Raw genomic sequence first — 71,367 nt, forward strand, 5'->3', positions numbered from 1 at the left:
AAGTCAGAGACAACCCCAGTGGAAATTGCATGCCCAGGAACATGCCAACATTAAGTGGAAATTCGCCAGCAATCATCCTCCCCTCTTCCCTGGCTTCTGACCTCCCTGGTGGTGAGATAACAATGCTGTTCAAATTCCAAACGAATATATCCCTGATCAAGTTACAAAGTGACTCAGGGCATCCACTTTCCCATCTGAAAAAGTGGCTGGATGACAACTCTCCCCTGCACAGCTCTTAAAAGTGTTCAGGGAGAGAGAAAGGGAAGGAGATTCCGGGTGATTCCAGGCTGGGAAGGAACTGCCACCTCTCTCTGGGTCAGCCTCAGTACTTTCTCTGTGAAATTGGAGATTAAGCCTGGCCTTGTTTCCTTTGACAACTCCCACCGAAAGTCACAAACTCAGATGCTTCAAGGGCCAGCGAGCACCCAGGCCACCCGGAAAGCGCTACCACCCTGCCTCTCCTCCCCGCTTCCCTGGGCCAAACTATCCCTGCCCACTGCTCCATACCCTGCAGACTGGGACCAAGAGTGGCCGCCCCCACGATGGCGTGAGTCAGGAATCCCCGAACCCTCCCCAGACAGCAGGAGCGCTGAGGTCCTTGCTGCCCCGGGCCTCAACGCCCACAGGCGTCTCCAGACCGTTTCTGCTCTCACTTCTTGCATCCCCCGGGCACCCTGCCTCGACGTCGGAGACCCCCTTACCCGTTTTCACCCCTCTGTCCTTGGAGCTCCTGGCAGCCCCCGCCCAGCCTCCAGCCCCACCAGCCAGCAATAAGCGCCTTGGTCCGTGCCTTTGCTCGGGGCCAGAATCCGAGATGGCACCGGGCGCGCGACCGCCCCGCCCGAGTCCAGGGGCCACCTAGACGAGGAGCCCGGGGGAGCTGGGAGGCAGTCGGCCGAAAGCCCGCTTGCTCCGGGCGCCCCGGCCTGGCTGGTGACCCTTACCTCCGCAGCCGGGGCCCCTGGCGTCTCGCGCCCCACCAGGCAGCCGGCCAGACAGATCGCACTCGGCTGCCGCGTTCCGCTTGCCGGAGGGGGCCAACCCCCTCCGCCCAAGCCCCAGCCTTCCAACTCTCCTCGACACGCCCCCCGCCCCGGCGGCTCCGCCTATCGGAGCCTGGGCGCGAGGCGGGGGCGGAGCCTGGACGCCAACTCTCGGAGTCGGAGTTCCAGAGAAATGTGCGCGTGCTGAGCGGCCAGACTTCGGGTGCGTTTGAGTAGGTTGGCGCTTTAGGCGGTGCGGGCGTGGGGCTTCCTTGTCGCTCTCTCCCGGGACTGGCAACCCAGACTTAAGCCCCTCAGTCTCCCTTTCCGCCACCGCGCTCCACACTCCGGCCCCCAGGAGACTTCGAACTCACCGAACTGGGGCCTTTGGGCCAGGGAAGGTGTTGGGGAGGGAGGCGGTGGCATTACTGTGCCTTCCGCCGTCGCTGGTGGGACTCCCTGCTGCTGGCTGGTATAGTCCTGTCTCAGCAATTGAGAGATTGATAATCATAATATTAAAATTCTTCAGCATTTTATATTTTATACTTTAAACTTGTATAGTGGAAACTTTCAAACATACACTGAAGGAAAGAGACTAATGGACTCCATGTATCCATCACCTAGCTCCAACATTATCAACCGGTTTTGTCCTCTTTCTCCACCCTCCCCACCCACCCCGCAACACTGACCTGAAATGAAAGCCCAAGCCTCAGAGTCATCACTCCTGGAGGGTTGTCTTAACCTCCTTCTGGCCTCCTCTCAACACTTTATTTCACACTAGCTTCTTCTTCCTGTTCCTCAAAACCCCAAGGTTGTTCTCACCTCTGGACCTTTGCACTTCCCTTTTGCCGCCAGATCTTCTCATGGCTGCATTTTTGGGATTCAGATCCAACTCAAACTGTCACCTCCTCAGAGGCTTCCCTGATCTCTGAGGTCACCCTCATCTGCCTCACTCCCATTTTGTTATTTTGTAAACCACATCTCTCAACCTGAAGTCATCCAATTAGATGGCTTGTTTACATGTTCATGGCTTGTGTGCCCCACCTAGATTGTGAGCCCTGTGGGCTCGACTGTACCCATCTTGTTCATTCCTCCCTTTCTCCAGTGCTGAGAGTGGAGTTCAGCCTTTAGTAAATGTCTGTGGCACGGATGAGTTTGCCTTGCCAAATAGGGCAGAGCCCAGTAACTGAGAAGAGGGGCTGGCTCAGGCCAGGGCAGTGCACGCTGGGCCAGGACCAACGCAGGAGGAAGCACCTGGGTCCAGACCTCAGACTCTGCCCAGGGCTGGGGCCTGGAGGGCTGGTGCTGGGAGGCGTGAGCTGAGTAGGAGGGTGACCTGCTCTCCTGGGTGGTGTGGGCAGAGGCTGTGAGGTGGGGCCCAGTGCTGGGGATCTGCCTTTCCCAGCCAGAGTGGAGTGGGGCCAGGACATGGGCACATTCCCAGAGGGGAAGGGGTTGGAGTAAGGGAGGAGAGAACAGGGAGAGGCTAAGAGAAAGAGGAGGAGTGGAGGCGATGGATGGGCAAGTGAGAGGGCCACCACCTGTGACCTTGGAGAGTCCACGTACCCCACCGCAGCATCCCCAACTCCACCACCTTCCCAGCTATTACCCTCACCCAACTGAAGCCACAGCCTCACAAAAGTATGTAAACACTTATAAAATATATTGCCAGCACTTCATCTTGAGAGATTACACAGAAATATCAGGATTTTCAGCTCCTCTTAAATCAGGATTTGAAAGAGCTGGTCCCCTCTCTCCACTCAGGGCTGCCCCCTTTAAATGGGGCACGTGTTCTCCCACTCACCTCTGTCCCCACCATTCTCCATGGCTTCCCTCTCACCCCACTTTACCCGCTTATGTACCTGCAATTGAATAACATTTGAGTTTATGACTTCTGGTGGTAAAGTTAAGCCTCTGCACCGGACAGAGGAGGGAGAGACAAGGCCCCAAGATCCCAGAAACTGAGTGAGAACCAGGAAGGTCATTTGGGACATTGAGACACTAGGAAAGGCCATGCCAAGTGTACACATGCTTGTCACCCAGGGGGCAGGGATGGGGGGACCTGGAGGTTAGTTTTCAAGGCCATGTTGGTGACTTCCTCAGTGCTAGATCTACCACCTCCCTAACTGGGGGGAGCTTCTCCAGGAAGGTGGGCCCTGCCTAGGGTGGGGTGGCTGTAGGAATGGAGCTGGAAAGCCCTGTGAACAGGTCTCTGGCATCTGACTGTGTGCTTGGCACAGAGCAAGTGTCCAGGAAAGAGAGGCCCTTACATGATTCTGGAAAACCAGAGATACTATGCACAGCTGTTGGTTCTGGAGTCAGGAGAGCCCAATTAGCCTTTCTCACTGCTGGTCCAGGGCCCCTTCTTTCCAGTGCTGACATTCTACAGAACTGGGGGGAAACCCCAGGAGGCAGCATGGACTCCGATCCTCTGGCTGTCTACTGCTTCTCACCAGGGACGGGCTGTGGGTGGAGAAGACCGGGTGGAGGGCCGACTCCTCCAAATAAGAGGAAAAACTCGTGACTCAGGGAAAGGCAGAGGCTGAGTCAGCCAAGCCACAAGATGTGGAAAAAATGAAGTCCGCCTGAAGCTTTTTCCTGCACCTCGGGTAAGAAGCCCTTTCTCAGGGAAGGCTGGCTTCCAGACTTCAGGAACTAGGCTTTCAGGAGAGCACCAGGCTCAGTTTAGGGGTTCTAGTAATCACTTATGTGGAAAATGCCAGGAATTTTTTTTATTGGAGCAGTTCTTAAGTTCTGTGTAAGTGTCAAGCAGGGTGGGCTAAACACTTCACATCCTAACTTTCCCCAGGCTGGACCTGTCATTCCCAGCTTTGGGCTAGAGAAAGTGAGACAGAGGCCAAAGCTTCGAAGGGTGAATTACTGAGATGAAGGTGCAAATGTCTCCTCAGCAAGAGGGAGAGAAAACAGAAGGGGGAAATAGTAACAATTGATGACCTTAGGTCAGAAGTCGGTGAAGAGTCAAATGGTAAATGTTCTGAGCTTTGGGAGCCAGGATCCCTGTGGCAACTACTCTCCTCTGCCTTTGTCCAGAGGACAGGACATTGTGCACAAGCCCTTCACTTGTAGACTTCCCTTGTCTGATTGTCATGTCGTTTTCACGAGTCTTGAAAGTTTCTTCTGAGTTTTTTCCAACCATCTAAAGATATAAAACAAGCGACAGGCTGGAGTTTGCCGACCCCTGACTTGCAGTGTTCATCGTACTTAACCTGCAGCTCTTCCGCTGGTTTGAAAATATTCAAAACAGAAAGTGGGCGAAAACAAAGAAAAAAGGGAAACAGGGGCCATCCTGCTTATAACCGGCAGATTTGGAATTAGTCAAGTTTTCGTGATTCTCCATGCTGCCTTCTTTGTCAGTTACACAGCTGAGACTGAGTCTCAAGGCTATGGAAATGTGGACATTGGGGGGAAATTTCTGTTCAAATGGTTATGAAGATTGGTTTTAAGGAAGGACACCTGAGATATTAGGAAACTATGATTTCAAAGGAAAATATTTCAAAACGTTTGGATTTTGGATTGCTGAATTATTGGATTTGAAACCACAACGACATCTATACTCTGCTAAACCAGGGAACTGGAACTGCAGCGGTTTCCTCTCCCCTCCCCCTCTGCAGTGTCAATATTTATTCTGTTCCGTGTGTAAATTTGCCTCGTGTTTGTCATTCCCAACCTGCGCATCCTTTTCATGTTTGTGGGCATTTTTGTTCCTGTTTCTCATCATGGGTGTCTCCATGAGGCTCTGACTGAGCCAAACGGGAAAACAAGAGAGACGAAAAGAAACAATGCCCTTTGAAAAATGCTTCGGGTGACGGAAATATACGCGTTCACCTCAATATATTCTTCACAGTGATTTAGACACACCTAGCTTCTCAAATGGAGGAAAGCTAAGAGGCTTCTGCCAGGACTGGTTTAACAAGGTTCTATCTGCATCATCCATTCATTCAACAAATAGTTATTGGACACTCTTTCTGTCACCCCAAGCAGCAGATTCCATGATGAATGAGGCACTGTTTCTGCCCTTGAGGCACTCACAGCGGAGCAAGGCAGACCTGGGAACACAGGCTTATCCTTGAGTCAGAACTGCTCGCCTCGAGCAGAGGGCAGAGGTCATCTCTGGTGAGAATGGTCTTGGTTGGATAACACATCTTGGATCATTATTTTGGCATTAAAAAATTAGCTTTGGCGGACTGGCTGGCAAAGAATACTTCATCAGAAGCATTTGAGGCAAGAAGAGGAATTTTGAGGGTCAGGAGCAAGAAAGCTAGAGAGAGAAAAAGGCCCAGCTCCAGGTGCAAGAGAGGGCCAGGGGAAGCCGTCTGAGAGGTGCGACCGACAAAGTTTCAAACGGCAAGGATGGGTGATATTCCATTTTTTTCCCTTCACTTGTTGTTTTTTTTTTTTAACTTTTTACTGTATATTGGAGTACAGCCAATTAACAATGTTGTGACAGTTTCAGGTGAACAGGGAAGGGACTCAGCCACATATACATGTATCCATTCTCCCCCAAAGTCCCCTCCCATCCAGGCTGCCACAGAACATTGAGGAGAGTTCCCTGTGCTATACAGTAGGTCCTTGTTGATTATCCATTTTAAATAAAGCAGCGTGTACATGACCACCCCAAGTTCCCTAACCTTCCCTTCCCTGCCTTCTTCACCTCCCCCCTGCCCAGCAACCAGAAGTTTGTTCTCTAAGTCTGTGAGTCTCTTTCTATTTTGCAAGTAAGTTCATTTGTATCATTTCTTTTTAGATTCCGCGTGATATTCCATTTTAATTACTTACTCAGCTGCCCAAGAGATTCCACATTTTTGGCCATTACCCCTCAGTGCTTCATAAAACCGACACTTTTGCTGGTGGGAAGGTTAGTTGTTCTATCCAGCCTCCATGGACAGCAATGCAGCAGCAGCTACCACACGAAAGAGGTCAGGACCCTTCTGTCCGGCTAATCCAGTATAGATATGTATGTCTAATAAATTCTAGATACTTATTCTAGTGCAGAAGGACTTGTGCTCATTTATCCATTGCAGCTTTGATTTCAGTGGAGAAGCAGTGAGGATAACCCAGATGATAATCAATAGGAGAATGGTTAAATAAATTATGCATGCCATAGAATGGCTTGTCACACTTAAAGGGAAAGAGGCAGGTCATTATGTCCTGATGTGGAAGGATTTCCAAGATATAGCGAGTGAAAAAAGTAAGGTGCAAGAATAAGTGTGATTTCCTGTGTGAGTATGTATGAAAAATATTGCTGGCAGAATTCACAAAAAAAACTGGTCCCCATGGTTGACTGTGGAAGAGAGAATTAGTGACTCAAACCCATGAGAGGGAGACTCGCATTTTATACCCTTGTGATGTTCACAGTCCACATTGGATGGTGTGAACCTATGAGCCTGTGTAACCAGTAGGGAATGACAGTGTGTGACTTTTCCAAAATATGTCACAGAAGACATAGTGTCTTCTGCCATGCTGTCTTGGATCACTGGCTCTGGGGAAAGGCAGCTGCTTAGTCATGAGGATGGTGAGCAGCCCTGCGCAAGGAACCCTGGGGTGAGAAACAGAGCCCTCCTGCCGACAGCCAGCACCAGCTTGCAAGTGTGTGAGCAAGCCAGCCTGGAAGGAGAGCATCCAGCCCCAAAGAAGCCCTGAGGTGGCTGCAGCCCAGGCTCTTATCTTAACTGCAACCTCCTGAGAGACCTTGAGGCAGGACCTTTCAGCTGAGCCACTTCCTAATTCCTGACCCACAGAAGTCATGTGGTATAATAAACGTTTATTGTTTCAAGCCAATGAATTTTGAGATAATTTGTGGTGTAGTACTAGATAACTAATAGGTCTTTTGAAATCTGTACCTTTTACATTTGTCCATGTCCAAATAATGGTGGTGGTGATGATGACAATAATCATAATCATATTAACAACCTATACACCATGGACTTTGTGGGCAATAATTCAAGGATATTACTGTTGGGTAGATTTGGGGTGGAGAGATGGGAACCACTGCTTGGGTGATGATCCCTGGACTACAAAGGGACTCCACCTGGATGCTCGGAGAACCTGGCTTCCAGGTGTGTGTAAGGGGTGGGGCAATGGAGAGCCCTTTGGGGCAGAGGTTGCATACTAGCTGCCTGCAGGCTCACAGACCCTTTTTGCTTGGCTAGAACATTGGATTTTGTCTTTTTAAATTAAAGAAAAAAATATTTATTTTTGGCTGCACTGGGTCTTCGTTGCTGTGTACAGGCTTTCTCTAGTTGTGGTGGGTAGGCCTACTCTCTGCCATTAGAGAAATGGCAGAAAGTGAAGAGGAACGAACGAACCTTTTGATGAGAGTGAAAGAAGAGAGTGAAAAGGCTGGCTTGAAACTCAACATTAAAAAAACTAAGATCATGGTATTTGGTCCCATCACTTTATGGCAAATAAGAAGGGAAAAAGTGGAAGCAATAACAGATTTTATTTTCTTGGGCTCCAAAGTCACTGCAGAGAGTGACTGCAACCATGAAATTAAAAGACGCTTGCTCTTTGGAAGGAAAGCTATGACAAAACCTAGACAGCGTATTCAAAAGCAGAGACATTACTTTGCCAACAAAGGGACAAAGGTCCATATAGTCAAAGCTATGATTTTTCCAGTAGTCATGTGTGGATATTAGAGTTCGACCATAAAGAAGTCTGAGTGCTGAAGAACTGATGCTTTTTAATTGTGGTGCAGGAGACTTTTGAGAGTCCCTTGGATTGCAAGGAGATCAAACCTATCAATCCTAAAGGAAACTAACCCTGAATATTCCTTGAAAGAACTGTTGATGAAGCTGAAGTTCCAGTACCTTGGCCACCTGATGCAAAAAGCCGATGCACTGGAAAAGACTCTGATGCTGAGAAAGATTGAAGGCAAAAAGAGAAGGGGGCAGCAGAGGATGAGATGGTTAGATAGCATCACTGACTCAATGCACCTGAATTTGAGTAAACCTTGGGAGATAGTGGAGGATAGAGGAGCCTGGTGTGCTATAGTGCATGGGGCCGCAAAGAGTCAGACACAGCTTTTCGACTGAACAACAACAGCAAGGGGTTATTCTCTAGGTTGCGGTGCTCTGGATTCTCATTGCAGTGGCTTGTGGCAGAGCACAGGCTCGGTAGTTGTGGCTTGCAGGATCAGGGAAGTCTGCATGCCATGAAGCAAGTAATCCCTTGTGCCAAACTTCTGAAGTCCGTGTGCCCCAGAGCCCACACTCCACAGCAAGAGAAGCCACCACAGTAAGTCCTCACATGGGAATGAAGAGTAGCCCTCACTCACTGCAGCTAGAGAAAACATGCGTGCAGCAGTGAAGACCCAGCACAGCCAAAAATGAAGCAATAAATAATCGACTGATTAAAGGAAAGAATTGTCAACTTTAAAAAAAAGTGCACAATGTGAGAGCTGTGAGTGAGGTTTTTATTTGGCGCAAAATGAGGACTGCAGCCCAGGAGACAGCACCTCAGATAGCTCTGAGAAACTCCTCCAAAGAGGCAAGGGGGAAAATTCAGTATATATGTGATTTTGGTGAAGGAGGAATGCATGCAACCAAGCACATATTTTTCCAAAAGCTTTCTACTAGTGAAGCTTTGCTAGTCAAGAGGAATAATCGTCACCATAAAGGAATTTAGTGCTTTTCTAGATATGGGAGATACAAGAATTGGGCTCATAAAATCTGCTCCTGAAAATATCTAAATCTGAACACTTGTCTTGCCTTTTTTTTTTCCCCAAGCCTCATTTCTGCTCTTCACCTTGAAGGTGTTAAAGGTTAGGAGTTGCAACAGCACATAATTTAATCCTTGGAGAGGTAGATGGCAAGTGCCCATGGCAAGTGCCAACTTGTGGTTGACAGAATATTATAAGAACATTATTCGTAATAGCTCCATAATGAATACGACTCGTGTCCACCAACAGTAAATGGGTAATAGACAGTAGTGTATTCATATAATTGGATACTCCTCAACAGTAAGAAGAATGTGTGTGTGTGTGTGTGTGTGTGTTAGTTGCTCAGTCATGTCTGAATCTTTGAGACCCCATGGACTGTAGCCTGCCAGACTCCTCTATCCATGGAATTCTCCAGGTAAGAATACTGGAGTGGGTTGCCATGTCCTCCTCCAAGGAATAAAATTACTGCTATACAAAAGAAAATATGTATCTCATAGGGATGAGTGTCCCGGACACTATCTGGATTTTGGTGATGATTCCGCATGTGTACACACACAGAGGGGCTTCCCTGGTGGTTCAGATGGTAAAGAATCTGCCTGCAAGGGAGAGACCTGGGTTCAATCCCTGGGTCAGGAAGATACCCTGAAGAAGGGAATGGCAACCCACTCCAATACTCTTGCCTGGAGAATTCCGTGGAGAGAGGAACCTGGAGAGCTGTAGTCCATGAGGTCGCAAAGAGTCAGACACGACTGAGTGACGGACACATGCAAACACACATGTGTATATAAACATTTATAGAACAATCCACTGAAGTTTGAACATAAATCTTAAGAGTTATCCTCTGTATTATGTATATGCTATACCTCAATAAAGTAGAATCGATGTAGCTTTAAAAAATCTGCTCTGAGCACTATTTGAGGGCATGCATCCCACAGTCCAGCTCCCTGCCAGTGTTTGGACTCTGAGGACTGAGTGTGGTTCTCACAGGACGTGCTGTCTACTGGTGTTTCCTGGTGCCTCTCCCAGAGCGGCCCTGGAGTCTGTGTGGGGCAGCCAACTAGGGACAGGAGAGAGCAAGCAATCTAACTGCGGTTTTCTTCCCTACGCTGTGCCCAGACAGTGAAAGCTGAATGAAAATGCATGTGACATGTGATATGGTGATTTATAAAAAATATACATTTGGTCAGTCCCCTGTTTCTGGTACAGAGCTCCTAAAACTTTTGGTGTTTCCTAAGTGTCCAGAGCTATAAAAATGTCTCTTGTTATGTTAATGAGGTGACCTTTGGGATGCACCTAGGTGTGGGGGCAGGTTGCTAAGAGAACCAATTGCTTTCACTTACGCCTCTGGCAACCACTGTACTCTGTATCTAGGAGATTTTTTTTTTTTTTTAATGCCACATAAAAGTGAGATCATACAGTATTTGTCTTTCTTTGACTTAATTCACTTGGTTTAATGCCCTCTCGGTCCATTAATATTGTCACAAATAGCAAGATTTTTTTCCTTTTCTATGGGAGTATAATATATTCAACTTCAATTCAGTTCAGTTCAGTCGCTCAGTCGTGTCTGACTCTTTGCGACCCCATGAATCACAGCACATCAGGCCTCCCTGTCCATCACCAACTCCCGGAGTTCACTCAGACTCACGTCCATCGAGTCAGTGATGCCATCCAGCCATCTCATCCTCTGTCATCCCCTTCTCCTCCTGCCCCCAATCCCTCCCAGCATCAGAGTCTTTTCCAATGAGTCAACTCTTCGCATGAGGTGGCCAAAGTACTGGAGTTTCAGCTTTAGCATCATTCCTTCCAAAGAACTCCCAGGGTTGATCTCCTTCAGAATGGACTGGTTGGATCTCCTTGCAGTCCAAGGGACTCTCAAGAATCTTCTCTAACACCACAGTTCAAAAGCATCAATTTTTGGCACTCAGCCTTCTTCACAGTCTAACTTTCACATCCATACATGACCACAGGAAAAACCATAGCCTTGACTAGATGGACCTTTGTTGGCAAAGTAATGTCTCTGTTTTTGAATATGCTATCTAGGTTGGTCATAACTTTCCTTCCAAGGAGTAAGCGTCTTTTAATTTCATGGCTGCAGTCACCATCTGCAGTGATTTTGGAGCCCAGAAAAATAAAGTCTGACACTGTTTCCACTGTTTCCCCATTTATTTCCCATGAAGTGATGGGACCGGATGCCATGATCTTCGTTTTCTGAATGTTGAGCTTTAAGCCAACTTTTTCACTCTCCACTTTCACTTTCATCAAGAGGCTTTTGAGTTCCTCTTCACTTTCTGCCATAAGGGTGGTGTCATCTGCATATCTGAGGTTATTGATATTTCTCCCGGCAATCTTGATTCCAGCTTGTGCTTCTTCCAGTCCAGCATTTCTCATGATGTACTCTGCATAGAAGTTAAATAAGCAGGGTGACAATATACAGCCTTAATGTACTCCTTTTCCTATTTGGAACCAGTCTGTTGTTCCATGTCCAGTTCTAACTGTTGCTTCCTGACCTGCATACAGATTTCTCAAGAGGCAGGTCAGGTGGTCTGGTATTCCCATCTCTTTCAGAATTTTCCACAGTTTATTGTGATCCATACCGTCAAAGGCTTTGTCGTAGTCAATAAAGCAGAAATAGATGTTTTTCTGGAACTCTCTTGCTTTTTTGATGATCCAGCAGATATTGGCAATTTGATCTCTGGTTCCTCTGCCTTTTCTAAAATCAGCTTGAACATCTGGAAGTTCATGGTTCACGTATTGCTGAAGCCTGGCTTGGAGAATTTTGAGCATTCCTTTACTAGCGTGTGAGATGAGTTCAACTGAGCAGTAGTTTTAGCATTCTTTGGCATTGCCTTTCTTTGGGATCGGAATGAAAAGTGACCTTTTCCAGTCCTGTGGCCACTGCTGAGTTTTCCAAATTTGCTGGCATATTGAGTGCAGCACTTTCACAGCATCATCTTTCAGGATTTGAAATAACTCAACTGGAATTCCACCACCTCCACTAGCTTTGTTCGTAGTGATGCTTTCTAAGGCCCACTTGACTTCACATTCCAGGATGTCTGGCTCTAGGTCCTAACCTCGGACGCAGTTTTGTCCTAACCTCGGACGCGGTATTGTCTAACTCAATGATATTCAACTTACATTTATACTATGTATTTGGGCTTACCAGGTGGTGCTAGTGGTAAAGAACCTGCCTTCCAACGCAGGAGACATAAGAGACATGGGTTCGATCCTTGGGTAGGGAAGATCCCCTGGAGGAGGGGATGGCAACCCACTCCAGTATTCTTGCCTGGAGAATTCCATGGACAGAGGAGCCTGGCTGGCTGTATTTCATAGGGTTACATAGAGTCGGACATGACTAAGGTGACTTAGCACATACTACATATTTATTATTCATCTCTCCATAGACACTTAAGTTGCTTCCACATCTTATCTATTATAAATACTATTTCAGTGAACATAAGGTGCATATATCTTTTCAAGGTAGTGTTTTCATTTGTTTTCAATAAACATCCAGAAGTAGAATGGCTAAACCGTATGGTAATTCTACTTTTAATATTTTGAGGAATCTTCATACTGTTTTCCAAAGTGGCTGCACCAATTTACATTCCCACCAACAATGCAAAAGGGTTTCCTTTTCTTCACATCCTCACCAACAGTTGTTATTTCTTATATTTTTGATAATAGCCATTTTGACAGTTATGAGGTGATAAATCATTGTGCCTTTGACATGGACTTCCCTGATAATTAGTGATGTTGACCATCTTTTCATGTATCCATGGCCATCTGTATGTCTTCTTTGGAAACATGTCTATTCAGATCCTCTGTCTATTTTAAAATCAGACTGATTGTTTGCTATTGAGTTGCATGAGTTCTGTATATGTTTTGGATATTAACTCCTTGGCAGAAACATGGTCTGCAAATACTTTCTCCCATTCAACCTTTTCATTTTGTGGATAGTTTCCTTTGCTGTGCAGAAGCTTTTTAGTTAGATGTAGTCACATTTATTTATTGTTGCCTTTGTCTCCTTTGCTTTCGATCTTAAATTAAAAAGATCATCACCAAGGCCTATGTCAAGGAGCTTACTACCTATGTTTTCTTCTAGGAGTTTTATGGTTTCAGGCCTTGCATTCAAGTCTTTAAACTATTTTGAGTACATTTTTGTGTATGGTGTGAGAAATTTTGTGTATGGTATGTCCAGTTTTCCCAACACCTTTTATTGCAGAGATTATCCTTTCCCCATTGTATATTTTTGACTCCTTTGTCCTAAATTGATTATATATTCATCAGTTTATTTTTGCACTCTCAGTCCTGATTCACTAATCTTTGTGTCTGTTTTTACGCAAATGCTACAGTGGGGTTTTTTTTTGTTTGTTTTTTCTTTTTTTTCTCTTTTTTAATCCATGACTTGTGGGATCTTGGTTCCCTGAGCAGGGATTGAACCCAGGCCTTGGCAGAGAAAACACAGAATCCTAATCAGTGGACCTCCAGGGAATTCCCTATAGTGCTTTTAGTCTTTGTTCGAGTATTTTTCATGTGTGTATTTGCAATCCATATATATCCGTTGGTAAAGCATCTACTGGAATATTTTGACCATATTTTAATTGGGCTATTTCCTTTTTTGTTGAGCTTTGAGAGTTCTTTATGTATTTTGGATCTATATCCCTTTGTCAAGTATGTGATTTGCATGTATTTACCCAATTATTCAAGCCAGGCTTCAGCAATACGTGAACCGTGAACTTCCTGATGTTCAAGCTGATTTTAGAAAAGGCAGAGGAACCAGAGATCAAATTGCCAACATCCGCTGGATCATAGAAAAAGCAAGAGAGTTCCAGAAAAACATCTATTTCTGCTTTATTGACTACGACAAAGTCTTTGACTGTGTGGATCACAATAAACTGTGGAAAATTCTTCAAGAGATGGGAATACCAGACCACCTGATCTGCCTCTTGAGAAATCTGTATGCAGGTCAGGAAGCAACAGTTAGAACTGGACATGGAACAACAGACTGGTTCCAAATCGGGAAAGGAGTATGTCAAGGCTGTATATTGTCACCCTGCTTATTTAACTTCTATGCAGAGTACATCATGAAAAACGCTGGACTGGAAGAAGCACAAGCTGGAATCAAGATTGCTGGGAGAAATATCAATAACCTCAGATATGCAGAGGCAGAAAGTGAAGAGGAACTCAAAAGCCTTTTGATGAAAGTTGAAAGTGGAGAGTGAAAAAGTTGGCTTAAAGCTCAACATTCAGAAAACGAAGATCATGGCATCTGGTCCCATCACTTCATGGGAAATAGATGGGGAAACAGTGTCAGACTTATTTTTTTGGGCTCCAAAATCACTGCAGATGGTGACTGCAGCCATGAAATTAAAAGACGCTTACTCCTTGGAAGAAAAGTTATGACCAACCTAGATAGTATATTCAAAAGCAGAGACATTACTTTGCCAACAAAGGTTCGTCTAGTCAAGGCTATGGTTTTTCCTGTGGCCATGTATGGATGTGAGAGTTGGACTGTGAAGAAGGCTGAGCGCCGAAGAATTGATGCTTTTGAACTGTGGTACTGGAGAAGACTCTTGAGAGTCCCTTGGACTGCAAGGAGATCCAACCAGTCCATTCTGAAGGAGATCAGCCCTGGGATTTCTTTGGAAGGAATGATGCTAAAGCTGAAACTCCAGTACTTTGGCCACCTCATGTGAAGAGTTGACTCATTGGAAAAGACTCTGATGCTGGGAGGGATTGGGGTCAGGAGGAGAAGGGGACGACAGAGGATGAGATGGCTGGATGGCATCACTGACTCAATGGACGTGAGTCTGAGTGGACTCCGGGAGTTGGTGATGGACAGTGAGGCCTGATGTGCTGCGATTTATGGGGTCGCAAGGAGTCGGGCACGACTGAGTGACTGAACTGAACTGAACTGAACCCCCTGTCTGTGGCTTTTCTTTTTATTTTAAAAGTGTCTTTCACAGAGAAAAAGTTTAATTTTGAAGAAGTGTAATTTATCATTTTTTCTTATGTGGATCATGATTTCGATGTTTATCCTTTGCTTAACCCAAACTCACAAAGATTTTCTGTTTTCTTCTCCAAGTTTTATAATTTGACATTTTACATTAATGTCAACAATCTATTATGAGTTAATATTTGTATAAGACATAGGTCAAGGTTCATTTCTTTGCTAGCTATTCCAGCATCATTTGTTGAAAACATAGTCCTTCTTCCTTCTTTTCTTTAAGGAGTCTAAGCAGGGAGCTTTCATGGGGCATTTATGAAGATGCTACTGTAGTTCTTCTTAAGAAACAGCAACAGAATGCTCAACATCATTATATGTTAGGGAAACGCAAATTAAAACCACAACTGGATATCACTGCATACCTATCTGAATGTCTCTAAAAATCAAACCAGAACCAAAAAAAAAAAGAAATGGTAATACTGGGTGATGGTGAGAGTGAAGATCAATTGGACTGTCATACACTGCTACTAAGAATGCAAAATAGTGCAAAAGCTTGAGAAATAGTTTGACAATGTCTTAAGAAGTTAAACATACTCTCACCTGTGACCCAGCAACCTAATTCATAAATATTTACTCAAGAGAAGCAAAGAGCCTTTGAGTCTGGGATTTTTTTTTTAATTTTATTTTATTTTTAAACTTTACAATATTGTATTAGTTTTGCCAAATATCGAAATGAATCCACCACAGGTATACCTGTGTTCCCCATCCTGAACCCTCCTCCCTCCTCCCTCCCCATACCCTCCTTCTGGGTCGTCCCAGTGCACCAGCCCCAATTATCCAGTATCGTGCATGGAACCTGGACTGGCGACTCATTTCATACATGATATTATACATGTTTCACTGCTATTCTCCAAAGTCTCCCCACCCTCTCCCTCTCCCACAGAGTCCATAAGACTGATCTATACATCAGTGTCTCTTTTGCTGTCTCGTACACAGGGTTATTGTTATCATCTTTCTAAATTCCATATATTGGGATTTTTTTTTTTTTTTAGCATGATGCATTTGAGATTTATCCTTGTTGCTGGGTCTACAATAGTTTATTCTCTATTTTGACTGAGTTCCTTTTCATTTAATTGTATTGATATACCATCCACCACATAAAGGACTTTTAGACCATTTCCAGTTTCTTGTTTCTATTAATAAACCTGTTACAAGTATTTGTTAACAGATTTTTCTGTAAACAAAAGACTTCTCCTAAGAATTCTTCAGCTGTTTCCTGACTAGAAGCCCAGGAGTTAGAACTTCCGTTCTCTTTTCCAAAGTCACAGAAGAGAATTTCCCAGGTAAGAAGTCAGAATTTCCCTCCCTTGAATCTTAGCAAGCAGAACACTGAATAAATAAAGATAAATCAGCAAAATCAAAGTCAAAGACATACAGCAATAACAAAATGCAAAAACCTCACATATCAAATGAAATAAAGCACCACTAGACAAAACAAACAGCAACCTAAGAATAGAAATGGCCTTGCAAAGGCCATTTGCAATATCCTGCCAAAAATGTTTCTACAGGAGCAACCAGGGACTTCCCTGGTGATCCTATGATTAGGAATCCACCTGCCAATGCAGGGAACATGGGCTCGATCCTGGCTTGGGAACTAAGATCTCATATGCCATGGGGTAGTTAAGCCCGTGTGCCACAACTGCTGAGCCTGCCCAGGCGCTCTGGAGCCCCTACTGGGTGACTAGGGAGGCCACTGCAATGAGTAGCCAGTGCACTGCAACTGGAGAGTAGCCCCTGCCCACCGTAACTAGAGAAAACCTGCGCACAACCACCGAGCACCAATGTAGCTAAAAATCAATCAATCAATCTTAAAAAAAAAAAAAAAAGGAGGGGAGCAACCAGATTTAAGAGAAACAAAATTTCAGAAATGAACCTAGTTCGTAACTCTTCCCTAACTCCTGGTCTCCAAACCTCAGAGCTATAAGGGAGAAGAGAGAGCGAGAGGACAAAATCCTAGAGGGACTACTGAGTAATACCTTCCAGTGGAGAAAACAAGACTGAGGTTAGCAGCAGGCATGACTTTGGGAGGAGACACAGAAGTTATGACTGTCTTCCACACCCCTGCCATCCCCTGGGTCTCACTGTAGGAAGCCACCTGCTTTCCCTCCTCGTTTTGACTTTTCCTGGGGGGCAGTGCAGTTAGAGATGGACCACAGAACAATCATGTAGCCATTGCTCTAATTTTCTCCAGCTACAGATTCTATAGGGATTCAGAAAATAGATGACTGCTGTCTGAAGAAAAATGTAGAACTATCTCCCCACCTAGAACTGCACTGTACTTTGATTTCTTTTAATTGCAATAAAAAAAAAAATCTAGATCCCAGGGCAAAACTGCCCCTATTTCCTATTTAAGTCAGTACTAAGCTTTGCACGAGACCCATGAGCTGTTCCAGCCTGGGAGGGGGAATGAAGGGAGGGTTGGGTTAGTGTCTCTCCATGAGGTAAAGAATTAAATTGAAGAAAGTAGGGAAAACCACTAACCACTAGACCATTCAGGTATGACCTAAATCAAATCCCTTATGATTATACAGTGGAAGTGAGAAATAGATTTAAGGGACTAGATCTGATAGATAGAGTGCCTGATGAACTATGGACTGAGGTTCATGACATTGTACAGGAGACAGGGATCAAGACCATCCCCATGGAAAAGAAATGTAAAAATGCAAAATGGCTGTCTGGGGAGGCCTTACAAATAGCTGTGAAAAGAAGAGAAGCGAAAAGCAAAGGAGAAAAGGGAAGATATAAGCATCTGAATGCAGAGTTCCAAAGAATAGCAAGAAGAGATAAGAAAGCCTTCCTCAGTGATCAATGCAAAGAAATAGAGGAAAACAACAGAATGGGAAAGACTAGAGATCTCTTCAAGAAAATTAGAGATACCGAGGGAATATTTCATGCAGAGATGGGCTTGATAAAGGACAGAAATGGTATGGACCTAACAGAAGCAGAAGATATTAAGAAGAGGTGGCAAGAATACACAGAAGAACTGTACAAAAAAAGATCTTCACTACCCAGATAATCACAATGGTGTGATCACTGACCTAGAGCCAGACATCCTGGAATGTGAAGTCAAGTGGGCCTTAGAAAGCATCACTGCGGACAAAGCTAGTGGAGGTGATGGAATTCCAGTTGAGCTCTTTCAAATCTTGAAAGATGATGCTGTGAAAGTGCTGCACTCAATATGCCAGCAAATTTGGAAAACTCAGCAGTGGCCACAGGACTGGAAAAGGTCACTTTTCATTCCGATCCCAAAGAAAGGCAATGCCAAAGAATGCTCAAACTACCACACAATTGCACTCATCTCACACGCTAGTAAAGGAATGCTCAAAATTCTCCAAGCCAGGCTTCAGCAATACATGAACCGTGAACTTCCAGATGTTCAAGCTGGTTTTCGAAAAGGCAGAGGAACCAGAGATCAAATGGCCAATATCTGCTGGATCATCGAGAAAGCAAGAGAGTTCCAGAAAAACATCTATTTCTGCTTTATTGACTATGCCAATGCCTTTGACGGTATGGATCACAATAAACTGTGGAAAATTCTTCAAGAGATGGGCATACCAGACCACCTGATCTGCCTCTTGAGAAACCTATATGCAGGTCAGGAAGCAACAGTTAGAACTGGACACGGAACAACAGACTGGTTCCAAATGGGAAAAGGAGTATGTCAAGGCTGTATATTGTCACCCTGCTTATTTAACTTCTATGCAGAGTACATCATGAGAAAAGCTGGACTGGAAGAAACACAAGCTGGAATCAAGATTGCTGGGAGAAATATCAATAACCTCAGATATGCAGATGATACCACCCTTATGACAGAAAGTGAAGAGGAACTCAAAAGCCTCTTGATGAAAGTGAGAGTGGAGAGTGAAAAAGTTGGCTTAAAGCTCAACATTCAGAAAACGAAGATCATGGCATCTGGTCCCATCACTTCATGGGAAATAGATGGGGAAACAGTGGAAACAGTGTCAGACTTTATTTTTCTGGGCTCCAAAACCACTGCAGATGGTGATTGCAGCCATGAAATTAAAAGACGCTTACTCCTTGGAAGGAAAGTTATGACCAACCTAGATAGCATATTCAAAAGCAGAGACATTACTTTGCCAACAAAGGTTCATCTAGTCAAGGCTATGGTTTTTCCTGTGGTCATGTATGGATGTGAGAGTTGGACTGTGAAGAAGACTGAGCGCCGAAGAATTGATGCTTTTGAAGTGTGGTGTTGGAGAAGACTCTTGAGAGTCCCTTGGACTGCAAGGAGATCCAACCAGTCCATTCTGAAGGAGATCAGCCTTGGGATTTCTTTGGATGGAATGATGCTAAAGCTGAAACTCCAGTACTTTGGCCACCTCATGTGAAGAGTAAACTCATTGGAAAAGACCCTGATGCTGGGAGAGATTGGGGGCAGGAGGAGAAGGGGACGACAGAGGATGAGATGGCTGGATGGCATCACTGCCTCGATGGACGTGAGTCTGAGTGGACTCCGGGAGTTGGTGATGGACAGGGAGGCCTGGTGTGCTGATTCATGGGGTTGCAAAGACTGAGCGACTGAACTGAACTGAACTGATGAGGTAAAGACACTGCCCACCTGTGCTCGCAGGTCTCTCGTCTCAACTGCTTTGCCATCCAGACTGAGTATTTTTTATTTGGTGACTAGGAAGCAGACCTCAAAGCTTTGCCTGTAGGAACCATGGGCAACAGGTTGATTTAACCACCCAATGGAGAGACACTGACCCAACTCTCCCTTCATTCCCCCTCCCAGGAACAGCTCATAGGGCAGTCCTGAAAGCCTGGCATGAATATAAGAAATTACACAGAGAGTTTGACATGGCTAGTGTCTGGATTAGCCTTTGCATTGCCTAGTGAAAGTAGAGTTAGTCCCTCAGTTGTGTTGGACTCTTTGCAACCCCAAGAACTGTAGCCTCCCAGGCTCCTCTGTCCGTGGAATTCTCTAGACAAGAATACTGGAGTGGGTAGCGATTCCCTTCTCCAGGGGATCTTCCCGACCCATGGATCAAACCCAGTCTCCTGCCTTGCAGGCTGATTCTTTACCACCTGAGTGACCAGGGAAGCCCTTGTGTTGCATAAAGATCCTTGAAAGTGTGTGTCTTTCTGAAATGAAAATACTGTAAAACAAACAACAATAACAACAATAGAGTAATCCACAATCTAAATGTTTTAACAAATTGAATTGCAAAGTTTAAAAATGTAAACAGCAATGCACCCAAAGTTTATCTTGGTGTACCTCTCTCATGTGTCCTACTCTCCCCGACTCAGCCACTTTGATCTCATTTAGGTATTTTCTCTCAGCCATCTAGGCTTCTTAAAAAGCTTTTGTAATCAGTCTCATGCTTCCTAGGTGGGACAGTGGTAAAGAATCTGCCTGCCAATGCAGGAGACACAAGAGACACAGGTTTGATCTCTGGGTTGGGAAGACACCCCCACCCCCACTCCCCCCCCCCCCCGCACCCAAGAAGGAAATGGCAACTCACTCAGTGTTCTTGCCTGGAGAATCCCATGGACAGAGGAGCCTGACTGGCTCCAGCTATGGGGTCACAAAGAGACAGACACCACTGAGCGCACACACTGACTGATAGTCAATCTCAGACTGGACTGAGGGCTTCCAAGTACCTGTTTCAAAAGTGGGAAAGGAGTATGTCAAAGCTGTATATTGTCACCCTGCTTAATTAAATTCTATGCAGAGTACATCATGTGAAATGCTGGGCTGGATGAAGCTCAAACTGGAATCAAGGTTGCCAGGAGAAATATCAACAACCTCAGATGTGCAGATGACCCCACCCTAATGGCAGAAAGTGAAGAGGAACTAAGGAGTCTCTTGATGAAGGTGAAAGAGGACAGTGGACAAAGCTGGCTTAAAACTCAACATTTAAAAAACTAAGATCATGGCATCCTGTCCCATCACTTCATGCCAAATAGATGAGGAAACAATGGAAATAGTGACAGACTTTATTTTGGGGGGCTCCAAAATCATTGCAGATGGTGATTGCAGCCATGAAATTAAAAGACGCTTACTCCTTGAAAGAAAAGCTATGACCAACCTAGACAGCATATTAAAAAGCAAAGACATTACTTTGCCAACAAAGATCCATCTAGTCAAAGCTATGGTTTTTCCAGTAGTCATGTATGGATGTGAGAGTTGGGCTATAAAGAAAGCTGAACACTGAAGAATTGATGCTTTTGAACTGTGATGTTGGAGAAGACTCTTTAGAGTCCCTTGGACTGAAGGAGATCCAACCAGTCCATCCTAAAGAAAATCAGTCCTGAACATTCACTGGAAAGACTGATGCTGAAGCTGAAACTCCAATCCTTTGGCCACCTGATGGGAAGAGACAATTCATTAGAAAAGACCCCAATGCTGGGAAAGATTGAGGGACAGAGGAGAAGGGAGCAACAGAGGATGAGATGGTTGGATGGCATCACCGGTTCAATGGACATGAGTTTGAGCAAACTCTGGGAGATTGTTATGGACAGAGAAGCCTGGCGTCTTGCACTCCATGGGGTTGCAAATAGTTGGACACAACTGAGCGACTGAACAATAAGCACTTTGAGGCAGGGAAGTTAAGGCAGCGTGAAGTTAAGGACTGAATTTTCTGCTTCTTCAAGGTGGAGGTCATTCAAGTTCAGAGTGGGTGATTTGATACATAGGAAGTGTCTACAGCAGGGCAGGCATATAACAGGCTGTGTGTAAGGATGAGCTATTTTTATGACTGCTTTCTGCATTGTGATCTGGGAGTGATTTGGGAATATCTATTTCCTGTTTGAGAAAGTAGGTCCCTTCTGCTTTTCATTCTCTGGTATTATGACTGCCCGGAACCTTCTGTTCCCTTCCTCCCTGCCAACATGAGCATCAGAGTCACATGGGCCTCTGGCTACAGTCAGTGTCAAGAGAGGGTTTCACCTGTCCAAAGCCTGTTTGAATTTCTGGAGTCCAAACCTCCTTATTCAATTTACAGTTTCCTGAATTCATCGTGTAAAGCAAAAAACAGAATTTCCCAATCGGCAGTATGGCATCTAACAAAAATCCAGAATGTATTTATTCTCCACTTTCCTTTGGTTTTGAGCATCCCCCAGTTCTGAACCCAGATGGGGCTTAATGGTCATAGCATACAGTTGGGAGGTTGTTCACCGCACAAAGATGCCCAGCAGAGATGAGAAGGCTGAAATCCAACCTTTACTTGCCACGCTGTGTCCTATAGGCTACGTGAGTCCAGAGAGGGCACTTTTCTTCAGTTGTCAGTCTAGAAGGGGAGTTTGGAGGTTATTTTTTAAAATCTACTGCCACAACACAATCCTCTTTGAATTTTCTAGGACTTCTGATTGAGCAAAACAGCCCTTCAGGCTTATATGAGCAGATCAGGCACCTTGGTCTCTTGAATGGCCTAAAGATGTTCCTTACAAGATTTATGTTTAAAACCAATGGTGTTCAAGTGTGGATGGTTTTCCTCCCCGGAGGACATTGGGTAAGGTCTGTGAGCATTTCCGGTTGCCACAACGGGAGGGTAGTAGTTCCGGCTTCTAGACAGAGGCCAGGGATGCTGCTAAACACCCTACTATGCACGGGGCAGCCCCACAACAAAGAATTATCCAGCCCCAATGTCTGCAGTGCCTCTGGAGAGAAACCTTATCCAAAGTGAATGGAACAAAGCTACCAAATAAAGTGGGTTAGATTTTCCTGTTGTAGTTCTGAGTACCCAGCTTATCGCCAGCTCCATTGACTGTAGCCACGGCCATGATGACTGCTTCTTTGCTTATTTCTATCTTGTTCCTGCCCAGCTTTGAGGAAGGTCTCACTGCAGTGTGGGAGCCTTGGGCTGTGTCCATTCTCAGATCAGAGTGCAGTGGGTGACCAGGGCCCTCCTTGACTCTGCTCCTTTTTACAGAGGGCCGCCAGGAGGTGGTGAGGACCCTTGGGGAGGGGGACATGTGGACAGGAGCTGCAAGGCCCAGCCGCCTCTCCTGGGCTTCTCCCCGGGGATCACCTTGGATATCCAGGTCTGGCCACAGAAAGCTGTGGCTCCCACACATACCGGCAGCCCTCTGAGGCTGCTTCTTCCTCAGCACTCAGAGGCTTGGATGACGAAAGATCTGACACTGGATATGGGGCAGTTCTTCTTCATGAGAGTTAATACCCAAGGCTTGGTTCTTCCTCAGTGTACAGGCTGTCAGCGGCCCAGCTAGACGTGCTCAGTCGCCCTCTCACATCTCTGAATCTCCGCTGTTCCTCTCCTGAAACACCCTTCACTCTGAGGTTCGCCTGGGAGATCCAGCCTTCAGGCCTCAGGTGAACTGTCCCTCCCACTGCAGAGGCTTCCCTGGGACTCCTGCTCCAATTCCTCCTTCCACCGCGTCCTCACTAATCCCCTCACTGCTCTGCTGCCCAGCAGTGTGATCTTCTGTGATTCTGCTTCCTTGGAGACTAAGACCAGAGGACAAGTGACTTGGGTTCACTCCCCATGTGCACACACATAACACGCAACGCTGTTCCTGTTGTGGTTGACTTAAGTATCCCTTAGGAGCATGGCAGCCCACTCCAGTATTCTTGCCTGAAAAATCCCATGGGCAGAGGAGCCTGGTGGGCTACAGTCTGAGGGTCATAAAAGAGTTAGATCCAACTGAAGTGACTTAGCATGCACACAGGCATGTCGGAGCACAGGCTAGAGTTAGGGAATGTACTAGAAATGTTCTGGTGCCAACGTGTTGAGCTCTGCTTGAAGTTTCAGCCAGACTCATTACATTTATAACTTGTTTTCTTTAAGAGGGATCCCTCTTGACTTTGGCATCACAATTGCTTTTGAAAGTGCTTGCATATGTCTACTATTTATGAGTGCTCTTTCCCTTAGAAATTTTCTGATGGAGCATGAAATTTAACCTTAGAATACATCTGTACCTCTCTTCATTACACATGTCCTCATTATCTGAGGAGAACCACTATCAGAGAAAAGCCCCTTAAAGTGAGTCAGCTCAAATGGGGACACAATAAGAAAGAAAATTTAAAAAGAAAAAAGTGCCTTTGTGTTAAAAAAAAAAAAAAGGAAATAAAATTATGAAAACATTTAGCTTCCATTTAACAAAATGTGGGTTATGCTTGCAACTACCCAAACATGCTTAGGATGAACAAAGGTTGAGTCATGTTGGTTTGGAGGAGATATCTTCAGACAAAATGTGATCACTTGATATGACATGCCCCTCTTCTGACTCTTCCTTGTGGGTTGTAAGGCACAGTTTTGAAAATATATTTATATATGTATACATATATATGAAGTAATACTCAAAATTCTCCAAGCCAGGCTTCAGCAATACGTGAACCGTGAACTTCCTGATATTCAAGCTGGTTTTAGAAAAGGCAGAGGAACCAGAGATCAAATTGCCAACATCTGCTGGATCATAGAAAAAGCAAGAGAGTTCCAGAAAAACATCTATTTCTGCTTTATTGACTATGCCAAAGCCTTTGACGGTGTGGATCACAATAAACTGTGGAAAATTCTGAAAGAGATGGGAATACCAGACCACCTGATCTGCCTCTTGAGAAACCTATATGCAGGTCAGGAAGCAACAGTTAGAACTGGACACGGAACAACAGACTGGTTCCAAATGGGAAAAGGAGTATGTCAAGGCTGTATATTGTCACCCTGCTTATTTAACTTCTATGCAGAGTACATCATGAGAAAAGCTGGACTGGAAGAAACACAAGCTGGAATCAAGATTGCTGGGAGAAATATCAATAACCTCAGATATGCAGATGATACCACCCTTATGACAGAAAGTGAAGAGGAACTCAAAAGCCTCTTGATGAAAGTGAAAGTGGAGAGTGAAAAAGTTGGCTTAAAGCTCAACATTCAGAAAATGAAGATCATGGCATCCAGTCCCATCACTTCATGGGAAATAGATGGGGAAACAGTGTCAGACTTTATTTTTTTGGGCTCCAAAATCACTGCAGATGGTGATTGCAGCCATGAAATTAAAAGACGCTTACTCCTTGGAAGGAAAGTTATGACCAACCTAGATAGCATATTCAAAAGCAGAGACATTACTTTGCCAACAAAGGTCCTTCTGGTCAAGGCTATGGCTTTTCCTGTGGTCATGTATGGATGTGAGAGTTGGACTGTGAAGAAGGCTGAGCACCGAAGAATTGATGCTTTTGAACTGTGGTGTTGGAGAAGACTCTTGAGAGTTCCTTGGACTGCAAGGAGATCCAACCAGTCCATTCTGAAGGAGATCAGTCCTGGGATTTCTTTGGAGGGAATGATGCTGAAGCTGAAACTCCAGTACTTTGGCCACCTCATGTGAAGAGCTAACTCATTGGAAAAGACTCTGATGCTGAGAGGGATTGGGGTCAGGAAGAGAAAGGGATGCCAGAGGATGAGATGGCTGGATGGCATCACTGACTTGATGGACTTGAGTCTGAGTGAACTCTGGGAGTTTGTGATGGACAGGGAGGCTTGGCGTGCTGCAATTCATGGGGTCGCAAAGAGTCGGACATGACTGAGCGACTGAACTGAACTGAACTGATATGAAGTGAAATGAACTCGCTCAGTCGTGTCCAACTCTTTGCGACCCTGTGGACTATAGCTGGCCAGGCTCCTCTGTCCATGGGATTCTCCAGGCAAGAATACTGGAGTGGGTTGCCATTTCCTTCTCCAGGGGATCTTCCCAACCCAGGGATTGAACCCTGGTCTCCCGCATGGCAGGCAGATGCTTTATCCTCTGAGCCACCAGGAATTCATATATATATATATATATATATATATATATACACACACACATATGTATATCTTCTTTAATTATTATTTTTTAAAAAATATATATATATCTTAAATTATTTTATCAATTTTCTTAACCCATTGACATTCAAATCATTTTCTTTTGAAGTAACTGTCCTGTTACTAATCTAGTGATTTTCTCCAACTGTTAAGTGGTTTATTTTATATATATATATAAAATATATATTTTTGATGAATTTTATATCTTGTCAAAATGAAATATATTTTAAAAAACACTTAGAGATGAGAAATGAGAGACAGAGAGAGATGAGGATAGATGTTTGAAAATTCACAGACATTAACACTTGTAATCTCTGTAGCACTGGTGAGATGCAATGAGCTGCCCTAGGAGAGAGGACAGCTTGCTGCTCTTGGCAGGAGAGGAGAAAGTATCTTAAAGTGAAATTTCCTTGTATCTCCCCTCGATCCCCCTGGCCCACTTCCCTGAGATACATCCTATTTCCCATGTATTGGGACCCATTTGTTTTGAAAGATGTTCGCATTCATCCAGCTTGGTGGGTTCCGCCATTTGAGCAGGTGTGGTGAAGGAGGGGAGGCAGGGGCAGGCAGCTCAGGCCCTGAAGTCACCCTGACAGCTAGAATCGGCGTTTTCATCTTTTCCAAGAAGCAAAGGCACTCCTCTCCCCTCCTGCCTGCAGACTTTTTATAATAGCAATAAGACAACTCTGGGGAAGATCATCTCCTATTAACTCCGGGGAGTAATCATCTAATCACATTCCAGGCTGATTTGAGGCACTCATCTGGACCGAATGCCTCCCCACACCCCGGGAGCAGCTTTATGAGGCAGCAGCCAGGCCCCATCGAGCCTTATTGCTTAATTAAAAACAAATTCCCGAGTAATTTATTTTTGGGGGTTTTTATTATTTTTTTATTTTTTGTCTTCCCATAAAACCTCCAGCCGCACAAAGGGTGAGGGAGAGCCCAGGAGCTGGAAGAGGAAGCAGAGATTTATAGCTCTGGCTGCCGTGCTGGCCGCTGGCATTCAGGGTCGAGGCTAAACAGGAACATCCTGTGAGGCCGGTCTGCGGGCTGTGGAGGGTGACGGGCTGGGAGGCACGTGGGCGGGACACGTGGGTTATAAAACAAGAGCAACCCTCAGGCTTGACTTGGTGTTGGGATGACAGCCCTGTGCTGTGACAGACCCTCCAAAATGCCACAACCCCAGCTGGGGCCTTAACTTGCCTGCCCAGGGCTGCTGGAGGAGCCCTAAGAGCTGCCAGCCCTGCTCAGGCCCTGCCCAGGGAACCCCAGTGGTTGGGGCTTGGCACCTAGAGCTCCTAGGATGCCTCTGGGCCACTTGATTTTTTCCTCTGGGCTTCAGTTTCCCCAAGTGAACAGTTTCCCACCTGCCTTACAATGTGATGAGGGGATCAGAGTGGATGGCGGTGCTGGAGAGGCTGGGGCCACCCTCTCACATGTGGGGTGTGAAGAAGACAGTGTGAGTGGGGGCTGGGCTTTAAACGAGGAGATGAGGGTCCCAGCACCCAGATGAGGCTGTGAGTGCAGAGCCTTCCCTCAGTCGTCTGTGCCAGGACTCACCACAGTGTGGGAGAGAGGCTGCAGAAGGGATCATGTGTGTGCTCTGGTGCACCGAAGCACTGGAGGCGTGTATGCACGTGTGTGGTGGGCGAGAGTGTGTCTGCAGAGGCCCAAGTGCCTCCCTATGATCTATCTGTGAATGCAGAATACCATTAAAGGGCCCATACTCTGAGGCCAAGCTGCCACAATTCAAATCCCAGCCCTACTTTGGGCTAGTGACTTAACCTCTCTAAACCTCAGTTTTCCTATTTGCAAAATGGGAATAATGATGGCGTTGACCTCTTTGGGTTGTTGTGAAGCTTAAATTTGTTAATCCAAGCAACACTGCCTGGCAAGTACTTCACAAGCGTTCCAACATCTATGAGTGTATGGATGTGATTTGTAAAAATTACATGTAATACAAATTTCTCCAACTTAAGTCACATTTCCCAGTAGTCTTTAATTTTAAAAATTAGGGATGAGACTTCTAGAAATAATTTTGTTCATATGATAAAATCACCAAAAATGTGGCAAATCTTTACAAGTCATGATTTTTACAGGAATAGGATGGCTTACACTGGAGTGCAAACCAGGGAGAAACTGAGCCCCAAACTGAAAATAAAGTTCTTTTCTCTATCTCACAATTCTGATTGACTGAAAAACTGCGTCCTGAAATTGCAGTTCTGTAGGAGAGCTGAGCCCCCAATGCTTGTCTTCTCCTCACTCTCCTCTCCTCCCACCCCCATCATCACTTCAGAAATGAGCCAAGTGGCCAAAATCAGCTCTGGGAAGATTGCAATCAAGAGCGGAGATCTTCAACCACTTCAAAAAGAGGCAGCCTTTCCTGGGAAATTTAAGGGTCATTCATTAGCATCTGCAGAAAAACATTCCTGAAAAGAGACTCTGGGAAGAGCGGCTATCACAGAAGGGGAGGCCTTGACTGTGATCACAGTGGGTGCAAAGAGAGCCCAGAATCAACCTTGAAAGTGACTATTGGTAAAAGCAGGCCTTTGAGGGTCTCTGAAGTGGCTGCTCAGTTTTCCTTCTCTGAGAAGTTGGCAGAGCCTGGTGGTGGCTTAAAATAACCCTGATGAATCTGTGGAGTCTATGGGGACAGCTTCCCTAGTGACTCAGATGGTAAAGAATCTGCTTGCAATGTGGGAGACCTGGGTTCGATCCCTAGGTCAGGAAGATCTCCTGGAGAAGGACAAGGAAACCCACGCCAGTATTCTTGCCTGGAGAATCCCATGGACAGAGGAGCCTGGTGGGCTCCAATCCACGGGAGCACAGAGAGTCGGACATGACTGACTACACTTTCTTCTTTCTTCTTCTTGGGGACAGCATTGATCTCAGAGCCACACGTCCAGGATTCGAATATGTATCCTTTCATCTCACCAGCTGAGGGCCACTTCCTGAGGCTTTTCAGAGCACTTGGATGTTGAAAGTTGCCCCTCCAAGTTGTTGGTAGGATTTGAAGTGGTTACTTGTATAGCAGACAGTGCTAGCCTAATCGACATTAATTCTGTAACAGATACTTGGTGCCCACATATACCCTGTAAATTGAAGGCCAACAACCAGTCTCTGGATCTGTTTACCAGAGCTCCCTGGTAAATTCCAGGACAGAAAATCCACAGGCATTCCAGGAATCAACCTGCTGTGACAGCCCTCACCGCTAGCTTTGGTGGATTAATACCCCAGCTTCCTCACACTTCGGGTAGGATGCCTCAGGTGGGGTCTCCTGCAGTTGCTCACAACTCCAGCATGCCTGGAAACCCTTTGCTGGCAGCCCTCTCTTACCGTCTCACTTCCTCTCTCCCCTGCCAGTGTTTGTCTTTACCCCCCAAATAAACTACTTGCATTAAAAGCCCTGTCTCTGGCTTTTTCCTGGTGAACACCAACAACATCCCTGGCCCAGCCCAGCCTCCGCATTAAAACCAAGTACACCAGGCCTACACAGACATCTTTATTCACTGTTTTCTCCAGCATGGCGTCCTCTCTCCCTTCTGGCAGAAATACCCGTTTTCTTTGGGGAAACTGAGCCTTTCTCTCCCATCATGCCTTTCATTCCGAGAGGATTGACCCCAGTCTTGGCCCTGGAGGTAGTTATGAGATGTGAATCTGCTGGACTAGAGAGCCGTGTCCTCCACCTGCAGTTGGTTCAGCGATGTGCACACAATCTGAGCCAGGCTACGCTCATAGTCGTTGCTATGCTCCTGGGAAAGAGCTGTCCCGACACTGGGAAGCTTTGGCCAATCAGATATGACCAACGTTCCCCAAGATCAGTTGACCCGAGTGAGAGTGAAGCTGACATGGAGGAAAACATGGTTGAGAGATGGAGAAAAGCATATTCCTAACAGAATCTTTGAGCCCTGAGTCCAGCCGTGTCTGAAGTTACAATGCCCTCATCCTTTTCAGTCACATAAGCCAATTTTTTCTGCCCTCCACACTTTTTTTTCACAGGGGCCAATTCTGAGTTTGGTTTTGACACTTCCAACTGACTAATACATACTTTCATCCTTCTTAGCTTTCAGATCGGGAGGAGAGGGCATGTGGCTTTGAGAGTTTTCTCCTTTCTGGGTGTAGACTCTTCATAGGTAAAGTTGGTTTGAAACTAATCCCTTCAAAATTTGCCTGAGGAAGAAGTGTGTCCACACCATTTATCAGCTGGGGTGTTTTTGTTTATTTATTTTTTAACTTTCTATTTTTGTATTGGGGTACAGCCGATTAACGATGTGGTAGTTTCAGGTGAACAGTGAAGGGACTCAGTGATACATAGATATGGATCCATTCTCCCCCAAACTCCCTTCCCATCCAGTCTGCCACACACCATTGAGAGAGTTCCAAGTGCTATGCAATTGTTCAGTCGCTCAGTCATGTCCGACTCCTTGCAACCCCATGGGCTGCAGCACGCCAGGCTTCCATGTCCTTCACCACCTCCTAGAGCTTGCTCAAACTCAGGCCCATTGAGTTGGTGATGCCATCCAACCATCTCATCCTCTGTCATCTTCTCCTCCTGCCTTCAATCTTTCCCAGCATCAGGGTCTTTTCTAATGAGTCGGCTCGTCACATCATGTGGCCAAAGTATTGGAACTTCAGCTTCAACATCAGTCCTTCCAGTGAATATTCAGGACTTATTTCCTTTAGGATTGACTGGTTGGATCTCCTTGCAGTCCAAGGGACTCTCAAGAGTCTTCTCCAACACCACAGCTCAAAAGCATCCATTCTTCGGCACTCAGCTTTCTTTATGGTTCAACTCTCACATTCATACATGACTACTGGAAAAACCATAGCTTTGACTAGATGGACCTTTGTTGGCAAAGTAATGTCTCTGCTTTTTTTAATACACTCTCTAGGTTGGTCATAGCTTTTCTTTCAAGGAGTAAGCGTCTTTTAATTTCATGGCTGCAGTCACCATCTGCTGTAATTTTGGAGCCCAAGAAAATAAAGTCTGTCACTGTTTTCATTGTTTCCTCATCTATTTGCCATGAAGTGATGGGATGGGATGCCATGATCTTAGTTTTTTGAATGTTGAGTTTTAAGCCAGCCTTTTCACTCTCCTCTGTCATCTTCATCAAGAGGCTCTTTAGTTCCTCTTCACTTTCTGCCATAAGGGTGGTGTCATCTGCCTACCTGAGGTTATTGAAATTTCTCCCGGCAATCTTGATTCCAGCTTGTGCTTCCTCCAGCCTGACATTTTTCATGATGTACTCTGCATATACAGTAGAGGCCTATATAGTAAATCCTTGTTAGTTATCCATTTTAAATATAACAGTGTGTACATGTCCATCCCAAACACCCTAACTGTGCCTTCCACCTGGGGTGTTGTTGGGTGCAAGTAGCAGAAACTCCAACTCCAACTGGTTTAAACAAGAAGGTATTTTATTACCTCTCATAACAGGAAGTTGAATGGTAATAGAGCTTGCAGGGCTGTTTGACTCAGTGATTTGGCCACATCCTTCAGGATCTGGTTTCTCTCAGTTTCTCGGCCCTGCAGTCTTCAGGGTGGGGTTCCCTGTCAGGATGGAGGCTGAATTCCAGACTTCTCAATCCCAGGGACAGAGGAGCCTGGTAGGCTGCAGTCCATGGGGTCTCTAGGAGTCGGACATGACTGAGCGACTTTCCTTTCACTTTTCACTTGCATGCATTAGAGAAGGAAATGGCAACCCACTCCAGTGTTCTTGCCTGGAGAATCCCAGGGACGGGGGAGCCTGGTGGGCTGCCGTCTATGGGGTCACACAGAGTCGGACACAACTGAAGCGACTTAGCAGCAGCAGCATCCCTACATAGCACCATCTAGAGGAACAAAAAGGGAGTATTGGCTTTCTTTCTATATGTACCTCATACTTAGAAAGAGACACTGTCCCTGAGCTCCTAGAATTTTGTAACAGCCAAGATAAATTAAATTACACAGCAGTAACAAAAAATCTCAAAGTGCTAGTGAGTTAAAACTACAAAGCTTTATTTTCACTTATGTTGCGCAACAGAGCAGATCTGCAGAGGGCTGTCTCGCTGAAGTCTTTCAGATTCCTGGCTGAGGGAGTAGCCGCCATCTTGGATGTTGTTGTTTGCTGTGCAAAGGGCTCTCACCAGCAGTTAAATGCTGGGCCTCAGAAGTGACACACAGAGCTTTGTCTCATGACTCATTGGCCAGGGTTAGTTTTATCGACCCACTTGACCACAAGGAGACCAGGAAACAAATATTCCCCAGCCAGAAGTGGGAAGAACTAGAAACAGCACTAACAATTGTCACAATTGCTCTCGTTGGCCAGAATAGGGCTGTTTATAAACCAGTCCCTGCCAAGGAGAGTTGGATGACTATGATTGACTTAGAGCCTTGTTTGGATAGGGACTGGGTTCTGGCTGCTGCTGCTAAATCACTTCAGTCGTGTCTGACTCTGTGTGACCCCATAGACGGCAGCCCACCAGGCTCCCCTGTCCCTGGGATTCTCCAGGCAAGAACACTGGAGTGGGTTGCCATTTCCTTCTCCAATGCATGAAAAAGAAAAGTGAAAGTGAAGTCGCTCAGTCGTGTCTGACTCTTCGCGACCCCATGGACTGCAGCCAACCAGGCTCCTTGGTCCATGGGATTTTCCAGGCAAGAGTACTGGAGTGGGGTGTCATTGCCTTCTCCGAGGTTCTGGCTAGTTAACTGCAAAGACCTATACCTCTGTAAATGTATCTGTGACCACATTTATAGATAGTGAGATACACACGGCATAAGCCAGGGGAGGGAGGTGGCAGTGGCTGTGGGGAAGATATTCTTCACCCAGATGATCCTGTGTCCTGATGGGGTGACTCTAGTCCAGGTTTTCTACCAGGGCCAAAGCTTCTTCCAAGGACTTGCATGTCTAACTGAAGTGGGGTGACCCAGGAATCCTTGTAGGCAGGGGGGAGAAGGCTGCTCCTGGTTTTGGTCCTATGTATCATTCATGAGCTCATCAGGATAATTTCAGAGCCAGAAGCTCAGAAACTGTTGTGTCAGGGGTCCATCAGAGGAACAGAACCTCTGTGAGACTATATATCATAAAGGAAGATTTATTATAGAGCCTTGACCTCATCCTCCTGTGGGAGTTGGTTAAACAGATGGCATGAGGCCATTACTTCTGTGTCTGATCCTGGAACTGAGAACCTGCAGGGCAGGTGACTGGGAGGGGACGATGCATATAACGTGTGTGTGTGTTGGGATGGGTGATGTAAGGGTGAAATGGCCCTGGGAGGTTGGCGCTGCATCAGGCCCTCACTGTGTCCCCACCTCCAGTTTCACCCATGAGGGTATTCTGCAAGAGGCGCTGGCATCCTTCTTAAAGGCCCAGGACCAGAGAAGCTGGAGGAGGACCCAGCAGGAGCTGGAAGCTCCATAGGCCTGGTTGTAAGCTGCACCAGCCCTGTGAGCCAACAACATCAGCGACAGTGGCACCTCATGACCAGTGCCAACCTCAGAGCTCCAAAAAGATGCTGCTGCTGCGCTTCCACCTCCAACTCTCAGGCAGAAGGCCTCTTGTGGCCTCTTACACTGAGACCATGCCCGAAAGGGAATGCTGGGAAATGTAGTTCCAGCTCAGCTGCATTGTTGCTACCAATCCATCCCAGAGCCCCTCATTGTGCTGCAACTGGTTCCTCCTGTAAGAGCTCAGAGGAGTGGGCATCTATTACTATTATCCAGCATCCATCCTCCTTTCTTTTTAAAAATAACTCCTTGATGCCTTTCAAGGACCATCCCTTGCCCCATAATCCATTCAGGTGTTTCCAGGGCAGAAGCATGTGACCCAGGCCTGGCCAATCAGTGCCTTGGATGCCCCAGCCACAGATTAGGGAGACAGAGACCTGATCTAAATGGTCAAATCAGGGTGAAGGAGTCCTAGGAACTGGAGGAAGGACTACCAGAAAGAAACATTCCTTTTGTTTCTAGCTAGACCTCAGCTAGACTGAGAGAATGTGCGGATTGCTGCTGGTATGAAGGGAGAATCTGTCTGAGCAAGGAGACAGCACAGAGCAAAGATATGACAAGAGAGAAAGGGATCTGAAGACATTTGGATCAAACCACTCTTGAAGGCAGTTCTACTCTGACCTTTCAATTATGGGGTACAATAAATTCCCTTTTGGTTTCACCAGTTTGAGTTGGGTTTCTGTTACTTTCAACCAAAACAGCCCCAGCTGATGCATTCAGTGGTCAAAGGCCAAAGTCAGTGATTCCTGGAACTGCAGCTCAGAGACCTTGTATGCATGGGACCGAAGTGGAGAAGACTCACCCACCTCAGTGCTCCTGAGCCAGAGCAGACCACGGGGTTCCACAGAGGTGTGGATGAATTAGGAGAATGGTAATGGAGTAAGAAACTGGAGCTGAAGTCCAGCTCCAATCTTGATCATTTGCAGTGCCCTTTGCTTGCTCCCTCACTCTTCTGAACGCTATTTTCCTGTTTACATGCCTTCACTGTCTCTTGTGCCAGATGTTGGCGCAGAGCTCCCTAACACGGACCCAATTCAGTGTTCCTTGTGCCTGGAGACCTCCATTTTCACATAGGACTAAACAAAATGTGAGGAAATAAAGTTTCCTGACTTTATTACAATAAAATGTGCAATTTGCTTTGGTATTTTATTCCATAGTTTATTCTATCTTTTCAAAAAGGGAAAAAAAAAAAAAAAGAATGATCATCACCACCTGCTAACATTGATTCACTGAAGTTTTTGGAATAGACTTTTTTAAAAAACATTTTCCCAAAGTGTCCTCTGCAAGGCATGCTTGGACATGTGCTGGCCTGCTGGTGGGTCACTAGGTGAAGTGTTCAAGGGAAGCTTTTCAGAAGCACGGTCCTGCCACAGAGGTGGCTTTGAGATGACCCATGAGCACCTGGCTAAACCAGCTGTCTGTGCCCTAGCTGACACCCGCCCCCATTCACTCCCCGGGCACCTGCTTGGAGCCTGTTTTGTGCTGAGCCCTGGGACTCAGAGTGGGTTTCTCAGAGCTCACAGTCAAGGAGGCAGGTGTGTGTTTATAACACCTGTAGAAGGGTCGTGACAAATCCAGGCCCCTGGTATCTGGACTAAGGGGCACCTAGCCCAGTCTATAGGACCTGGGTGGAGCTGTGGTCACCTTGGAGACCTCGGCCACATGTCTGCAGTGGCGAGGTGCAGCTAATTCCAAAGCCCCAGCTCTTAGACTGGTTCTTTTTTTTTCCCAGATTTGTTCCTGATACTCACAAACTATCCATTCAGCAGTAGAAAGAGCCAGGACAGAGCAAATCTTAATGAGACTTACTGTGCCTGGCCCTCTTCACTTCTTACAGCACAGGGGAGACATTGCTACTGGGCAGAGAGGAAGTCCCGACTCTCAGAGGCCAAGTGACTTGCCCAAGGCCACGCCGCTGGGGAGTGTCTCAGGTGGCATCTGAACCCAGATTTTTCTACCACTGATTAAAAACATGCAGATGCCAGGGCCCTGCCCCTGAGGAATTCTGGCTTAATTTTGGGAAGGTGAGGTCTTGCCTTCGGAACTGTTCTGGAAGCTCCCTAGATGGTTGAAATGTGCAGCTAGGATCAAGCAGCCACTGACCTGGATACAGGTTCTTCTGAAGAGAGGCCAGCCCCGACCTGTCCTGTGTGCCAACCATGACTGGGGCAGGGAAGTGTGGGCAGCCACTGCAAGGCCCAGCCATCACTACAGGGTGGGGACAGACCTATGGGCTTTGTTCCCTAGCACTGGGCGGAGGGGATCAACTGAGGCAAGGTGGTCTGAGAAGGCCTTCCTGAGACGGCGGCATCTATACTGCTCCCTACCCCCAGGAGCTAAAAGGAGCTGGTGAACAGGAAAGTCCATCCTTGTAGATTTGCTTGGGACTTCTGATGTTCAAGCTGGGTTTAGAAAAGGCAGAGGAACCAGAGATCAAATGGCCAACATCCGCTGGATCATGGAAAAAGCAAGAAAGTTCCAGAAAAACATCTATTTCTGCTTTATTGACTATGCCAAAGCCTTTGACGGTGTGGATCACAATAAACTGTGGAAAATTCTGAAAGAGATGGGAATACCAGACCACCTGACCTGCCTCTTGAGAAATCTGTATGCAGGTCAGGAAGCAACAGTTAGAACTGGACATGGAACAACAGACTGGTTCCAAATAGGAAAAGGAGTACGTCAAGGCTGTATATTGTCACCCTGCTTATTTAACTTCTATGCAGAGTACATCATGAGAAACACTGGGCTGGAGGAAGCACAAGCTGGAATCAAGATTGCTGGGAGAAATATCAATAATCTCAGATATGCAGATGACACCACCCTTATGACAGAAAGTGAAGAGGAACTAAAAAGCCTCTTGATGAAAGTGAAAGTGGAGAGTGAAAAAGTTGGCTTAAAGCTCAACATTCAGAAAACGAAGATCATGGCATCCCATCACTTCATGGGAAATAGATGGGGAAACAGTGTCAGACTTTATTTTTTTGGGCTCCAAAATCACTGCAGATGGTGACTGCAGCCATGAAATTAAAAGATGCTTACTCCTTGGAAGGAAAGTTATGACCAACCTAGATAGCATATTCAAAAGCAGAGACATTACTTTGCCAACAAAGGTCCGTCTAGTCAAGACTATGGTTTTTCCTGTGGTCATGTATGGATGTGAGAGTTGGACTGTGAAGAAGGCTGAGCGCCGAAGAATTGATGCTTTTGAACTGTGGTGTTGGAGAAGACTCTTGAGAGTTCCTTGAACTGCAAGGAGATCCAACCAGACCATTCTGAAGGAGATCAGTCCTGGGATTTCTTTGGAAGGAATGATGCTAAAGCTGAAACTCCAGTACTTTGGCCACCTCATGCGAAGAGTTGACTCATTGGAAAAGACTCTGATGCTGGGAGGGATTGGGGGCAGGAGGAGAAGGGGACGACAGAGGATGAGATGGCTGGATGGCATCACTGACTCGATGGACATGAGTCCGGGTGAACTCCGGGAGTTGGTGATGGACAGGGAGGCCTGGCGTGCTGCGATTCATGGGGTCACAAAGAGTCGGACATGACTGAGCGACTGAACTCACTGTCTGGGCAAAACCTGGACAAGCTGGTCCCCTAGTCCGGAGGTGAGGGAGAGGTGAAGCTGGAGGGATGCAGGAATTTTAGGATTTCATTCTCTGTTCAGTGTTTCTGGGAGAAACATTCCTTGGTCTCCCTGCAGGAAGGCCTAGGAAATGTTGCCACTGGGTTTCAGGGAACAGTTGAGCCTCTGGGTCTGAGAAAAAAGAACCTTGGTGGGAGTGTCTCTCTCATCTGATCTGGGGCCTCAAGACTAAGCTTCCTCAGTTCTTGGGGCCCATTAGCTCTCTGTCTTCATTTTTTAAGCCCATAACTTACCTGTTACTCCACAAAGTCAGAATTGGGGCTGCCACTATAAACGTCCCTGGAATGGGGCCCGGGCGGCTGGCAGAGCCTCCTCCGAGAAACATCAGCCTCGGTGAGCGGACGGTAACTATCATTTACATTAATTAGGCAGCCGGATAATAGGATGTTCAATAGTTATTACAGCCTGTAAATTCTGCAGCAAACGCCGCCAGGAGCCAGGAGCTGGCAGGGGCTCCTACTTTGCAAAAATCAGTCCTGTTCTTACCCTGGCAAGCAACACCAGGGCTTTAAATTCAGGGGGAAAGGGAGTCTTTATCAAATTCCAGAAGAATAGCTGATGTCGGGAGAAAGGCCTACCCACGTGACCCAGCTACCATTGTGCGATCCTGGGTGGATTAATCTCGAGTGTCCTTGGCCAGCAAACAGATGACCAGTGCCAAGGCTCCACCAAGAGTGTAGTCACAGAGGGGCAGCTTGGACAAGTGACAGCTCCTGTGTGTGTGAAAGAAGAGACCATATATTGTGGGAACTCTCCAAATTTGGGGGTAATATGCACAGCAAATGGAGTAGGAAATGGCAACCCACTGCAGTATTCTTGCCTGGAAAAGGCCATGGACAGAGGAGTCTGTCAGGCTACAGTCCACGGGGTTGCAAAGTTAGTCAGACACAACTGAGCGACTCAGCACACTGAGCGCACACACACACACACACACACACACACACACACACAGAGTAAATCTTCTTTATTTATTTGACTGTGTTGGGTCTTTGTTGCAGTACATGGTCTCTTTGATGCAAAGCATGGGCTTCTCTCCAGTTGTGGCGTTGAGGCTTAATTGCCCTGCAGCACATGAATCTGTTCTCCAACCAGAGATCAAACCCGCATCCCCCTGCATCGGAAGGCTGATTCTTAACCACTGGACCTCCAGGGAAGTCCCACAGAGTAAACCTTACTCATTGTGCTTTATTTGTGATGCTTATTTTACAGATGGGGACACAGGCACTGCAGAGGTGGTGGCTTGCCTAAGCGACAGGGCCAAAGCAGCTGAGGACATCTCAGAAGTGTGCCCACACCACTCCCTGTTCTTGGCCCAGCTTTCCCATCTTCCTCTTCATTTCCTGCTGCCCAGGGGTTCCTCCTTCATTCCCCACCAGCCCACTGGCCCTTTCTTGTCTGAGACAGCTCAACTGCAGCCTCCTCCTGCCTCCTTGGCCCTGCTGGCCATGCTCCAGCCCCTCCACTTACAGCCTGGCTGGCTGAGGCCACCCTCTGCTTATTGACCTGTAAGGTTCCACCTTACAGGGCACAAGGCTGTGAATGGAGACTCAGGTGGTGGCTCATGTGGGAGGCTTGTGAACACAAGGCTTTGTCTGTGGGGAGTGGTGTGCACCCTTCGAACCTGCTTACGTGTATCCCTGAGGCTGGCACTCTGCTCCCTCACAGGGACAGCCTCCTTCTGGTCCTCCAGGCCTGGCCACGGCCAGCTCCAGCTCACTCTTGTCTCCTCTCCTCCCCCTGACCCTGGCTTCCCGCCGCCCTGCCCGGTGTCCAAAGCCTTCAGCTGCAGTCAGTACTCTTCCCCTACCCACGCCCCTCTGCCTGCTCCAGTTCCTCTGTAGGAGGTCCCTTTGCCTGCCTGGCTCCAGCTCAGCCCTCTGGCCTTATCTTAAGGTCAGGTCCCCAGGGAAACCTGCTCCACCTCCAGACCCACCAGCTTCCCCTGGTAGGTGCTGTTTCCCACCCCTGCCACCCCATTCTGCAGCCCCCAAAATAACCGTTCCCACCACTTGCTGTCTGTCACACCCGCTAGAGCTTCTCATGGGTGGGGACGAGGACGTCTGTGGTGATCACACCCTAGTAACAGCACTGCTGACTTCTTGGTCGTGGAGGTCCAGGGCAGAGGGAAAGAGCACATATTTTGAGAGGGAGGTGTTAAAACTGTAAAGTTGGTGACACACCACATTTCTCAGGACTTTGAGTTTCCTCACTTTCAATCCATGATCCTTGAGCAAGAGCTGTTAGGGTAACCCAGCTACCATCAAAAAACAAGACTTCTGGGAGATGCTTAACTTGTAGAAACATATGCAGCACCCACATAATAGACTCACACACAGAAAGGACACAGATCCTAAATTCACAGCCCTGCGAGTTATCAGACAGCAAATGCAAATCATGTTTCCAGTCCCCAGGCCACGGTGTCCCATCTTCTGTGGACTAGGCATCAAACAACACTTTAGGCTCAAATCATGTTGTCACATCTCCTGCAGGGACAGGCCCTCCTCCCTCAGAAGGTCATGCTCACAGGGCCGGAACTTACCGTGGCCTCTCCTGCACACAGAGGAGCTGACTGGTGTTTCAGGTGGCAAGCTGGAAAATGGTGAACAAGCCCTGATTGGTAGTGTGGTCTAAATATTCACACCATGGCTGGTCTCGAGTTGCTGACCTGAATGGTATAGTGAAGCTGGAAGAGAGGCACACGTCAACTCTCCCGGGCTGGGGAGCCCCTCCAGCACACCTCAGGCTTAGGGCCTGTGTTGTTGTGAACAGCACCACAGTCACACACTTTCTGGGGAGGCAGAGGGCAACTGAGGATGCTTTCCATCTCACAGCACTGCAGGGCAAGCTTCCACTGAATGGGAGGGCAGGGCCATAGGCAGCTCCATCTGCAACATCATTTCTCTCCCCTTTCTTCCGGCAGAGGATGCATGTTAATCTTTATAGATTAAATAAAACTACCATGAACACACTGTTTTTTCCACATCCTTTGTGGCTGAACCTGCAAGTCAAGAGTAAGTTGGACCTTGAGTTCGAGTTTCCTGATTGATTACTGAGCTTCTTGAGCTCAGCACCCTCTCGGGCCGGGTCACCTGCCCAAGCCACACCTGCTCCCCCTCACACCGGGGCTCCAGCGTGTGAAGCTGGAAAGGGCAGAGGAGCACTGGCCACACACAGTGCATGTCACAGCTGAGTGCATCTGGCTGAGTAGACGAAGGGCAGGCCCGATGACACGGGGCATCGCTGCTGCCTGGGATGCCTGCCAGCGTGGAAGGTGTGGAGCCTCTGGGTTGCAGGACACAGTTCTGCTCTGCTGTGGACAAGCTGTGGCAGTGGTTGGTGGGGTATTGTCTGGGCCGGAGGGGGTCATGGCCAGTGTCACAGCTGCTGTGTGTCAACCCTTATCCATCATCAAGCCACACTCTTGGCTTTTTTTTTTTTTTTTGGTCAGACAGGAACTACTTAACTGAACACTTACGTGCAACTTAATGTTCTAGATTGCACTGAGGAAACAATGGTTATAATGGCAAACGAGACAGGCAAAGTCCAGGTGTTCACGGGACTCATATTCTAGTGGAAGAAGATGACAGTAAATAATGGCAAGATTGTTAGATACTAAGAAATGCTACAGAAAATGTAAGATGGAATCATACGAGAGGGGCTGGCGTGGGGCTGCTCAGAGGAGGCCGCTCTGAGGGAGGCCAGTTGTGGAGAGCTGAGGACAGAGGGGCTGCCTGTGGTTGCCAGTCCAGGGGAAGAGCGTCCCAGGCTGAGTGACAGGTGCCAACACAGAGTAGGGCTATGCAGAGAAGGCGTGGGGGTGGGACACTGGGGAGGTGGGCTAGGCCAGGGCTGGAGAGGGCCCCGATGACCCTGCTCAGAAGCTGGCTTTAATTCAAAGAGCACTGGGAAGTCTACCTGCAGGTTTTGAGCAGAAGGGCGATAAGATCTGAGTCATGCTTCACAAAGGTCATGTAGGCTGTGGCGGGGCCCCATGTGGAGGCGGCGGCGGGGGGTGGCGGTAGGGAGGGGCTGTGGCTGTTGGTTGAGATGAGAGCAGGTGGGAGCAGGGAGATAGCAAGGAGGGCTGGAAGGAGGGCCCTTTATGGAAGCACTTTATGGAAGACTGGTTTCGGGGGCATGATTGCGAGAGAGGATGATGCTGGGTTTCTGGCTTAAGTAATGGGAGAACCATGAGGCCATTCACTGCCATATCAGGCGGGGGTGGGCTGGGGGGCCATGAGATCTGCAGGTGGAGCTTTCAACGTGCACTTGCGTTCATTCCCTCATGGAGCACCTGTTAGGGTTCCGACAGTGCTTCTACATCACTGGGGGGACAGCAGAGATCAGTACAAAGCTGTCCTTCAGAAGTTCACACTGGAGCGGGGCTGGGAGGCAGACTATACAGGTACAGACTTGGGTCTGGGGTTAGGAGGCAGCTAGGCTGCCAATATGATTTTGAGAGTCAAGTGTATTTGAAATTGTGGATGAGACCAGCTACAGAGCAAATGCAGAAGAGTCCAAAGCTGGAGTTCAGGGCTTAACATTTGTACGTTTGGAACAGGACAAGAAACCATGGAAGAACACTTGAGAAGGTGTGGCCAGAGAGGCAGGAGGAAAGTCAGGGAGTGTGGGGCTTCGGAGGTGTTTCGAGAGGCAGGGAATGGTTAGTCATGACAAAAGTGGATGAGAGATGAACTAAGGGAGAACTGACTACTGATGTCGGAAGGCTATAGTTCATTTGAGCGGGAGCTGTTTAGTGGGGTGGTGGGGCCAAAAGTGATAAAACGCTTTCCTTTCATCCCATTTCACCCTATCCCGCCCACCCCTTGCAGCCAGTCCCGCTCGCTAGAGTGTGCCACCTCTCCCGATCCACGCAGCTATGGTATCTAGTGAGAATCTCTGGCTGAGTCCTTCCTTCCTCCATTTCCTTCCCGCAGCCAGGAGCTGTCTGAAGGACCGGGTCAGCAAATGTTTTCTGTGAAAGGTAGACAAAGCGGGCAGAGCAGGACTGTGCTCCTGAGAACTGCCTCCGATGGCTGGACCCTCTTTGGGCAGAGCTGACCAGGACACAGCATGGCTGAGCCGTGCTTGGGGCCTTGTCCACTGCGGACCCCGCTGGGGATAACAGAACCAACACTCCCATCTCTGTGTCTGTCTACTTAGCAGTGCTTGTCCTTCACAGCTCAGGAAAAATTACCAAGAATGTTACTGACTCTAATTTTAATTTGTCTAGCACTCTTGTTAATGATGTCTATTTAAGACATCCATTAAAGGCCCATGAGGTTAATTAAATGGACAATTCCAATACAGTTCTATTAGAACCCCCTCTATTAAATTAATATTATAGACATTTAACAGATGTCTTAATTAGACATTATAGTTAAGAAATGCAAACTAAATTAGAACTAAAGCCATTGTCCAGAAAGCAAGCTTTTTACCATAATTTATGGCTTTTGGGGGGAATGCTCATGTTTACTCTTCAGAACCTGAGAGATCAGTCATTTGACAATCTTTTCCAGCATTCAGAAAGCACCATCCCGAGAGGCCCAAATCTTAAATCACAGTCCAGATGTCAGAGCTGGAAAAGACTTCAGATACCATCTGGAGTCCAGCCTCCTCAAACATCAACGATCGGAGGAACCAGCTGGGGTCTTAGAGAAACAGAAAGCTGTCTGGGCTCCACCCATGGAGTCTGATCGCAGCCCAGGATCTGGCTGCTTTTAACACATATCCTGCAGATTCTCGCACAGGTAGTGCCAGAATCCCACTTCAGGAAGCCCTGATCTAGTCTCAAGGCCACACTTGACAGATGGTGACACTGAGGCCTTGGAAGACCAGAACTGGGTGACCAGATCAGTACAATTCCACAGCCTGCCCCAATGCGGTAGAACTTTCTAGCATCTCCCGCCATCTCTCCCCTCCCGCTGGGCATCTCCTGAGTTTGGTAGCCATAGCCCCACAGCCTTTCCTGTCTCTCCCCTGCTGGCCCCAGGCCCTCTGGGCAGGTGATTTCCTGGGTCCTCCACGTTGGCCCTGCAGGCCCCTACCGAGCCTGTGTGACCGCGCTCTTAAACATCCCACAACTGCCTGGATCCAGAGCCACCTCCAGGGAGCCTCCCTTGCCCACCCTGCCCACCTGTGTGTTCATTTCCTTTCCCAACCAGACTCTGCCTGGCCCCAACAAGAGGGCTTGGGAAGAGGAGCTGTTTGCAGAAATATAAGAGAAGCTGGAACCTTCTGAGCTCCTGGTATTGGAGAGAGCAGCTGAATTGAAGTTCCATGAGCAAATTCTGGAATCCTGTGGTGATGGGAGCTCAGGGTCCAGCAGGTGGGTTGGATGAACTGGCGAATGGTCTGAGCACCCCATAGACAGGTGTGGGAAGGCTTGGCCAGGCCGGTATCTGAGGATGTGGGTCAGGGTGCAGGGCACAACTAGTCTGTCCCACCTGGGACACCTCCATGGCTGTTTTGGACTGAATCATGTTCCCTCCAGATTCCTCTGTTGAAGCCCTGGGCCTTTAAGGAGGTAATTAAAGTTAAATAAGCTTAGGAAGGTGGGGCTTTAATTCCATAAGACTGGTGTCTTTATAAGAGGAAGAGACATCAGCGATCTCCTCTCACCTCTCCCCGAGTGCATACAGGTGGTCATCTGAGGACACAGTGATGTGGCCAAGAAGCAAGCTCTTACCAAACAACAACCCTGATGGCCCCTTAATCTTGGACGTCCAGCCTCCAGAACAATGAGAAAAAGAAATGTCTGTTGATTAAGCTGACTCCCTGCAGTACTGTTACGGCAGGCTGGGCTAATAAGGCATGGCCCACGCTGCCCCTCTCACCCTCCAGGTGCTTCATCCTTTTCCTGCCCTAGGGGCGCTGGCCTGTCCTCTGCAGGCCCTGCACTGTGGCTGTGTCCTTCTCAGAACTGGCCCTAGGGGATATAAAGGGCCTGGGGCCTGCTCGCTCTTGGGGGGGACAGTGGGTCACTGTACCCACATCTCCTGTCTCGTCCCATGGTGTTAACTCTTCTGTTGCTTCACAGGCCTCTCTTGGGGCACAGGGTTCTCCCCTGCATGAAGGCTTATACACAAGGCAAATTTCACTGTGTCTCACAGTAGCCTACGTGTCCAAGGCCCCAGCTCTGCTGGCGCTCTGCTCCCTGGGCAGTGGAGACGGGAGAGACTGGTCTGCAAGTACTACACCGCTCTCCAAGACAAGCCCTGTGCTGCAGCCATGGGGACATGGCCAGCCCCATGCACCTGCCTGCTCAGTGTTTAGAACAGTTTCATCGGGATCGCTCACTCACAGTCAGCGCCCAGCCCGGCCTGGGCCCTCCTCACCGCCTCCTCTGCCTTTGAGGACGGCGTGGTCCTTGGGGCACAGGGCCTCATGGCCCCTAGGGACAAAAGGGTCTCCCAGAAACAGGCAGCCCAGCAGCGGCTTTGTGGCAGGTGAGCATTCTCACCAAGTCTCCTTGGGGAGGGGGAGAGAAGTCTACAAACTAAACAGCACTCACATGGAAACTTGAGTCTGAGCCAAATGAAAAACAGATTTCACATGGCAATTGGTTCCAACAACTTTTCTGGAAAGCAACTGTATATTTATACAACATTGGCCGCCTTTTACATTGCAGAGGGGTGGGGAAGAGCAGTGGGCTTTAGAAGTGATAGCACCTATGCTGTCACCAGTGTGGCACTTTCAGACAGCCGGAAGAACAGAAGCCGTATTATGGGAAAGACAAGAGATTCCCTCAGGAAGCGGGAACCCAGGTAATGAAGGATGCATTCTCGAAGTCTCTTCCCATCCTAAAACGTGTGACTCTGGAGCTAGACTATAGGGTTCAATTCCCAGCTTGACCCCTCTCAGGTGGTGAGGCCCCAGGCAAGAAAGTGCTCTGACTCTGATGTCCTTGTGGCCACACCCAATGGCTGTCACTGGGTCAGGATGCCCTGTCTGAGGTGGTGCTGGGAACTGTGCTCCAAACCACAGGCAACGGTGGCTAGACTGCGGAGAACACCCCAGGAGACCCAGACCCTCCTGCTAAGTGAGGGACAGCAGAGAGGGAAGCGGGGTCGAGCTGCCAGGCGTGTATGACCGTGGGAGACTCTCGGTGGGCTCAGCCTTCAGGAGGCACAGCTAGGCCTTCTCGCTGTTCTCCAGCTGATGTGAAATCAGTGTTTACACCCCCCTTGCCGTGTTTCTTGTCCCGTGTAGAGTCTGAGCGGGAAATGCTGAGAAAGCAAAGCTCTGGCATTGCTGCCTCTCTTGGTGTGGAAGCAAAAAGCACGTGAATTTGCCACCAGTTTGTCATCAGGAGTGCTCTGCCTTCACCTTGCTGACTGGCAAACACCTGCTGCTCAAAGGGGTGATAGGGCCTGCTAAGCCACATGGCTTTTTTAATAGCAGACCTGGAAGGCTGGTCCCCACCCTGTTCTCATTCGGTGGGTTTGTACTCAGGCCTGCATAGAAGGGCCCCATCTACTGGCCCACGGGCACACTGCCCACAGGCCTAGGGTCAGCCTGGAGAGCCATGCTTTTTGGCAGCAGAAATGGAACCAAGTCACCTAAGGCGGCACTGTTGGGGACTCAGGCTTTCCTAGCAGGTTAGACCTTGGGAAAGGCTGTAGTCTTATTTTCCCTTCAGTCCACCTTCCTCTGGAGCCTAATAGACTCAGGAATTGAGAACATTCCATAGGCTTAAGCTCCCTGTACTGGAACTTTCTTCTGCTTTCTAGAAACAGCAAAGTAAACCTTGGTTAGGTCACAGAGCTTGACAGAAGGCATGATTTAAAGTGACGCATCGAAGATGCAGGCACCTCTGAACTAGTGAGACTCGGGGCCTCATGGCACCCAGAGCAAAAGTAAAGGCACAAGCCAGGGAGAGCCTCAGGCCTCTCTTCCCTTCTGTCCCGGCTGTGCTGCAGGAATCACTCCTGTGGCCTGTTCCCGCCCACACGCGTATTTTATTATCACACAAACTACTGATTTATCAAACAACATTCTGAAAACACAGAAAAGTATGAAAAAGAAAAACCAAATAAACTATTTAGGTCAACTTGTGTCAATCCTGGTGCTTTCTGCCGATCTCTTCTCTCCATGCGAGTAATATAAAAACAAGAGCATCTACAAGGACACATCCCTCTGGTCCCTGCATTCTGTGCTCAGTACAGTGTGCTTCTTCCCAGATGACTAAGTGTCCTTAACGCTGATTTAAACTGGCTGGAAGTGGTCTATAACCAGAACTGGCCTGACCATCTCTTTCCTGAAAGGTGGATGTTTCCAGTCTTTGGCTGGCATAAATAATCCCCTTAGGCAGCAACAGCTCACAGGTCAATTGTTCCCTTGGCTTTGAACTTTTTTGCAGACCGCTCACTTGACCGCAGCTGGAATTTGCTACCGTAAATGTAGGAAATGAAGCCATCGATCTCCACGGTGAACACACAGTTTAGCTTGGGGATAACTAAAAAAAAGTAGGAGAAAAAGGCTAAGGAAAAAATCCTGGCAGTTAGTTCACTTTTACAGAAACTATCATTCCCAAGATGCTTGTATTAGAAAATAAACAAAGCTACTAGGGAAGACATTAGGAAATGGAGGAACCCACAAAGTTAACAATACCAGGATGAAGGTGATGATTCTACCAGAAGGCCCATTTACTCACATTTTAAATATAACTCAACACCTAGTTTTCAGGGTGAAAGGCTATGAACCAAACTCCCAGAATCAAAAACTCCCAGAAAAACTGCCACAAACAGGTCTTACCACATAACCTGCAGACAGACTCATGGCTTTATGCTTCCTGGGGAAACCTGTACACCACTTTCTGAGGTTTAAAATGAGAGCAGAGGAACATTTAGGGAAATGGAAGCAAGCCGCAAGAAATCCAAGGGTCAAAAATGAAAGGAACAACCCCCACTGTGGTTTTGAAATCTCTGGATTCGTGGGCAAGGCAGGGGTGTGGGAATCCTGACAGACCAGGTGCTCCTCTGCCAGAGCGGTGAGCACAACAGGCAGATGAGCAGGGACTCACTTCCCTGGATCCCAGGGCGCGGGCTCTGGGAACTCCAGGGGCAGGCGCTGCCTTGGCTTCCTCCCTTCTAGCTCTCTGGCTACAATCCTCTGGGAGGCAGCAGCCTTTGGGCAGGTGGAGGGTCCCAGTCCTGGAAACAGACCCAGGTGTCTGGAGGCAAAGCCAAGCAACCCTTCCTTCCCTTGATCATATCTGGCCATGGTGGCTGGGCTGACAAGTGTCTCATGGAGAGCCTTGGGTGCCAGGATGGTCTCTCCAGGCTCGAGATGTAAGACAGGCAGGGATCTGCCGACTCGAAAGGCCAAACTACCTTTAGAGTCCTTAGGAAAGGGCCGATGAGTTGGCTGTGGTGGCCCTAGCCACAGCCATCCAGTCACATACCTTTCAGGCGGTCTTCTTTAGTGATGATTTTGAAAACATGCTTTGTTTCTTGTAGAAGGATCCCTGTAACACCCACATAGGAGGGGCACTTGGATTTTGTAACTGCAAAGGAAAAGGGCAGTTCAGGGCTCAGGCCTCTGTGCTATTAGCGGAGCCACAGGCAGCCAGGCCTGTTGGGGATGAGGGCTCTGTTCTCAACCTTGAGCCAGCAGAGGAAGAAAGGGCACCAGGCGGGGCATGGTGAGGGGCAGCACTCCTGTCCTAAGTGCTGGCTACTCTGCTGGGCATGGACAAACCCAGGTTTCCCAGTCCCTTACTGGGGGCGTTACAGCCTCTGTGCTGCTCTGATAAGGTGTTCTTCAGAGGGCCTGCTGCCACAGGGGTCCTAGGCAGGATTCTGGAGCCAAGAGGTCACACATGTATCCAATACCACCAAGACCCACAGTTGGGTTGCTCTGGCAAGGCCAAGTCTCACTTACAGGACCTGAATGAACACCTGTTCACCATGGTCTTCCTGTAACCTCCTACACTCTGGCCAGAATCGGCAGCCTCTACAGGTCACCCAGCAGTGAGCTGCCACCACGGCAGCAGGCCCCTCACCTCCTGCAACCCATCTCCCGTGTAGCCAGTACATGGTCACGGAACACCTGCTGTGTCTGGCACTGTCCTAGGCAGGTGCTGGGCACAGTAGTGAAAAGGGCAGGCCTGGGTCCCGCTCTCAGGGAGCTGTTGTTCTAATGCGGGAGGGGTAACGAATACAGACAACTGTGTTTTCTGAAGTGGTAAGTGCTACGAAAAAAAACAAGGGCTGGGTAATGGGGGAGAGGGGTCACCTTTAGTAATGGTAGACCCCTGGGAAGTGAGATCTGAACAGAGACCCAAATAACGAGAAAGAATCAGTCTGTGAGCACAAAGAACTCCTGGGCAGAGGGAAGAAGCAAATGCTAAGACCCTGAGGCAGGGCCAGGCCTGGTGAGAAGCAGAAAGCTGGCCAGTGTGGTTAGACCTGCTGCCCAAGGAGACTGGACAGGCTGTTTGGACCACAGTAAAGAGGCAGAAGGGACAGAACTTTTTCAGTTAAAAAAAATCCTCCCTCTGGCTGCCTGGTCAGGGGAGGAGCAGTGTGCTGGTAGGAAGAGGGTTAGGCGGCTTTGCAATAATCCAGGGGAGGAGCAGTGGCTTAGATTTGGATGTTAGGGTGTGCTCATGCCTTGGAGGTGGGGATGAGGAAGGAGATGTGGATGCCTCCTAGGCTTTCGGCCTGAACCACCAGAGTGAACAGTGCACTATTAACTGTGGCCCTCAGCAGTACTCAGTGGTATCACTGACACTGATCTCAGTGGCAACTGAGACGACAAAGACCAGGGGAAGGGCTGATCTGAGGAGAGACCCAGGGTTATGTTTCAGATGTGTAAAGTTTACAGTGACTACTGCCCAGCTGGGTGGCTATATCCAGCAGACAGTTGAATTCAAAGAGTTCAATGGTAAGGTCTGTGTTGGAGATGACAACTTGGGGACTGCTGGCCCAGAGCTGACATTTAAAACCATGGGACCGTTCAAGGTAGCAGGCTGTGTGCGGATACCAGCAGGGGTCTGTGTGTGGAGAAGGCACACAGAGACCATTTAAGAGCATCCAACAAGTGGCCAGAATGGACTAAGACGGCTATAGTCATCTCCTGTCCTAAGTGCTGGTGATGTGGGGGTCTCAGCAGTGAAAGAAATGGCACTGAAGGATCTTGGGCACCCGGATGATGTGCTTGTTGGGCAAATTACCTGAAACAATAGCGCCGTGAAGGTCTGCCTTTAGAAGCTTGGCCTGGATCATCTGTGGCTGCCTAAGAGGTAAACAGAAGCCTTCAATGTATACCATAATGATAAATTCTGAGAGAAGTAAACAGGTCTACTGCAGGGAGCTGCCCGTGAGAACGGGGTCCTTTGTCTGAAGGACACAGCTCTGGGAGCTGCCTCAGTCCTTGAGGGTTTGCTTGCAAACATAGCTCTCTGTCCCGCCACCCCAGAGATTAGGCGATTATTTACTGCAGACACCTGGAGTTCTGGGCAAACTTCTCACGCACAGGGAAATGTTATCTGGTGTAAGAAATAATAACAGGGTGCCATTCCCATGTTCTCAAGATTTCTTGTGACTTTTTGTAAGATGTATAGGTCAACCAAGAAAAAATGTTAACTGTCTTGTCTTTCTCACGCTCTCCTGTATCAACATAAGATGCTGAATAAAGTCGTGGTCAGACCGCTTCCCTTTGTGGAGACGTGTCTGAACCTCTCAACCCCATCTTTGTTGTAGAATTCTTTTGCTGTAGTTTTCCTTCTCAGCCGCGCCATGCACGTTCTCGGGACCTGATCCACTTTGCCGGCTGGCACCGGCAGTCTACAGACTTCTGCAGCCAGGCGATGCTAATAGCAGGGTCCCTTAGGTTCTGCTTCAAAGGGCAAGGCTTCAGAATTGTGACTCACGTGTCTGGTTTGAGGCCGTTGCATAGATCCCGGATGTACTGTTTCCAGAGTTCATGTAGAGGGAGAAAAAGACTGTATCTGTGGCAAATTCAGATAGAGGTAAAAAGTTAGGCCATGTGACATTTATAATATATGACAATATAACATCCAAAGAGCACAGAGCTTGGCTTGATGCCAAGGACAATGACCTGCATCACTGGGGCCTGGGTGCAAATCCTAGTTCTACTTCCTATAACCGCACTGAAATCCAGTACTTTCACCTCTCAAATCTTAGTTTCCTCTCCAGTAGAACACTCTCAAGGCTAAGTTTTTGCTAATGAGAAGAGAAAGACGTTGCCTTCCTTTGCCCCTTCATCTTTCCTGCTGATTAGATGCAGCCGTGACGGCTGGCACTCAAGCAGACACCTTAGATAAAGCTGGTGCAGCAGCAAGGATGCACCTGAGGCTGCACTCTGGGGTGTCTGATGGCTGTGGAACTGCCTGCTGCACCAGCCCAGGATGGTATTCAACTGGACTTTTCACAAGAGAAAAGGAGCCACTGCTACTGGCTTATTATTTAAGTAACTGCTGTTTTGAGGTTTTCTGTTATAGGAAGCTGACCCCAATAAGTCCTCAGTAAACAGGAGTGGCTGGTTGTCATAAGTCCATGTGCAAGGTGATAGGGTCTGCCTGGAGGGTGAGAAGTGGTGGGGTGCCGGGGAGGAAGCAGGTGAGGGGACCCCAAATGGGCCTTCCTGATGCTTCACGAGGAATCCGCTTAACGAAGCCACTGGTTAGAGCAAATGAGAACCTCAGGCTGAAACCCAAAGTGGACTCTGTCGGTAGGGACACGGGCGAGGCACACCAGGGGCAGGCAGCAGTCCCTTCCTCCTCCCCAAACCCAGCTGATTTTGTGAGGGGGCCATGAACAAAGCGACAGATTCTGTCTTGTGGGATGTGGGAGGCTATTTGGCTACAGATCTTGGAACCAAAGCATATGAACAGTCTTAAGACATGCAAATGCAGAACTGTAGCCAAGGAGTGTCAGCTGGAGGGAGGAACATGTCCTCCCACAGAGAGTGATGTCTCTCTCAGAAACTTCTGAAACACATGGGCAGCACGTTCTTTGGCAATAAAACCCCAATGGGTGACTGTCTAGTGCTATTAAAAGCTACAGAGAGATACATGTTAAGAAGTATCAGTTCCTTTTGTTCTAAGAAAACTGTCGCCCTGTTGTCATGGGCGACAGACTCACTTTTGGCACTGGCCTTATTAGTTAAGGATAGGACAGAAGCCAAATTCAAAAAGGTCTGAATTGGTAAAGGAAGGCTGCCCCCTTGTGGCAGAAATGGGAGAGGCTCTCTTAGCTTAGGCGGAGCAGGGGCTGCCTAGCTTCCCAAAGTGAAGTTGCTCAGCTGTGCCAGACTCTGCAACCCTACGGACTGTAGCCCACCAGGCTCCTCCGTCCGTAGGATTTTCCAGCGAGAATACTGGAGTGGGTTGCCATTTCCTTCTCCAGGGGATCTTCCCGACCCATGTATTGAATCCGGGCCTCCCGCGTTGCAGGCAGACTCTTTACGGTCTGAGCCACCAGGGAATCCCCTAGCTTTCCAAATCCGTACTCAGTACTAGGAAGATTATGCTGCTGGCATGGAAAGGTAGGAAAAGCTCGCCATACCTCTGCTGCTCTGGTTTAATGTCAAAGAGCCGCAGCTCCCTCCTCTGCTTGGCAGAAAGGCCTTTAGATTTCTTTCTCTTCTCCTTTTGCTTCCGGTGAGTGAAGTACTCCAGGACAACGGCCTTGCGTTGCAGGTGGTCCTCTAGGGCTTGCTGGCTCATGCGGGGCATGCTCCGCTTCAGGAAGGCCCTCACAAAGGCCTCGGCCCGCTGGGCTCCCGAGTGCTGCTTGGGAACAAGACGGGGCGGTGCTGCTCTGGCTGGGGCCACCCAGGGCCCTGGGCCCTCCCACACAGCACCGCAACAGCAGGTGGCCACCTTCGCCGACCCACCTATCTACCCACTGAGGCCCACACAGCCTCTTGTTGGCCGAGTGTCCACCAAACCAGCTGGCCAGAAGTGAAAGCCACATTTAAATGTCAATTTGTAACTGCCACACAGATCAATCACCTCAGACTCCAACTTCCTACTCTACTTCTTTGAGGTTAGTTAAGAACAAAAACAAAAAGCCACAGCAAAAACCCAAATGGACAAAAACATTGTTATTTGGAAGAAAAGACTTCTCTCATCCTTGGAAGGGAGGAAAGCTTGAGAGACAATAAGGCAACAGTATTTAATCAATCATGATCAAATGAAGGCAAGTGATGGCCTCAAAGGAAATGATCCTAACACTAGGAAAAAACAGCATCATCAAGAACTCCAGGTTGGGCCCAGCTGCAGCAATTTTGACACTAGCCATATCATTAATACTCTATATTGAGTCTTCAGCCTTGCAGACGTGGCTTGGTACTCTCCTAGTTGGTTCTGGCATTGCATGAAGGAAGAAACTGTCAGCCCTGCACGTTCACGCTTCTCCACACAGAGCAGAGCATCATGTGGCTGCGACTGAGCGCCTGCGCTTAGAGAGAGCTTCTGGGCAAGTAACTGTCATGACTGCGTGTAATTCTTGAAAGAACATGCACTGCTGTCTCTCAGGTTGAAGTTCCACCAGTCTCTTCCTCATTCCAGTGCCTTTGCCCAGATGTGTGCCACAGCCCCAGGGAGCACTGAGGTTCTACTGAGGCTCGCCCTCTTGGCAGGGCCTTTCCTGGACTTCTGTTACACTAACTGGGCTGCAAACACCTTGGAGCTCATGTGTTGATAGTAATCAAGCTCTCATTTCATGGAGCAGACATGGGCTTGGGGATGGGTGGGAGATGGGGATAAATGTGATACACACAATCTTCAAGGTTCCCCATAGTAAGGAGGGCAGTCAGCTTCAGCTCTGTGCTTTTAAATGCTAAGTAAAAATTCACTATCATCGCTATTATTATTGTGAGAGGACATCTGATTCTTTAAACACCTAAGTGGCCCACCTTTCATGCAGAAGCCAAATAAAGGTGTATCAGTTTTTCAAAATCTTGATTCCCTAAGTAACTCCCTCATTATGAGTCACCAGTGAAGCTTCTGCCCAACTGACAAAGTATGTCTGTAGCACCCAGATATGACCCATAAATTATACTTCTGAAATATGATCTGTCTTCCCTCTTCAGGAGTGAAGCGGGCAGAGTAACAAGGTCAAATGACAGTGCTCACCATGACAGGCTTCAGGGGAGCACAGGCTGGTGCCCCCCACATGGTGAGGTGACACACCTCAAGAAGTCCCAGTTTACCAAACCTGACTCTGGGAAAGCAGGCCAGCAGAACAACAGACCTTGATTAAACCTAACATGTCTGCTGGAGACGTGAGGAGTAAACTGTGGGAAAGGTAAGAAGCCGCTGAGCCATCTTTGCCATCACCTCTGTTGCTCCCAGACCCCCTGCCCAAGCACCGTACCTGAACGTCGAGCTCTTTTGCCTCTTTCTGAGAAAAGGCATGGTAGACCACACCTAGGGGGCAAAAAAAACACACACAAACATGGAAAGATCAATCCTGCTGGCTATGGCTGTAAAATCCAAGGCTTTTCTAACCAGGAAAAGCACTTTGCTTATCAAGAGACAGAAGATGGGTGGTCCAAAGAGCACAGCACCAGAGCTTTCTCAGATGCCTAAGGTCCTACCCTCCAGCCACATCCATCCACCCTAGCAGTCCCAGCGGTGTGCTTCAGTGCTTCTCAAACTTGAATGTGTGTCAGAGTCTCTGGAATCTGTTGCTCTAGAACTCTAAGAATGTATCTCATTTAACAGTTATGTGACAGGGCTTTTCAGGATGAGGACAGTTGAAACTATTACATTTTGTTTACTGTTTGATGTTTAAAAAAAGACTTTTCACATTTTATTATCAATGAAGCTGAGATGTATCATACAACTGATGGTGTCCTAAATTGATAAAATACCATAGAGCTTTCTTCAAGCTCAAAATACATATTGCTCAACATGGTTTCAACCTTCAAAAATTTTCACACTCTTGTTTCTTAATTTCTTCTTCTGAAGAAGACAGGGATTGAAATCTGTTTGTAGAAAGTAACTTGCAGGGTATGGAACCCCATGAATGACTGCAACTGTCACAGGTGACTAGCATTAAACCAAGAAGCCTTTTTTTTTCCTCCTATATCAGACATCTAACAGTTATTGAGCCCTCAATACTTACCATGACCGATTAAAAGCTATGTATATTTTATCTCATACTTTCTGAGTGACCATTTTAAAGGCGTTATTATTCCTATTATATAGTCCCAGGACGCGCCAGTGGTAAAGAATTCGCCTGCCAATGCAGAAGACACAAGAGAAATGGGTTCAATCCCTGGGTTGGGAAGATACCCTGGAGGAGGCAACCCACCCCAGTATTCTCGCCTGGAAAATCCCATGGACAGAGGAACCTGGTGGGCTACAGTCCATGGGGTTGCAAAGAGTCGGAGATGACTAAGCACACACACACATTCCTATTATGCTCTGAGAAAATTGGAAGTTCAAATATGCTGAGACACTTAACTCGATCACGTAGATCGAGAGGCAGAAGTGGAACTTAACATCCAGTTTAACGGTGTCACTCCCCTGCCTATATAAATTGCCTAGGGTGCTTGCTCACCTCTGCTATGCTCAAACTCTCAAAGCCTTGGGTTAGTGGTATTGTTCCCCAGCGCGCTCTCTGCGCTTTACACCAGAAAAGGGTCGTTCACAGAACCGCTGGCTGGTCAGACACCATTATCAGTACCTTCAGTTCAGATCAGTCACTCAGTCCTGTCCGACTCTTTGCGACCCCATGGACTGCAGCACACCAGGGTTCCCTGTCCATCACCAACTCCCGGAGCTTGCTCAAACTCATGTCCATTGAGTCGGTGATGCCACCAACCGTTACAAAAGGGGAAACCGGGTTGTAGAGAGGAAAAGGGACCACGCCACCATGGGAGACAGCAGCCAAGTCAGACCAAGGCCTTGGGCCCTCCTCTAGCACCACTCACCAGGGAGCAGGGAGCCCCCCTCCCCCTCCTCCGGCCCAGAGAACCCGACATCAGTTTCTAGTTCAGAGGCTGCGCCAGGCCAATCGGGACTCCGGGCCACAGTTACACTTCTAGAAGGCGGGACAATGCCCACGGCAGTTCCGTCCAGACTCCCCTGCAACCCTGTCACCCACCAATACCGAGGCCTAGTCTCCGGCTCTCTAACACCCCACACCTCTCCAGTTTCGTGGCCCTCAACCCGGCTTACTCGTCATTCTCGGACCGCTTCCGGGGCGCTCTGCTGACGTCTCCTTCAGGCGTCGCTCACTCTTCACCCGTCTCTACTTTCTTCAGCAGCCCTCGACCACTAGAGCCTCTCTCGTCCAAGTTTGTGGCGCAGACGTTCCTTGTGCCCGAAGTCGCGCGGGAAGCAGGTTGTCAGGCGAACGACCTGCTACTCGGAGCTGGAGTCCCGGGTTCCTAGCTCAGGGGTGGCGCCGCCCGTGACGTCACCGACGCGCGCCGATTTAGGATGACGCCTGCTGATTTAGGATGACGCCTGCGCGTCGGGGCGGACCCCCGCGCGCGGAGCACTGCGGATCGACCGAGTCGCTGTCTAATGGCTCTCTCTCAGTTTGTGTGTTTTGTAGGCGAGGGACTGCCAGAAGCAATAGGGTTGGAGTTGGGGAGTGTGGAGTTTGTGAAGTCCTGGAATAGAGCGAGACGAGTCGACTTGGAGAGGACGGAGGGAGGTTGGGGACGCGAGGAGGGTGGAAATGGGTTTGGGGATGGTGGTGGTGGTGGAGGAAATGAGTTCTGTACGATCCCTAATCAGTGCTCTCTACAGGGTCAGCGGAGGCACGGAAGTTGGGGTAGGAAGTTCTTGTTTGTCTCTGCTGCAGGCTAGCTGTGTGATCTCGCTTAAGGCACTTTCCACCTCGGGGCCTCACTTTTCCCGTGTACTGTGAGTGGGGTTGGGCTTGATGGTCTCTGAAATACTAGGTTCTGTCAATAAGGTAAAAGGCAAGGAATGGATTATTATTGCCCTGGAGATGGGTTCAAGAAATGTGGCTGGAAGGCCTGGTGGACATCTCTTACAAGTGATCCGATGGTGCACAGAATCATGCAGCCTGAACTTTTGCCCAGTGCTGAGCCTGGGCTGGGTGCTGCTCTGGAAGGAAAAGCAGTATGACACTTTTCTTCTAAGCAGGTGCTTCTCAGTTTTCAGTACGGTATGCTGCTGCTGCTGCTAAGTTGCTTCAGTCGTGTCCAACTCTGCGACCCCAAAGACGGGAGCCCACCAGGCTCCCCCGTCCCTGGGATTCTCCAGGCAAGAACACTGGAGTGGGTTGCCACTTCCTTCTCCAATGCATGAAAGTGAAAAGTGCAAGTGAAGTCGCTCAGTCGTGTCCGACGCTTAGCGACCCCATGGAATGCAGCCTACCAGGCTCCTCCGTCCATGGGATTTTCCAGGCAAGAGTACTGGAGTGGGGTGCCATTGCTCCCTTTAAAGGAAAAGTTTTCTCAAGGAACCCTGGGAGTATGTCCATACATTCTAGTTTTAGAAACATTGGCTTAAGTTTCTTTGAGTGGTGACCTTGCGTCATTTGATATTAAACATTAGACTGCAGGCCCTGATATTGGGTGACTTGTCTAGCATTTACCTTATATGTATATTGCCACCAAAATGGAAACAGCATTGAAACCAAAATGTGTTGCACTTGCAGACCCCTGAAAATACCTAGGAATCTCTGGGACTAAGTTTAAGAAACTGCTCTTGGGGTTAGTTATGTGAACTATCATTCCTTGTTGTTCAGTTGCTAAGTCGGGTCTGATTCTTTGCGACCTTTAGCACATCAGGCTCCTCTGTCCTTCACTATCTCTTGGAGTTTGGTCAAATTCATGTCCTTTGTGTTGGTGATGCTCTCTAACCATTTCATCCTCTGCCACCCCCTTCTCCTCTTGCCTTCAGTCTTTCCCAGCATCAGGGTCTTTTCCAGTGAGTTGGCTCTTCCCATCAGGTGGCCAAAGTATTGGAGCTTCAGCTTTAGCATCAGTTCTTCCAATGCATATTCAGGGTTGATTTCCTTTAGGATGGACTGGTTGGATCTCCTTGCAGTCCAAGGGACTCTCAAGAGTCTTCTCCAGCACCACAGTTTGAAAGAATTAATTCTTCTTTGCTCAGCCTCCTTTATGGTCCAACTATCACTTCCATACATGACTACTGGAGAAACTATAGCTTTGACTATACAGACCTTTGTTGACAAAGTTATGTCTCTGCTTTTGAATACACTGTCTAGGTTTGTCATGACTTTCCTTCTAAGGAGCAGGCATCTTTTAATTTCATAGTTGCAGTCACTGTCTGCAGTGATTTTGAAGCCCAAGAAAATAAAATCTGTCACTGCTTCCACTTTTTCCCCATCTATTTGCCATGAAGTGATGGGACCAGATGCCATGATCTTGATTTTTTGAATGTTGAGTTTTAAGCCAGCTTTTTACTTTCCTCTTTCACCCTCATCAAGAGGCTCTTTAGTTCCTTTTCACTTTCTGCCATTAGATTGGTATCATCTGCTTATCTGAGGTTGTTGACATTTTTCTCATCAATCTTGATTCCAGCTTGTGATTCATCCAGCCCAGCATTTCACATGACATACTCTGCCTATAAGTTAAATAAGCAGGGTGACAATATGCAGCCTTGACAAACCCCTTTCCCAATTTGGAACCAGTCCCTTGTTCATGTCCAGTTCTAACTGTTGCTTCTTGATCTGCATACAAGTTTCTCAGGAGACAAATAAGGTGGTCTGGTACTCCCATCACTTTAAGAATTTTCTACAGTTTGTTGTGATCCACACAAAGTGAACTAACATATCTGTATTTTAAAACAGCATACAACAGCAGAAGATAGCAAGAGCCAATTTCAGAGCTATACGCAAGCAGGCCCTTTTGAGCAGGACCTTTGTGATTATGGAGATAAGGGAGAAGGCAAACCTCAGTTTTTTAGGACTTTTTCAAGGGTTGTTAGGAGTTTTAACTTCCAGTTGACCCTAGATGAGTCTCCTGTAGAATTCTATGATTGTGGTGGCGTGAGCACTCCCTGAACTGCAGTTATTCCATAGTCCCTGATTACTAAATTCTTTTTAAAAAGCAAACAAACTACTTAATTGTCCTTAGGAAATAATTGTATATGTATGCAGAGAGATACCTGTCCTTACAGGTATGTTATTGTGATTGTTGTTTAGCAGAAATTTGAAAACTTTTGAAAATAAGGGATTAAACAAATGAAGTATGTGCTAATTAATTAGGTTAATTAAATGCATTATAATCACAGGATAAGCTTCAAAAATTCATATTCTTTGCCATCACTGGAGATTCTTATTTAGTTGGTGGGGAGAAGGCAATGGCACCCCACTCCAGTACTCTTGCCTGTAAAATCCCATGGACGGAGGAGCCTGGTAGGCTGCAGTCCATGGGGTCGCTAGGAGTCGGACACGACTGAGCGACTTCCCTTTCACTTTTCACTTTCATGCATTGGAGAAGGAAATGGCAACCCACTCCAGTGTTCTTGCCTGGAGAATCCCAGGGACGGGGGAGCCTGGTGGGCTGCCGTCTATGGGGTCGCACAGTGTCGGACACGACTGAAGTGACTTAGCAGCAGCAAAGAATTTTCCCAGGTGATTTTGTTGAATAAGTTTGGAAACTATAGTATGGTATCTTTATATAACTTATATCATGGAATACCGTGCAGCCATTAATCAAATGACGTTCTATTTTTTAAAAAGTGTTCAAAATATTAAAGTATATAACCAAATAGTACAAATAGTATATACACAAAAAGGATTGAAAAGAACTATAATAATATACTGAAAGTTTCTATACCTGTGTAAGTGAACTTGTGAGAGATTCTTTTTTTGTCCATTTTCTAAATTTTATTCAGTGAAAATAAGACTTCCTTAAATTTTTTTTTTATAGCTTTGAAACACGGATACCCGTTTTTCCCACTAGCAGCCTTGCAAGCGATCCATGGGAAGTCAAGCTTTGTTAGTATCATGCAGGTGACTTTCCCCTATCCCTGAACAACTTATTGTAAAGAACTTCAAATATGCAGAAAAATGGAAAGAAGTCTATAGTGACTATTCTTATGCTCTTAGATTATACAGTTAACATTTTGTTATATTTGTACAAGTTTCTTTTGATTGCTGCTTTAAGACACTCAGGCTATTAGATTGAGCACTCAAAGAAAATTTCATATGCAAAGTCAAAAAGATTAAGCCTCAGCTATTAAATAAGTGCATATCCATGAAAATTAGGACACTTCTTGTAAATAAACACAACTAAATCAATAGAAATAATTTATCTAACAGCCTCTGACAATACAGTGGAAAAAAATTTTTTTTCTGCGTTCCTTTTCCTCCACTTTTGGATTAAAGAAAGACATCGTTACTAGTAGAGTTTCTGCCATTCCTTTAAATGTAAGAAAAGGTAATGATCCTGAAGAAACACCAGCACACCTGCAGTGAGAGCATGGAAAGCTTTCATTTCAATGAAAGTTGCAATCCTCAAAGTTCAAAAAAGTCAGCATGTTATTTTATGTATTGTACATACTTCTATATGTGTATATACGTAGATACACATATGTATATACACATTCATACACATATTTGTAAATTTTTATTCTGTGTTTCCTTTAAATGATTAAAGAGGGATAAGGCCTGTCCATGCTGCTTTTCTACAACAGGAAGGCCTTGTCTGCAATGGGTTGGCAGCAGTACCTGCTTCCTAGGGTGCCTGTGAGCACCCAGAGAGATGATGCCCATGTTCAGTGGCGTGGCATAGATAGCACAGTTTGAGAAATGAGGGTTATTATCTTCCTCCCTACAAAGCTGAAAGTCCCTCAGGCTCAAGGTTATGAACATCCCTGGCCCTGTTTTGCCGCTGATCTGTAAACTGGTCCAGATGTGGCATATGGACAAGAGGAGCTGGGAATGATGGTGGTGTCAGGGTGACCTGGACACAGCAGCCCCAGCGATCATTCTTTAGGCTTACTCGTGTCACTGCCCACTCTGGGAGATTGAAGAGACTAGGCAGTAAGGTCCTAGTGCGGACACTGGACGTTTCTTTCAGGCAAACCCTCTCCTGCTGGGTAACTGGGTATTTTAGCTACAAGAAGCAAAGAACTGGCATGTAAAGGAGGATGCCATGTCAATCTCTCTGGTCAAGAGGCAGTGCCATGCTCTAAATCAATTTCAGATCAGCCATTTAGGTTTTTGAATAGCAAGGACTATAATACATGTCATGTGTGGTCAAATTGCAGTGTCTGAAAGCCAGATCATTCAGTCAACATCCAGATGTCACACTTCAAGGCTACCTTGATCCCACGGGTCTAAAATGCAACTTTTATAGATCTGCCCAGTTCCCTGAAGAAATTTCATGCTGAGCTGAACCCCCTGGGAAATGCTTGGTTTTGGTTTTCATGATGCAGTATCTACATGGGATTCCCTGGTGGCTCAGTGGTAAAGATTTCTACCTGCAATGCTGGAGACCCAGGTTTGGTCTCTGGGTCAGGAAGATCCCCTGGAGAAGGAAATGGCAACCCACTCCAGTACTCTTGCCTGGGAAACCCACAGAAAGAGGAGCCTGGAGGGCTACAGTCCATGGGATCACAAAAGAGACACGATTGAGCAACTAAACAACAACATCTGAACACACAGGAGGCTCTTTGGGGTCTTAAGAGGTCTCCTTCGGTGGATGTGTGGGGTAGATCTTGAGGCACTTGAAGGATTTATAGGGAAACCTCTGTGGGCTTCATGGGCGTGTGTGCATGCAGCTCCTATTTCTCCTTACTTGTGCTTAACTTTGGGGGAGTTGTCATTGGCTCCTGGCTGAAGAGCTGTGTGTTTACATATGTGTGTGTCCAGGCTAGTTCAAAATGTGGGGAACTGGGAAGGAGAAGGAGCTGATATAAAATCACCCCAAATGAATTGGGATGGACTGGAAAGTGAAGAGACCCCTGTTTTTTGTATTGAGTCTCAAAGCCCTCTGGGAAGTAGGGGTAGTCTTCTCCCTTCTCTTCTGTTCTTTAATATACACCATACAGCTTCAGTTCAGTCACTCAGTCGTGTCCAACTCTTTACGACCCCGTAAATTGCAGCACGCCAGGCCTCCCTGTCCATCACCAACTCCTAGAGTTCACTCAAACTCACATCCATCGAGTCAGTGATGCCATCCATCCATCCCGTCTTCTGTCGTCCCCTTCTCCTCCTGCCCCTAATCCTTCCCAGCATCAGAGTCTTTTCCAATGAGTCAACTCTTCGCATGAGGTGGCCAAAGTACTGGCGTTTCAGCTTTAGCATCATTCCTTCCAAAGAACACCCAGGGCTGATCTCCTTTAGAATGGACTGGTTGGATCTCCTTGCAGTCCAAGGGACTCTCAAGAGTCTTCTCCAACACCACACTTCAAAAGCATCAATTCTTTGGCGCTCAGCTTTCTTCACAGTCCAACTCTCACATCCATACATGACTACTGGAAACACCAAAGCCTTGACTAGACCGACCTTTGTTGGCAAAGTAATGTCTCTGCTTTTGAATATGCTATCTAGGTTGGTCATAACTTTTCTTCCAAGGAGTAAGCGTCTTTTAATTTCATGGCTGCAGTCACCATCTGCAGTGATTTTGGAGCCTCCAAAAATAAAGTCTGACACTGTTTCCACTGTTTCCCCATCTATTTCCCATGAAGTGATGGGACATACAGCTTAAGATGTAAAAAAAAAAAACAAAAAAACCAAACAAACAAAAAACATGGTATATAGGACATGGGAACTGTGACCATAATCAAGAGAAAAGAATGGCCACTACTAGAACTGTAGATGACCCAGATGTTTGAATTGAAAGACACAGCCTTTAAAAACTATTATAGGACTTGCCTGGTGGGACAGTGGATAAGAATCCACTTGCCAGAGCAGGGGACACAGGTTTTATCCCTGATCTGGGGAAGTTTCCACATGCTGCGGAGCAACTAAGCTTGTGAGCTTCAGCTACTGAAGCCTGTGCACTCGGCCCACGAGCCACACCTGCCGAGCCCGTGTGCTGCAACTATCGAAGCCCGTGCACCTAGAGCCGAGCCTGTGCTCAGCAGCAAGAGAAGCCACCACAGTGAAAAGCCACGCGCTGCATGAAGAGTAGCCCCTGTCTCTGGAACTAGGGAAAGCCCATGCACAGCAACAACAACCCAGCACAACCAAAGAAATAATAAAGAAATAAAATGGAATACTATTACAAATACATCAAATAGCTTAGAGGAAAAGAAGGGGAAAAATGGGTGTAAAGATGAGGAATTTCAGCAGAGATGTGGGAATTCGGAGCTGAAGAAAACACTTTCCATGTTCCCTGTGATGGAACAATATTGCAGTTGCTTGCGTGTTCAAACTTAACATTTTCATAACTACTGAGAATATGTTCCACATTCACCCTTCTTTTTAAATCATCTGATAAACATTTGTCTCGTGTAAGCCCCGAGGTTTCTCTAGACCCTTGTGTTTTGCTTGAAGGAGCCCTGGGGACTCTTATTTCAGCTCTCGTGTAACCTGGCGTTAGAGGACTCAGGTCCTGGGAAAGGTCCTCCATGTGCCCTCTGTCCCGGGGGCTGCTCCACCTGGATGGGAGCCCTCTGAGCAGTCTCAGGCATCTGAAGCCCTGGGATGTGGAGCTGGCCAGCAGGAGAATGATTCAGGCTGGACTCTGAATTGTTTTCTATCTTCCCCGTATTACCCACATTCACAAGGCTGTCAGTGAAGTATTGGTGACCAGGCCCTCTTTATTCAGAGCGCTAGTCTTCCGTCAGGGCTTGGGGGCTGGGTGCTGCAGCCCTCTTTGTGAGCTTGGAGTGGCTTCTCTGTCTCAGGCCTTTGGATTCGGTGGGGACCCCCAGGAGCTAAATGTATTGATGGAGGATACATCTTTAACACACACCTGGACACCTGTTGATCTTTGCTTTTGGAGCATCAGTGAAGGAGGCCTCCACACTTTGCCCATAGGAGCCAAGAGGAGGGCTTCAGTCAGCCTGACACTGGGTTGGGCAGTACGAGAACCTGAGGTGGGGGAGGCTCCAGGTGCCAAAGACAGGACATATGTATATATATTTGTACATTGAATTTTTAATCTGTTCTATATTTCTTCTGCCCTGTGCTCATTGACTTAGGTATCAAAGAAAGCTATGAAATCCTCCTCAAGGGAAAAAACCCTCCCCTAGTGGGAGAAAATGCCTTTTTGAAAAAGTTCACGATAAGTTCTACCAAGAAATGATAGTCGGTGGTCTCAGCATACTTAATGCTGTGTATAATCCTAGTAACGATATTGAAAGGGCTGGAACGTGTTCCTGGTGGGAGAGAAGGCTGCTGGCAAAGTGATGATTGTAAAGTAATGCTGTTACAGTGGACACACGGGGACATCTGGGAAAGCGTCCTCTTGTACACAGTTCATCTCCCTTCTCACAACATAGATCTGATGGCTGCATGCAGCTTGGTTGAGCTGATTGCCAAGGACTGACCCAGTGGCCAGGCTCCCGTTGGATTCTGATCTTTGCTTCTTTTGCTTTCCCATTCTGTCCAATCCCAGAAAGCTCCTCTTCGTCCTCAAGGACATGGACAACGTGGAGACTGATCTGACCGTCGATCATGAATCCGCCGTGTGTGGCGAGAGCAGAAAGCAGGTGTCGCTGCCGCTGCTCCTGTCCTGTTTGGTGAAAAGAAAGATGGTGCCAGGCTCCTCATTCCTTGTCCCCTCCCGGCCTGAACATTAGGCTGCCAGGAGAGCATTCACAAAGGAGAACAACTACTCCGTGACCCTGAAGTTCCCCAATGAAAAGAGGAGGAAGTACTTCACCTTATTCTTCAAGGACAGATGGAAGGCCCTGACCGCCCTCAGCTGGTGCAAGAGAAGGATGCATTTGTGGACCTGTGCCAAGTGCCCAGCTTATGCTGGGTCACTTGCATGGCCCTAAGTTGGCTGATGGAGACGGGATGATGGGAAATTCTCATGCCAAATGCTTACTGACTTATATGCCTGCTTTCTTTCCAACACACTGGCATGGAAGGCTGCAGTTAGCGCCCGTCGGTGCTGCCGAGTCCTCCTGGAATGCCAGTGTTTGCTGGCCTTGGAAGGGTTGTGTCATCCTGTGTTTTAGTAATGGGGACCTCGGGAGTGCTGGGTTTACTGCTGCTCATGTTCCTGAGTTGAAGGCCCTGAAGATTCTTTTGCCAAGCAGCAACCATAAAGACCATCACATGTTCGTACACTTGAAAACCCAGGAGTTGTACATCCATAGCGTATATGCTGATATTAACTGAGTGTCCGATTCCTTCCATCTGTGAATTGTATAAAGAGAGAAGAGAAAGACACAATGACTTTAGCCCGGTAATTACTTCTGTTTTCGGTCTTCTTAATGAGAAAAATTTTTGAGACAGCCTTTGACTATCACCTGTTGACAGGAGAATTTAATCAGTACTTCCTAGAGAAAATGAAATAATTTGGGTGATAATCCAAAAGCAGTGGAGCACCACATGCCTCTGTTCTGTTGTCTCGTTGAGAATCAGGATGAAGAATTTGTAAAACGGATAACGGGCTCTATTTTAGAAGTTACCACTTATATTCAAAAACACAAAGATCTCTTCGTTTCATTATATTGTCTGGAGCATTGCCATTTTCTACAGAAAACTGAGTTGAGTATCCAATACATCTTTAAAGACAAACAGCCAAAAAGGCTAACTTCCAAGGTGAGTTTTCTTTTCTTTCTTTTTTAAAAAAAATTTTAAGGATTTAAATTATTACTTTGGCCACCTGATGCCAAGAACTGACTCATTGGAAAAGCCCCTGATGCTGGGAAAAATTGAGGGCAGGAGGAGAAGGGGACGACAGAGGATGAGATGGCTAGATGGCATCACCGGCTCAATGGACATGGGTTTGGGTAGACTCCTGGAGTTGGTGATGGACAGGGAGGCCTGGCGTGCTGCGGTTCATGGGGTCGCAAAGAGTTGGACACAACTGAGTGACTGAACTGAAATGAATTATTACTTAAATATTTTAAATTTATTTTAATTGGGGGATAATTGCTTTACAATGTTCTGTTGGTTTCTGCCATATAGCAACACGCATCAGCCGTAGATACGTATATGTCTCCTCTCTCTTGAACCTCCCCCCCACCTCCTACCCCATCCCGCCCCTCTTGGTCATCACAGAGCATCGGATTTGAGCTCCCTGTGTCATACAGCAGATTCCCACTGGCTATCCGATTTTCCACATGGTAACGTATGTTTCCGCGCTATTCTCTCGTTCGTCCCACCCTCTTCTTCCCCTGCTGTGCTCACAAGTCCGTTCTCTGTGTCTGCATCTCTCTCCTGCTCTGCAAATCGGTTCATCAGTAACATCTTTCTAGATCCATATATATGTGTTAATATATGATATTTTTTTTTCTTTCTGACTTACTTCACTCTGTATAATAGCTCTAGGTTCATCCACCTCATTAGAACCGACTCAAATGCTTTCCTTTTTATGGCTGAGTAATATTCCATTGTATATATGTACCGCAACTTCTTTATCCAGTCACCTGTCAATGGACATATAGGTTGCTTCCATGTCCTAGAATAATGCTGCGATGAACACTGGGATACATGTGTCAGTGTGTCTGGGCACAGGTGGAGTCCTCTAAAAAAAGTTGCTCATTCCTGTATTCCTAAGGCCTGCCCATAATTCTGCTGCTTGTTGACTATAACAAGAGACTGAAAGCCATGAAGAAATTGATCTAGTCTCTTACTGAACAAATGATTTTTAAAATCTCTCTATTTCTGTTTAACTCAGGGTTTCTGGGTTAAATGTCAATATTAATGACATTTTGAGCCAGATAATTCTTTGTGGTCAGGGACTGCCCTGTTCAGTAGTAACACTGATCTCTACCCACAAGAAAAGACTAGAACTTATTCCCTCTCTCCAGTGGTGATGATAAAACATATCTTCAGACATTGCCAAGTGTCCAAAACGTCCCTTCTTTAAGAATCACTGGTTTGACCTCTGCTTTTCAGTTGTGCAGAGGAACTGAAGTCATGCTCATGAATTTCTTAGAGATGTTCATAGTTGTACGAGTCATGCTTGCGAATTTCTTAGAGATGTTCATAGTTGTAGGTAACGTGCAACGTGTGTCATTCATACTGATGTTTCTTAATAATGAGCATCCTCACACTCAGAGACGCTGCCCTCCATAAGTTGTATCTCGCCTGCCTACAGACGCAGTGACTACTGATGCTTTTGTGGGTCTATCGTCTTTCACACTTCACCATACTTTATTTCTTCCAAGTATTAAGTCTGAGTCAGGTAACAGGCGCTCTCCAAAGATATTTTATTTACTTACTTATGTACTTATTTATTTATTTATTTTTTAAGATTTATTTATTTTGTTTTTGGCTGTGCTGGGTGTTCATTGCTGTGCGGGCTTTTCTCACTGTGGCGAGTGGGAGCTCCCCTCTAGCTGCAGTGCACGGGCTCCTCATTGTGGTGGCTTCTCTTGTTTTGGAGCGCAGGCTCTCGGGCGCTCAGGCTTCAGTGGTTGCAGCACTTGGGCTCAGTGGCTGTGGCTCCTGGGCTCTAGAGCACAGGCTCAATAGTTGTGGGGCACGGGCTTAGTTGCTCTGCAGTACGTGGGATCTTCCCGGACCAGAGATTGAACCGATGTCACTCTTGCATTGCAAGGAGGATTATTAACCACTGGACCACCAGGGAAGGCCCCTTATTCATTTACTTACTTATTTGCCTGTCTGCAAGCCACACAACTTGTGGGATCTTAGTTCCCCAACAAAGACTTTAACTCACAGCCTCGGCAGTGAAAGTGCAGAGTCCTGACCACTGGCCCTCCAGAGAATTCCCTGAGAAGATACTTTAGAGTATGTGTTATCTTTGAAATGGCTGGAGTTGAATTTGTTCCTCTAGAGAATGATGTTTTTCCTCCAAGTAGTACAATGAGGACCCTTGCCTGTTGGAGAGACCTCTGCAACCTACTGCACACTAAGGAGAGCCTCTGGGAGCTGGAAATCCATAACAGTGACCTTGATGACATGTCAGAACGGATCCTGTGAAAGCTCTGAAACATCCCTGCTGTCGCCTTCAGATACTCTGGTAGGTGCTGGTTTACCCCACCTCAGATGTTCCCCCGGGAATAATAGTTACCCCCTTCCATCTCTGGGTTTCCCAGGTGGCTCAGTGGTAAAGAATCCACCTGCCAATGCAGGAAGATGTGGGTTCCATCCCTGGGTCGGGATGATCCCCTGGAGAAGGAAATGGCAGTCCACTCCAGAATTCTTACCAGGGAAATCCCATGGTCAGAGGAGCCTTGTGGGCTGTAGTCCGTGGGGTCACAAAGAGTCGGACAGGACTGACCGAGCATGCACGCATCTATTTATCTGCAGCAAGCCTTAGTTGCGGCATGCGAGCTCTTACTGATGGCATGTGGTTCCTAGTTCCCTGCCTGGGGATGGAATGTGGGCCCCCTGTATTGGGAGTGCAGAGTCTTAGCCACTGGACCACCAGGGAAGTCCCCATCTCCCCATATTTGAAAGGCTTCCTATCAGAGCCTGGTATAGATCGAATAGAATATTCTTCATACATAGCTTGTGTTACAAATGGTTATCTGACATTGAGATGATCAGCGGAGAAGTTCTTTTCTCCTGTTGTCATTGTTCAGTCATTCAGTCATGTCCGGCTCTTTGCAACCCCATGGACTACAGCACACCAGGCTTCCCTGTCTCTCACCATCTCCTGGAGTTTGCCCGAGTTCATGTCCATTGAATCAGTGATGGTATCCAACCATCTCATCCTCTCTCATCCCCTTCTCCTCCTGCCTTTACTCTTTCCCAGCATCAGGGTCTTTTCCAATGAGTCAACTCTTTGCATCAGATAATCAAAGTATTGGAGCTTCAGGCTTCAGCATCAGTCCGTCCAATGAATATTCAGGATTGATTTCCTTTAGGATTAACTGATTTGATCTCCTTGCAGTCCAAGAAATACATATCTATTCCTTTTCAAATTCTTTTTTCCCATTTAAAGTGATGCATAATATTGAACAGAGTTCCCTGTGCTCTACAGTAGGTCCTTGGACAACCTGACTTTGAAATTAACAGACATCCCCTGACCTGGCTGGGAGTCTGAGGTGGAGAGCAACATGGGATAAACGCTGAGAATCTGTTTTGGCCTGAAGAGGGAGGGCAGGAAGAATGACACAGAGAAGAGGCGCATACTCTGTGTGGGACCGAGGCTGCAACTCTCCCGCGGTTTTGTCTTTCTGCAGGTTGACCTATGTCTCGGTGGGTACCCGGTTTGAAGATGTGTTCAAGTCTATTGTTCATAACCAGAATCTGATGTCCCTGAGCCTGGACCGTGTACCGCATTCCCTAGAGATGGTCTCACCTTTGGGTGAGGCCTTGGAGAATCCAGTTCATAGCATACACAGCACCTGAGGTGAGTTATTCCCTGTTGGGTGCTCACTGTCTGCAGGAGGGGGCGGGCACAGGTACCCTTTCGATCATTCTTATTTGTCGTTCAGTCGCTCAGTTGCATCCAGCTCTTTGCGACCCTGTGGACTGTACCTGCCGGGCTCCTCTGTCCATGGGGCTCTCCAGGCAAGAATACTGGAGTGGGTTGCCATGTCCTTCTCCAGGGGATCTTCCCAACCCAGAGATCAAATCCATGTCTCCTGCATTGGCAGGCGGATTCTTTACCATCTGAGCCACCAGGGAAGCCCCCGCTTTAGATCATACCACCTGATATTTCTCCTGGATGCCTCTCATTCCTTAAATTTTTTAAGCACATGGCTTGTGTCTCTCCCAACATTTATCCCTGTCATTTTGGATGGTTTCGATTTCTACATGGATGATTTTTCTTTTTTCTTTTTAATTGGAGGATAACTGCCTTACAGTGTTGCCTTGGTGTCTACCGTACATCATCGTGAATTAGCCGTAAGTACGCATTTGCCCCTTCCCTCTGAGCCTCCCTCTCTGGGTCATCACAGAGCACCAGGCTGGGCTTCTTGTATTGTACAGCAGCTTCCCGCTAGTTGTACATGGATGATCTCTTCTATAACTTGGCTTCTCACTTCTTTGACCTGTATGTCTCTAATCATTCTTGTCCCTCTGCCCATTCTCAGGCATAGAACACCCTGGTCAAACCTTAGGGCCTGGGGCTTCCCCAGAGGTTCAGTGGCTGGGACTCCACGCTTCCACTGTCGCAGGCATGAGTTTGATCCCTGGTTGGGGAACTGAGGTCCTGCTTTTCTATTTTGTGGCCAAACATATAAAAATAAGTAAAGAAATAATAAAGAAATAAAAAAAACTACCTTAGAACCTGCCTATATATAAAGTAGATAATCAATAAGAAGCTACTCTATAGCACAGGGAACTCTACTCAATATTCTGTAATAACCTATATGGGAAAAGAACAGTTATATTTATATGTATAACTGAATCATTTTGCTATATACCTGAAACAGAGCATTATAAATCAACTATACTCCAATATAAAATAAAAATTTAAAAACTTAAAAAACATCCTTAGAGTCTGCTTGGTGGAAATTTTTTAATATTTATTTATTTCAATGGGAGGCTAGTTACTTTACAATATTGTAGTGGTTTTTGTCATACATTAACATGAATCAGCCACGGGTGTACATGTGTTCCCCATCCTGAACCTCTCTCCCACCTCCCTCTCCATCCCATCCCTCAGGGTCATCCCAGTGCACCAGCCCTAAGCACCCTGTCTGATGGAAATATTAAGCAAGTCAGAAAGATAATTTAACATCTTTGAGTAGCCACATTTGGGGAAAAAAAAAGAAACAGGTAAAATTAGTTTTAATATCTTAACATCAAATTCAGTTCAGTTCAGTCACTCAGTCATGTCCGACTCTTTGAGACCTCATGGACTGCAGCACACCAGGCTTCCCTGTCCATCACCAACTCCTGGAGCCTGCTCAAACCCATATCCATTTAGTCAGTGATGCCTTCCAACCCTCTCATCCTCTGTCGTCCCCTTCTCCTCCTGCCTTCAATCTTTCCCAGCATCAGGGTCTTTTCCGATGAATCAGCTCTTAGCATAAGGTGGCCAAAGTATTGGAGCTTCAGAGCCATGGATACCTGGAAAAGAATATACTACTTCTGAGTTTCCCACAAATAGATAGCTTAGTAAGTTAATGTGAATATTTTTCAAGAATGACAGCAGTAGAAAAAAAATCTTTTCACAACCCCCAGAAGTCCTACTTTGTGCCCTAGGGGAAGATTTCCAAACCATAGATCTGAGATTAGCCTGCCATCTCTGCCAATGAAAATCTTTCTAGGGAGCGTTTATACTGCATGTGGACTGATGGCAGGTTTGAACTGGGTGTCAGTGCCGGTGAAAGTTCCGAGTCTGCATCCAGGGTGAGGGCGAGGTTCCACCCTGACTCGTACTGAGAAAGCCAAGCCCTGACCCTGTTGTTTGGTTGCTCAGTCATGTCTGAATCTTTGAGGTCCCATGGACTGCAGCACGCCGGGCCTCCCTGACTGTCACTATCTTCCTGAGTTTGCTCAAATCCATGTTGAGTTGGTGATGCCATCCACCCATTTCATCCTCTGTTCAGTCTTTCCCAGCATCAGGGTCTTTTCCAGTGAATCAGCTCTTAGCATCAGGTGGCCAAAGTATTGGTGCTTCAGCTTCATCATCAGTCCTTCCAATGAATATTCAGGGTTGATTTTGTTTAGGATTGACTGCTTTGCTCTCTCTTTCCTGTTGGGAAATCTACACCAGGCACTGTTCTTAGGGCTTTAAAGTCCTAGCCAACAGAGGCAGTCTTTCTGCAAAGCCCCTTGCTTAACTTCTAGATATTCTGGTTCATTTAGACCATAGCATTCTCACTGGCAAAAAAAAAAAAAAAAAAAAAAACCAACAAAAAAAAAACCTTTGCTATTGTGTATTCCGGATCTGGGAAGAGGGTTGGAGGACAGGTCCAGAAACTTGTTATGAACAGGTGTCAGTTGTTAACTGTGGGGCCTAGGTCAGTGTTTCCCGGTGGCACTGCTGACATTTGAGACTAGATAGATGTCTGTGGTCAGGTATGTACTATAAGTCGTTGATGATCACTCCTGCCTTCCACCCCTTAAATTACAGTAGCAATGCCCTCTTTGTCTGGTTATTGAATTAATTGCTGTTTTAGTTGCCAAGTCATGTCTGACTTTTTGCGACCCCATGGACTGTGGCCCACCAGGCTCTCCTATCCATGGGATTTCCCAGGCAAGAATACTGAAGTGGGTTGCCATGCTCTCTTCCAGGGGATCTTCCTGACCCAGGGATCTAATCCGAGTCTCCTGCATCGGCAGGCAGATTCTTTACCAGTGGGCCACCAGGGAATCCCAATATTGAATTAATAATCAACTCAATAAAAGTAGGTATGGCACCCATGGAAGGTGTATGGAGAAAGAATGAAATAATTATTTCTCCTGCTATGAAAATCAGACCTTCAAAGACAGGACCTGTGCCATATTAATTTTTTTCTAATATTCAGAATAGAAATGAAGGGATAGATTAAACAGGAAAAGATGATTGACTTGAGACATGTGTAGGAGCGCGGCTGCACTTTGCTGGAACAGCCGTGAAGAGATACCCCATGTCCAAGGTAAGAGAAACCCAAGTAAGATGGTAGGTGTTGCAAGAGGGCATCAGCGGGCAACACACTGAAACCATACTCACAGAAAACTAGTCAATCTAATCACACTAGGACCACAGCCTTGTCTAACTCAATGAAACTAAACCATGCCCGTGGGGCAACCCAAGACGGGCAGGTCATGGTGGAGAGGTCTGACAGAATGTGGTCCACTGGAGAAGGGAATGGCAAACCACTTCA

The 71,367-nt window shown here is 47.1% G+C and overlaps 2 protein-coding genes across 4 annotated transcripts in view; both read right to left on the reverse strand.

The window, feature by feature from the left end:
• The window catches only part of PLEKHF1 (pleckstrin homology and FYVE domain containing 1), a 9,070-nt gene extending 7,989 nt beyond the window's left edge, over positions 1 to 1,081 (reverse strand). The window contains exon 1 of one of the 2 annotated variants that reach the window (XM_005899539.3): positions 945 to 1,081. The gene's annotated coding sequence lies outside the window, so the exon portion shown is untranslated. Of the gene's footprint in view, positions 1 to 701; positions 841 to 944 lie in introns of those variants that run through there. The other variant, XM_014479362.2, reaches the window with a different exon arrangement.
• Positions 1,082 to 45,512: 44,431 nt separating this feature from the next.
• On the reverse strand, positions 45,513 to 54,984 carry POP4 (POP4 homolog, ribonuclease P/MRP subunit). 2 transcript variants are annotated; one of them, XM_005899537.3, is made up of 7 exons: positions 54,733 to 54,984; positions 52,922 to 52,974; positions 51,107 to 51,330; positions 49,450 to 49,527; positions 48,751 to 48,812; positions 46,978 to 47,079; positions 45,513 to 46,029 (listed from the first exon to the last, which is right to left on the reverse strand). In XM_005899537.3, exons 1-7 carry the CDS (start codon positions 54,737 to 54,739, stop codon positions 45,893 to 45,895), a joined length of 663 nt encoding a protein of 220 aa, XP_005899599.2. In that variant the 5' UTR covers positions 54,740 to 54,984; the 3' UTR covers positions 45,513 to 45,892. The 2 variants fall into 2 exon arrangements, with proteins under 2 accessions (XP_005899599.2, XP_005899600.1); XM_005899538.3 differs by lacking the exon at positions 54,733 to 54,984 and adding an exon at positions 54,239 to 54,691.
• Positions 54,985 to 71,367: the final 16,383 nt, after the last annotated feature.

The sequence above is a fragment of the Bos mutus genome, chromosome 18 (genome assembly GCF_027580195.1).
Source record: "Bos mutus isolate GX-2022 chromosome 18, NWIPB_WYAK_1.1, whole genome shotgun sequence".
In the NCBI taxonomy this organism is placed as follows: domain Eukaryota; kingdom Metazoa; phylum Chordata; class Mammalia; order Artiodactyla; family Bovidae; genus Bos; species Bos mutus.

What these genes read in the sequence shown, in the direction of transcription:
- POP4 (XM_005899537.3), bottom strand. An exon ending in CAAAAGAGCTCGACGTTCAG is followed by an intron (nt 51,331 to 52,921) that starts GTACGGTGCTTG and finishes GTTCCCAAGCAG; the next exon opens with CACTCGGGAGCCCAGCGGGC. An exon ending in TAAAGAAGACCGCCTGAAAG is followed by an intron (nt 46,030 to 46,977) that starts GTATGTGACTGG and finishes ACTTTTTTTTAG; the next exon opens with TTATCCCCAAGCTAAACTGT.